The following is a 72,089-nucleotide window of genomic DNA, read 5'->3' as shown; positions in this document are numbered from 1 at the left end:
GTACTGCTCACCACCACAGCCTTCTATTCTGCTTCATGATTTTGAGTGCAAAAAGTATCTTCTTTAGCAAATTGAGATTTTTAGTTATGGAGATCATCAGAAAAATAGGACAGTTTTAAAACTTTGAGCAGACCTTATAATCTGGCCCATTTGTCTGTGATATCAATTTTACTTTATTACTTGATTTTGTATGAATACTACAAGTAACAATTTTAATATCACTACGATTAGGAGAATATTTTTCTTAGGTTCTCCTGCAGAAAATATCAAAATTAAATATTGATAAAATTTTTCAAAAAATTGAGAAAAATGTTATGGTTTCTAGGATATCCTTTAAAAGTAAACAGTTCTTTTCCATACTAAGCAGGCACAGTATTTTATAGCTAAAGATGCAAATGCTTTGTTAATTTTGTTATGGGCATTGCCTCATAAGATTTTCACATTCACCAAATAAAAGTCTTTCTTATAACTCAAGATCTAGTGAAATTACATAGTATTTGACTGAGATTAACTTTATTAATTATGCCAAATTTGATAGGCAACAACTGACTGAGATATTTATATTATAACAATAAGATCTGCAATAAATTGAAAAAAAGACCAAAGTGTGGAGCATATTAAGTAGAAACAAGTGAGGTATACTTTTTACTGGGAAAAATGGTTAAAAATGATGGATACCAGGTTACTTCTGATATAGTTTCTTAATTGTTTTTCTGTATACTGTTGCCCTCATTCTCACATACCTAACTATATTGAAATTCTAGAATAATCAATGTTTTGGGGTTGTTCTTATATTGAGAATATAAAAACTTGTTAGGGGTCAATCATTGTCAAGCCTTTACCTCTAAAATGGAAAAGCAAAAGTGAAAAAAAAAATGCCAGGTCTTAAATGTTAGCTAGGGGAGACAAGTAAGGAAGGCAATTAATCAGTGATTTATGATATTAAATAAGACAAGACAGTGTAAAGAGATTTCCAGCAAGCAACTAGGGCCAAGCATGAGAAGCACTCAGTGAGGTTTAGCTCAATGGGCTATAGCTTCCCCTGTCTTAGCTGACTGTTATTAGCTTTATGTGCATGGACCATCTAATGATGCTTGTTCTCTAGTTTTAGACATTATTATTCTAAATGACCTCATTCTTCCAAAGATATGGTGCACTATAGTCAAAAAGGCACTAAATGGAGAATATCTGGGTTCAAGCCTCCACTTTAGTCACTTTACTTTCTTATCTCTAAAATTTCTTCATGTGCTTCTTGTCAGGAATTTAAGTGATAGAATACTTACTAATTTTCATATGGTAAATTTCTTTTTAAACACATTCATCCCTCCCTCCTAAAACTTCATTCTTTTGTTAATTCATTCACTAACACTCACTAAGTCCTACTTGACTTGGATAGACATGATTCTTAGTTTTAAGGATTCTTTAAGTGAGAAATAAGCCAGTCAGTATAACATCTTTTATTATAAAAGAAAAAAATAGCCATGACCTGGCAGGAATATGAATATCCCATATTCATTTTCTCTGTCAGTGCTGCACTCTTAAATTTCTTCCCTCTCCAGGATATTCCAAAACAATTACGAGCCTTGTAAAGTAAGATATCCTTATGTGCAAGTTTGTAGGCACAGATTTTCTTCTTTCAGGGGTGATGGCATTGAGCTTATAGCAGTGGAGAGAGGATAACAAGTAATTCAAGAGGAGAGTCAGGAGGGACAAGAAGGACATGGAGAGCTTCTTTCCTGTATCTCCATGGAAACACCACCATTGTTGTACTTCTTGTGAGACCTGTGGACTGTGTGTAAGAAAGGGCAAAGGAAAGGTGATGAAAGCTTGGATAATAAAAGCAGACTGAATATAGGACAGAATCAGGGAGTAAGCCATAACTTTTAAATTAAAGTTATGATTTAAAATTTTTCTTTATTTATTTGACAGAGAGAGGCAGTTAGAGAGAAAGAGAGAGAGAGAGAAAAAAAATTGGTGTGGCCACCAACTATTGCAAATGAAATCCAGATACATGCACCATCTTGAGCACTTGGCTTACGTTGGTCCTGGGGAATTGAACTTCGGTCCTTTGGCCTTGCAGGCAAGTGCTTCAACTGCTAAGCCATTTCTCCAGCCCAAAGTTGTGACTTTTATCTTTAACCTAAGAAACATTGGCAAGGGCTCTTCTGATATCCCTACCTGAATGTGTGTGCATGTTTTGATATGTGTGTAATGTAATTAGTGTTACTAAATTGTCATTTACTGTTATAGCTTGTTGAGAGCTTAGTCTGAGAACAGGTTAAGTTTCCTATCTCAGACCCCAGCCTGTTTATGGCCTGAGGGTTGGAAACATCATGCCATTGAGAATAACTGAAAAGAAACAGACTGTTGTGCACGCCTCCCAAATCATTAGGACTTAAACAGAGGTTACTTTTATTTACTTCACAGTAAAATACTCATGGTGGGAGCTTCTAATTTTAAGGCTCACAAAAGGGACCTCTCCCTGGGATACCTTGGTCAGTGCCTCCGGGGGACTCTTCCACCGGGCTTCTCTAGTTGTTTCTAGGTGTTGTTCAGTGTTGGGCTTCTTGTTCTGTGTTCAATTCTTCACCTGCCACCTGCCAGTTCTTTTATTTTGCTTGCTATATCCATAATAAACTCACTAATTCAAAATGAAAAGTACATGAATAATACTTTTATGAATATAAGAGTGTATTTGCAGGAAATTCTAACAATAAAAGTTTCACATGTTGTTTCAAAAGACCTTTCACTAACTTGAGAAGTCTGTCATCTAAAAGGAGACTCTTATTTTAAGTAGCTACTAACATTGTTGCAACCAACACATACATTTCTTTATGAGACATAAATTTAGAAAACAACATGCCAATTAAAGAATGTCAACAGTTACAACCTCAGCCTCAAGTAGTCTCTTTCTCTTCTCATCCATTTTTATTTGCAGCACTCCTGCCTTGCTTCCACCCTCTGTGCTTGCTCATGATTGCTTTCTCACAGTTTCCAGCAGGATTGTTTTAACCATTGTCTCTTCCTTCATCTCGCCTGGAGCTCGAGCTGCTGCACCCTTGATTGTATCATCCACTAAGGCTCACACATTGGCCAGTGTGGTGGTGCACACCATTAATACCAGCATTTGGGAGGCATAAGTAGGAGGATCACCATGAGTTTGAGGCCATCCTGAGTTAATTCCAGGTCAGCCTGTGCTGAGTGAGACCTTACCTCAAAAACAAAACAAAACAGCTCACATATAGCTCGGGGTGGTAGCTCTCAACACATTGTTTTACAACCAACTGTGTACTTCACAAGTATAATGAAGAACAAATATTTTAAAAGCATTTACTTGTTTTCCAAAATTGCAATGAATTTTTTTCATGTGTGTGTATAAAATATGTATTTGATGTGCAATGTTTGCATATGTGGGAGCACATGCATGCATTCCATGTACATGTGTACAGAAGCTAGAGGAGAATATCTGATGTCCTTCTTTTATTTTTCATCTGTATATTTATTACCTTGAGATAGTGTCTTCATTGACTTAGAGCTGCTGTCATTCAACAACAAGCCTCAGCGGTTTTCCAGTCTCTGTCCCTCTTCCTGACTGGTGTTACAGATGTGCATAGCCATAGCTAGATTTTTCCATGAGTTCTGGGGAGTTTAATTTGACCATCTCTGGCCTGACAGATCATCTTATTCTGAATAGGCAAGCACTCTTAATAGCTAATGCATCACCCTAGCTTGAGATGATGCAATAAAGTTTGGTATGCTGTCTTGAGTGGGAAAAGGAAGGCTAAAATGATCATCTATCACACAAGAATCTGACATCATTCACCTACATAATACCAATGTCCTTTGCGTCTCTGGGATGTAGTTACCCATCTCATGCTTAAATTGTTAAAGTGTGGGAACCTGGGTGACCAAACAGACCTCTATAACTTTCTAACCCTTCCAAATGTGACATTCCTGGGAACCTGGGTGATCAAGTAAACCTCTGTAACTTTCTAACCCCTCCAAATGTGACATTCCTGGATCTACCTGCCGGGACGTTGGCTGTGACATTATGCTCTAATGGTCATGCATGAGGTGGCTGGTCACACTTCCATGGTGCTCAGCTTGCTTTCTCCTTCTTCAGTTTTATTCAGTCCAGGACCCCAGCTCATGGGATGGTTATGTCAACATTCAGGTTGGGTCTTTCCACTTCTGTTAAACCTCTCTTGAAACAATACTCACAGACACACCTGGTGTGTGCCTCCTAACTGATAAATTTAGTCAAGTTTACATTGAGGAGAAACCATCTTAGGATAGCTTGGAGGAGTCAGGTATATCCTATATGACTTCATTGAGAAAGGGCCCTTGGAAACCTTCACCTGGATTCTCGTTAATGTGCCATGTGGCATCTTTCTTCTTTGTTCTCCTTCATCTGTACCCTTTTATATGCTGAATCTTATCTATGGTTTTACTAAACATGGGGTCCCATGAATCATCCTACAAAACCTTTGGAAGTGGTCTTAGAGGACTGGCTCCTCCTCTAGCAAGACATCACTGCTAGCTTTTTTGAGGGACAATAAGAAGCATGCATAATTTTCAAAAATTCTTAATGCTCACCATTAAGAGAATAGTTTTTGCCAAGATTGATTGAAGCAGTAGAGGCTTCAAATCCCTGAGCCACTGTATTTTTCTCCATATGATGAATGATCATCTTGGCTCTTTCTCCTGAGTAGTCAACCACTCATGGACAGTCTCTGAATAATGAAGAGTTCAGCCTTGTTTAAAGAAATGTTTGGCTTTAGCACTGCTTCTTAGATGTCTGTGATTGGAGTCACTTTGTGCTGGATGGTCACACCACATGGTTTAGAAAGGGGCTTCTGGGCCAGATGCTATCAGTTGACCCATAAAAGGCTGTGTCTTTATGAACTGAAGCCTTCAAAAAGCTCTGAAGCTTAGGTAAATTTCCCTTGTTGATAATAATTCTTGGGCATGGCCATGATCAATGCAGGAGGGACTGCTTCCTGGATGTTTAAAAAAATGTATACTTTAAGTCAGAGTTCTCCTTTCCCTAACTTTAAATACCTTTAAAACATGCTTATTTTCTAAAGAAAGAAAAGCCCCAGCAGTATTTCTTTTTCTTTCTTTCTTGGCTTTGTTTTATTTTGAGTTTTCTTTTGCTGAGTCACAGTCTCACTAAGTAGCACAGATTGCCCTGTATCTCATAATCTTTCTGCATGTGCCTCCTTAGTGCTGGGCTTGTGGGTGTACTAAGGTTTCAGGGGCACACACCAATGTGAGGCTCCAAGTAAGGTTTCTCATAAAACAATATACATACTAGTAGAACAAGAAAAGCGCTGTTTGCATTTATGAGACCTCTCCAAAAGTTGGAGCTAGAGAGGGATTACATAAGCTTTTCTTCTTTGTTCATTCATGATTTAAAAAGTAGAGTATAGATAAAAAACAATAATTCAATTTCTGCAACTTACTCTGAGTAGCTATACTCAGGCATTACATTTCTGGTAATGGTGATGGAGAGTCATCATTTCCAAACACCTTTGCTTCTATGAGTTTCCTTAATTTCTCAGATTAAATATTATTTTGCAAGACTGAGCATATATACAAGAGGAGATTAGAGAATGGTTTTAAAATACATGTTTGTTTGCTATTCTGTTTTTTCTGAAGAGAAACTTTTGTGTATGGGGGTGCTGGTGGGGAGGAGAGGGAAGGGTTAGGAAGCAAGAAAAAAATTCTCCTAATGTGGGTATAGACAGAAGCAGTTTATTTCTGTCCAAACAGGGTGATGAGTAGCTCAGATGCATTTTATAAGAAACCACTTGGGATAATCTGATTTATGAATTTAACTTTCATGTTCTATGTGCCCTCAGTGTTTTCTTAGATTGCTACTGTGGAATTAATCTTTTTTCCTGCCCTTATGACCACTATGGGAAGGTGAAGATGTGGGAGGCCTGGATGTCTCTGTTTAAGCTTATTTAACGTTGTAAGGATCTCTCACTCTAGTTGTCAGGAGAGATTTTTGTCACTTCTCACCTTATTCACCTTGCTATCCCAGACTTGGCTCAAGCTGTAATTAATCTTTTTTCCCGTCAACAAACAGCTAACCTTGTGTTCACCCCCTCCCCGCCCCCCTTCCCGAGGAGAGGTAGGGTCTCACTCTGGCCCAGGCTGACCTGGAATTCACTAAGTAGTCTCAGGGTGACCTCATACTCCAGACAATCATCCTGGTGGTGGGATTAAAGGCATGTACCACCATACCTGGCTCCATGTGGTTTTGTTTCCAGCTCCAGCTCTTCATGTCTGTCAAAATAACAGAAACTTCTCAAGGACTAGAGTTTTCATGTTCAGCACCATATTTTTAGATCTAGCATAGTGTCTAATAGAAGCTCAAAAAGTACTTGTAGAAATAATGAATATTTATATTATAATTAAAAATAAACTAGTTAATGCCGCTATCTTTATTGTGATAAGCAGTGAGATTGTTGCTGTGGACACTGAGTCATTCATAATTGATCAGATGTTAAGGAATCAGGCTTCTGGGCAGGGAAGATGGCTCAATGGCTAAGAGCACTATTGCTTGCTTAAGTATAAGGGACACTCAGATCAGACACTGCCATGTTTGACTGCCTAGAACCCATGTAAAAAGTTGGGCATATTTGTAACCCCAGTCTTCAGGGGGTAGGGGGACTGAAGAATTTCTTAAAATCACTGACAGCAGCTTCCGGAAGAGAGAGAGAAAGAGAGAGAGAGAGAGAGAGAGAGAGAGAGAGAGAGAGAGAGACAGAGACCAAGTCTAAGAAAATATGTGGATGTGTGATAAGAGAGGACCTGCCCCTGCTCTCCTACAGCTTCTACACATGTGCACATATGGCAATCTTCACACACATGTGCAAACCCCATACCGCCCCAACATACCACACATATACTTTACATACAAACACACACACAAAAGAGTTTAGCTCAATCAGAATCATATTTTGAAATCTAACTTTTTAAAAGTACTTTGTATTGAGTAGACATAATAATATAGAATGACTAATAAATCTAGGTAAACTGTTTCCCCATACATACAGTATTTTCTAAACCATTGTTCAACAGCATTTCTTTTACTTATATACCTTCCCCTGGCTTAAGGCAATCTCTTTACCATTAGAAAGTCAGATTGATTAGAATGATACATTACTTATTCTTCTTAATTTATTCTAATAGGTTATCAAAGCAACCAATAGACTCACATTTTAATATATATGTGTAGAATCATCAGTCTCTTGTTGGCATGGGTATCTCTCCTTAGACTCTGTGGTATCATGATGCTTTAGAAGTTCTCATTTCTCTTGGGAAACCACTGATGATATTAATAAGCTGTGACTAATAACCACACTGCAAAGACTGCGGAGCCTTTTCTGTTCATTTCGTACAAGATAAATTGCACATTCTGTAACAAGGGTATAAGACAAATTACACACATTGTGAATTCCTATGAGAAATATCCCTTTGTCTATCAATTATACATTTATGAATATATATGTACTACTTGAAACACATATGATAGAGAAAAAAAAAACCCTACCTTGTGGTTCTAAGATACAGTTAGTAATATTATGATTCAATGTTAGCACTGAACCTCATTCTAATGAATTAAAAACTGTAGTTGGATATCACATGCAGACATCCATTTCTTCTCCTCCAGGCAAAGTGAGTTAGAACTTATTTTCTTATTGAAACAATTGCTTAGTAATACTTCTTAAGCTTGCTTGTGACTTTCAGGCAAAGCCATCTATGTTTGCCCAAGGACAAGGTTAACTAGGTGAATTCAACTGTCAAAACTCCCTAGGCTTTTGCAGAACATTTGCCATGCCACATTTGCTACATAATGTAAGCATTATATGTAAGATGTTGGTAAGCTTAGGGTTTTCTTACTAGTATAATTAAGGAGCAGTACAATATTTTTTGAGTCTTTTCCATTAATTTCTTGTCACTTTTCTCCATCTCAATGGAGCTGAACAAGAGATATCTGACACCCAGGAATGTCAGTAGGTCTCTTGACACCATATTAAAGCCTCAACATTTAAACGACATGAAGATGTGGAAGTAGACCTGCCAACTATCACCGGGCCATCCTGAGTCCTGGGCTCTGACCCAGCATCCACATCCCGTGTATGGTGCAGAAAGAAATGTTAATAATCTCAGTGCATTTAATCACATTTTTATAGATATTCCTACTGTCTTTTTGTAACATAATTTTAGTTACCATATTGGACTTAAAACTAATATACTTTCTTCATAATTATAACTTTTACTATAACATTGTGACTCTAGCTCCCTTAGTCTATATGCTCTGATTTCACCTGTATTATTTTACTTCAACTCTGATTTCACATAACATCAATCAGCATCATTTTTTTTCATTTATCACATGGTATATTTATTTAAATAATTATTTTCATCATAATTTGATATCCTTTCCTTTTGTAAGATAATTAATCTGTATTTAATGTATAATATAATGTACTGAACTTTAATCCTTTTAACATACACAGTGATATAATTTTGCTCCTTTTTAAATTTTTATTCATTTATGAAAGAGAGAGAGAGAGAGAGAGAGAGAGAGAGGGAGAGAATGGGTGAGCCAGGGCCTCCAGCCACTGCAAACGAACTCTAGACACATGCATACCCTTGTGTGTTTGGCTTATGTTGGTCCTGGGGAATTAAACCTCGGTCCTTTGGCTTTGAGGATAATGCCTTAACTGCTGAGCTATCCCTCCAGCTCTAATTTGGTTCCCTTTTGAACATGCTTTTCCTATTGGGGATATGATAAAAAATGCTGAAGACTTTACAAATGTATGTGTCATGCTTATCTTTTCCTAAGTTATTCCAATTTTTGCATGTAAATAGAAAAATGGTATTGATCAAGTTTCTTGAAGTTACTGTTTTCAAAACTAAGCTTTTGATGTCTTTTCTCATGGATATTCTGGGTCTCCTCACAGCTGGAAACTTGGGAGTTAACTCTCATTTCATCCTCTTCCCAACAGTCACTTACTTCTAGTATTTAACAATTTTATTAGTCTGTCTCCAGAATATCTGTTCACCTCTTTTTATATGTACTTCCAGCCCTCTTGTCTGGCCAATGCTTACCTTTCACATAAGTAACTGAATTCCCTGTTCCAAATAAATTAAGAGAATAGTGGTTGAAAACTTATTGCAAAAAATTCCTTTTTGTGTTTTTTGTCCTTATTTCCCAATACATTTCTATACAACTTTTGAAAAAATGTAAAACATTATCATTCATACTGCCTACCTTTACCCTGCACAGTTTTTTAGTAGCTTCCCATTCCATGTTTAATGAAATAGTGAATCCTTACTGTATTGGTTTCTTACTTAGAAGAAAATAAAATTTCCTCCCAGAATTGGGAAAGAAAATTTGTGACTACAACATTTACCATTGGGAAAAAAGAGTCTTAACAGAAAGTTTAGGCTCTCTACAGATATTTTGTACAGAAGAAGAAGAAGAAAAAGAGGAAGAGGGAGAGGAAGAAGAAGGAGAAGGAGAAGAAGAAGAAGAGGAAGAAGAGAATATTGCTTACTAATGAAAAGATCTGTGTTTTTAGAATTGAAGGAGAAATAGGAGAAAGCTAGGTTCTTTATGGCATTTAGGGACAGAAGCCCAAAAAGGAACCAAAGGAGATGTAGCTGCATCTATCTTGGCAACACTGAAACTTGGGTCTTTATCTTGTCTCTCCAAGACTGCCAATGACATGTGCAGCAATAAATTCCTGCTGCTTCTCCACCTTAGCCTCCCTGGCTTAGCCTATGAGTCCATGGATCAATCAGATCTTGGCTCCTCCCCTCTAATGTCATGAACCAATCATATATTGGCTCCCCGTCCCTTGAGTCAGGATCAATCAGGTCCTACCCGTCCAATGACACCCCTTTGAGGACTATGTCTTTACATGCATGTAGGAGACACTTTTCCTTTTTTTAAATTAAGAATATTAAGAAATATTATTAAGAATATTTTCTGTGGATATAATATATGCTGATAGTATCTTTTCCCTCCTCCCTGTCCCCATTCTGTTGGGGAGCTTCCTCAGTATGGTTGCTGGTATTCCCCATGGGGTTATGATATATATATATATATATATATATATATATATATATATATATATATATATATATATATATGTCATACACAAATTATATCTATATCTATATATCTATATATCTATATCTACATCTATCTATCTATCTATCTATCTATCTATCTATCTATCTATCTATCTGGCCTTGGTGAGATGTGAGGAGTGGTTTATCTCCTCAGATCTTGCTACCTTTTGAAAAATATTAAAAAAATTTTCTAACAGAGAGTAAAGTCAGCATAGGTTAAATTGGATAAATGTTATTAATTTGGGGAGAGTTTGATGGATGTAGCCCTCTTTTTGCCAAATATTAGTGGGAGGTTGACACTGGAGAGCATACTTTCTGGCTCCATAGAATTCAGACCTGGTTTTCAGTCCCAGATATGGGTTCCTTTCCACTGAACAGATCTCTTATCCAATCAGAAAGCCAGTGATTACCCATCAAGGCTGTGTGTCACCATTGCACTGGTGTGTGCATCTTGTCAGGCTGGTTGCTTCTGAATAGCTTAGACCACTGCTTACTCACTAGGTTATTGGCCACTTCCCCAGTAGCTCAGGTAGTGCTTTCAGCATTAGATGGGCTGTCTGGGGACTGGCTCTCTTCAGATTCCAGGTCTCTCTGTTTCCTGTGCTAGCAGCATATGGTGTCTTCAGCAACATGGTCTTACATTTTACCTTATATGGGTAATCAAGTGCTTGGACTGAATCCTGTCTTATTTTGGGGACCTCATAGGTCTCTCTAATAAACAGCTCAATGTGGGTAGCACCTATTTCTGATCTTATTTCTTGTCTTATGCTCCTTCTATACTCCTGTTGAGGGTTTCATCTTTTAGTCTGCCTTCAAGGAGAAAGCTTTCTATGGTAGCAGTTCATTTTAGGTTTAGTTTTGTGTTTTTCCCCCCACCCTCCTCTTTCCTTCCTGACTAAACCCTTCCAGGCCATTGTGTGGGCCTATCTGCTGTGCCAGCAACTCAAGCTGATCCAGGTTAGGAACCACAGATGAATGAGAACATGCAGAGTTTGTCTTTTTGTGATTGTGTGTGTTCACTGAGTATGCTCTGTTTTAAGTTCACCCATTTTTCTACAAATTTCGTTGTATCATTTTCTTTTCTTACTGCTTAATAGAATTCCATTGTGTATATGTACATCCAATGATGGACATCTGGATTGATTCCTGTTCTCAGAGCAGGAAATCCAGGAGCTGGTGACCGAGGGTCAGTAGGAGACACCCTTTCAAACCTCTGCCATTATTAAAAATTTAAATTGTACTGTGGCTGCTGAAAGCCCAGAATATCAGGTACAACTAAGAAAACACTGGGGCCCCAGGCACAAAAGGAGCCTGATATGATGATGCAGGCCTTTTAACCCAGCACTTTGGAGGATAAAATTAGAGGACCAATTTGAATTCAAGGCTAGTATGCAGGCATTCTGATACATTACTCTGGAGTAAGGCCTGGTCACCAGTGTTTTTAAATTTCACTGTAATTCTCACTCCCAACCTGAGTTGAGAATCGCTGATTTAGTGGATGAACACTTCTGTCCACTTCCAGCTGATCAAGCATTTTCCAAGGTGTGTTCATTTAAGCAGTGGGATATGAGAGAATGATCAATAAACTTAGCATGGGAAATAGTTGCTGGCTTTTCACACCCACAACTTCACAATGGCAGTTTCTTAGCATGCATGCTGTGTCCATAACATTCTTTCTCAAGAGTGAGATGCTGTGGTCTGTCCATACACATAAGACCATACAACATATCCTTTCCTTCAAAGATAACATCAAGCCATTCTTGCAAATACGCTTGGCTCTGGCATATTTCTTACTGTGTACATCTCTATCTCTAAAGTGGGAACATAAGAGAATTGCGAAATACAGATTTCTATTACTTGATTTTGCTTGAGTCCATTTCCAATATATCATTATGTGCTTGAGGAGACACAAAAGCACAGACAAGAACAATTTTTATATTTAGTCTTTTTTTCTCAAGCCATTTAGAAATAAATGAGATCTATGTCATGATAGAAATAATGAATAGTGAGGAGAGTTCATGAAATTGTTATTTATTGTTTTTTTTTTTTATTGTCTTCCTACTCACAGGAAATACACAGAGAACATATAGAAGAGATCCTTCTCGGTAAGTGTTTGTTGTTTAATAGGGTAATTCCATTCTGTCAGAAGGGTTCCCTTAAAATACAGTGAAATATATTTCACACAACCCCTACATTTATAATTAGTAATAATTAATATATATATTTTAAAAGTCAAAGCATCAGGGATTGGCTTCACTTTTGAGTCAAAGTAGGGCATATTTTCTAATTTTTAATGAAAAATTAATGTACAGTAAGTCCAAAAAGGAAGAAGTTTAAATTAAAAGGATTTGAAATTGCAGAATTAACAAAGGGCTAAGGTTGACATATTTTCTTTTTTTTTTTTAAGATTTTTTTTTTAAATTTTATTTATTTATTTATTTGAGAGTGACAGACACAGAGAGAAAGACAGATAGAGGGAGAGAGAGAGAATGGGCGCGCCAGGGCTTCCAGCCTCTGCAAATGAACTCCAGACGCGTGCGCCCCCTTGTGCATCTGGCTAACATGGGACCTGGGGAATCGAGCCTCGAACCGGGGTCCTTAGGCTTCACAGGCAAGCGCTTAACCGCTAAGCCATCTCTCCAGCCCAAGGTTGACATATTTTCTAAGCATTTTTATCACATATAAATGCACTCAGAAAAGTGATGTCATATTTCTTCAAAGTAGGTGAACACATTTATGATTTAAAATACACACTCAGTGGTTGAGTCATACTATTTTGGTCTAAATATGATATAGTAAGTTATGCTAAAGAGAAAACTCTTGGGCCCGTGAGATAGCTCAGATGGTAAAGTGCTCTCAATCCCTACGACCTATGTAAGAATGCCAGCCACCGTGGTGTCCTTGTAACACCAGTGCTGGAGAGTGGAGACAGGCGCTTGTCGTCAAGTTAGGCTAGTCTAATCAGTGAGCCCAGGTCAACGAGAGGTCCTGTCTCATAAAGAGGAAGCCACCTGAGGCTGTCCTCTGCCCCATCCCACCACTTGTGTATGTCTACATAAACCTGCATACCTACAAAAGGGGACAGAAAACTTCCTAAAGTAATATCCTATCAGAAGGAGCCTAAATAAACCCAGGCTACTTTGCAAACAGAATTTACTTGAAGAATTTATGTAGCAATAATGACTCTGAGATTCCTTCTGGTTAAGAGTTGAAGATTTTTTAGATTTCTGGCTAAATTCATGAGCTAGGAATTCTGACACTCTATCAGCTTTTCTCACCTTGTTCCTATTTTATTTTGTGCTTTTGTACATCACCTCCCACTTCCAACTTAACTATCCTTTTACTCATCACACATACCTATTTTAACACCACCTACATAGGCTGACTTTGTATGCAAATACCAAATTTTTTTCTCAAAGACCCACAAATCCATATTCTAATGAAAAGTCTCCAACATGATATATCACTTGCAATTGAGTAGGAAATAGCCCTAGTTCTGATACAAATTTATTCCTAATGACATAAAATACTTGCAAGTGATATTGTTGAATTTGTTAAAAACAAAAACAAAATAACAGGATGGTGAATGATAAAATAATCTGAAGACAGATTGATATAACTTTAAGGAACTGCCAAAGAATTAGAAGTTAGTTCTCTGAAGATAGGGATGGTTGTTTTGAATGTTTGAATGTTTCTTTAGGAAACATTCCATTCCAATTGCAACTTGTTGCAGCAACTGGAATAAATTACAGCTTGAGGCAAGTAGTAATGTGAGACGATTACCAAGGTTTGCTATAAGAAACTCAAACACCTGGTCTTCAAACCAGGAAATGTTTAGTGTGAAGGGTTTACAAAGACTTGCTAGAGGGAAGGTACTTCTAAGCCAGGTCAGTTGACAGAAACTGGACGACTGGAAAAATGTTCCATCTTTTCTTTCATACTTGATGACTAACTTTACTCACAGCTCATGTTTTTTATAGGGTATGGAAGCTTCCAGGGTCCCAAATAGCAAGGAAACTTTAAAGAATGGCATATTTAAGTGCTATTTAAGAGAGACTCTCTTAAGAAAAGGCTTATATTTCCCAGTTTTAGTTCAGTTATTGTGGTATGCAAAATTGTAGGATGGTCTCCAAGATTCTCACCCCTTCTGTCTACAACCTGTGTAAGGTTGATAATCAGTGAGTATACATCCTCCCCTAACACTGTACTCTACCGTGTAGGACTCCTCAGACTGCACTGAGATGAGGTTCCCTTCTTGGACCTGGGACACAAGGATCTGTGAGTGAACTTTCAATGACATCCAGCAAAAAAAAAGTTAAAGTGGCAATTATACTAATTTTGCTAATTGTCATATAGGAAGAAGTCATTGAAGTTGACAAAGTAACATCCAAATTGATACTTGTTGAGATTTCTGTAGCCATGTGCTACAAGGACCAGTTGAAACTAAGCTAATAACTATATGATCAAACACAATCTGTGGTACTTAGGCAGTACTGAAACCAATGCAGTGTTCAGGAAGTATTTGTTGGGAATTTACAGTCTTGTAGGCACTAAGAGCCAACATATAATGCATTTACAAAACCCATTCTTTATGAGGCTTACATTTTGGTGGCTAGTGTAATTACCATAAAATTAAAATGTAAAATATTTAGTATGATATAAGTTGCAATCCTTACTAAAGAGAAAAAAGTGAAGTAGGAAAGTCGGAAATTATTTGTGGTAGGCGCAGGACTTACAAGAAGGACATACAGAAACTAATGGCTTCCAAAGAACCAGCTGGTAAGAAGGAAGGTAGCCATAGTTGTTGAGAGAAAAGCACCTCCAAACAGAAGAATCCCAGCACACAGTTTCTCAGAGGTGGACATGCTGTCTGGTAAGGTAACAGTAAGAGTGTCCAGCGTGCTGGTAGGATTGAAAATAGATGGGGGTCAGTAAGGGAAGATGGGACCAGATCATGGAAAGCTTCAAGGGTCCTTTTGACTCACTGCGTAAAATGAAAATCTGAGGTGGAATTATAAATTTAGGAGTAATACGATTTGAATTGTCTTTTTAACATATTCTCTAGCTCTGTTATATAATGTGGTTATTCTGAAATGGAAGCAGAGACACAATTTAAACTAACAATTCAGGTAAGAGGGTATGGTGGCAGGATCAGAGTGGTGGCAGAAAAGAAGTTGATAAATTCTAATTTTTTTCTTTTCAACATAATTGAAGGCAGAATAAAATGTCTTCTGGCAAAGAATGTTCCAAAGAACTTAATTTGTAAAAACTGAATGACTAGAATAGAATGGATACTGCACTCCAACCCCATTCTATGAAAAAGTAAGATGTATGTAGGATACATGGACAAACTGAAACATCTACAGCTATCTCATTAGGAGGTTCCATGTATGATTGATATTTTTTAATCAACAATGTTAATATATTTTTATCATATAGTAATGATGCTTATAATAAAATCATTCCATAAAAAGTATTTTGGTATGTAAAGATTTTTGGTTACAGAATAATCTGTTCAATGTAAAGTTTATACATTTCTGTGTCTGAAAAGCTTGGTATAACAGAAGGATTAGTAATAAGTCTCCAAAAATGTCAATAGAATGCTATATAGGACCTACATCTGGTTGAGGGGCTTTATCTAAGGAAGTTCAAGGAAGGAAATTATCCATTCCTCCCACCTGGCTGCCAGTGCTGTTTGCTGTTTGCTGTGTTCCAGTGTGGACTGAAAACCAGCATGGACTGAAAACCCAGCATGGACTGAAGACCAACGTGGACTGAAGAACAGAGGCTCTCCAGGAAGCCCCAAGGTCTTCAGTGCTAGATTAGGCTTGCTGAGGCATCCAGCTTTGTGGACTGATTAGCTACCAGGTTCCTTGACTCTGAGGCCTGCAAACTGCTATTGTTGAACTGCCATAAACTAATGCAATAAATTCCCTTACAGAAAAAAAAGACTTACATCTGTGTATGACACAATGGTGAAGAAGTAAAATTAAACTTAAATACAAATATCAAAATAAAAATTTATACTTTTCAAAAATAATGTGATAATTATTTTTCATAAAGATAATGGTACCTGATTTAGCCATCTCATAATTTATGTATATTTCAAAACATACTACATATGATAAATATATGCAATTTTAATTGGTTAAACAAATTAGTGGTAATTTTGAGAACCAAAGTACCATAGTTTTGGGCTGGAGAGATGGCTTAGCAGTTAAGCATTTGCCTGTGAAGTCTAAGGACCCCAGTTCGAGGCTTGATTCCCCAGGACCCACGTTAGCCAGATGAGCAAGGGGGCACACGTATCTGGAGTTCCTTTGCAGTGGCTGGAAGCCCTGGCGTGCCCATTCTCTCTTGCTCTCTGCCTCTTTCTCTCTCTCTCTCTGTTACTCTCAAATAAATATATTATTATGTTAAGATATGAACCAGCCATGACAATTCTCTCCAATGTTTTGATCATGAAGTGATGTATGTTGTCAAAGGCCTTTTCTGCATCTATCTAAATGATCATGTGGTTTTTATGTTTAACCTTGTTTATTTGGTGTATTACATTGACAGATTTCCTTATGTTAAACCACCCCTGTGTTCCTGGGATGAATCCCACTTGGTCAAGGTGGATAATGCTTTTGATGTGTTGTTGGATTCTGTTTGCTAGGATTTTGTTCAGGATCTTTGCATCTAAGTTCATGGGGGAAATAGGACGGTAGTTTTCTTTTCTCGTGGCGTCTCTGCCTGGTTTTGGAATTAGGGTGCTAATAGCTTTATAAAAGGAGTTGGGTAGCTTTCCCTGTTCTCCAATTGTGTGGCACAGTTTGAAGAAGATCGGTTTGGGTTCTTCCATGAAGGTTTGATAGAATTCAGCCGAGAAGTCATCTGGTCTTGGACTCTTATTTTTGGGGAGGTTTTTTTTTATTATTATTACTTTTTCAATCTCTGTGAGTGTGATGGGTTCATTGAGGTGATTAATCTGCTCTGAGTTTAGCTTTGATAGATGGTATGCGTCCAGGAATTAATCCATCTCCTCCACATTATTCAGTTTTGTAGAGTAGAGGTGTTTCAAATAAGTCCTGATGACTCTCCCAATTTCACTTATGTCTGTTGTGATCACTTCCTTTTCATTTTGAATTTTGTTAATTTGAAGCTTCTCCTTCATTTGCTTGATCAAATTGGCCAGGTGTTTGTCAATCTTGTTTATTTTTTCAACGAACCAGCTCTTTGCTTTGTAAATTGTCTTAATTGTTTCCTTGGTTTCCAATTCATTAATTTCTGCTCTGATTTTAATTATTTCTTTCCTTCTTAAGCTTTTTGGGTTGGATTTTTCTTGTTTTTCCAGTGCCTCTATGTGGGTGGTTAGGTTATTGATTTGGGATCTTTCTGTCTTTTTTATGAAGGCATTGAGTGCTGTGAATTTTCCCTTGAGGACCACCTACATTGTGTCCCATAAGTTTTGGGATGATGTGTTCTCATTGTCATTCAATTCCAGAAATTTTTCAATTTCACTTTTTATTTCGTTTATTGTTTAAAAGTGTGCTGTTCAGTTTCCAGGTGCCATTGGGATTCTTGGTGTGTCTCTTGTTGATTTCTAGCAATATACCATTGTGATCTGATATCATGCAGGGAATTATATCAATCTTCCTAAATATGTGGAGGCAGTCTTTGTGACCCAGGATATGCTCTATTTTAGAGAATGTTCCATGGGCTGCTGAGAAGAATGTGTTTTCTGTGGATTTGGGATTGAAAGTTCTGTAGATGTCCTTTAGGTCTAAGTGATCTATGGTTTTGTTGAGCTCTTTTACTTCCCTGTTGAATTTCTGTTTGGATGATCTGTCTATTACTGATAATGGTGTATTGAAATCCCCAGCTATGATGGTGTTGGTGGTTATTTTTTTTATTGTCAAGTAGGTTTTGTTTTATGAACTGTGGTGCCCCTGTGTTTGGTGCATACAGATTTAGGATTGTAATATATTCTTGATGGATCATTCCCTTGATAAGTAGGAAGTGGTCTTCTTTGTCTTTTTTGATTATTTTTGGTTTGTAGTGTATTTTTATCCGATATTAACATAGCTACGCCTGCTTGTTTCTTATTCCCATTTGCTTGGAATATTGTTTTCCACCCTTTCACACTGAGGAGGTGTCTGTCTTTAGTGGTGAGGTGGGTTTCTTGAAGGCAGCAGATTGAGGGGTCTAATTTTTTGGTCCATCCTGTTAGCTTGTTTCTCTTGATGGGTGAATTAAGGCCATTAATATTTAGGGTAATGACTGTAAGATTTGATTTGATCCCTGCCATATTGTGATGGTAAATGTGGGTTGGTGTTTTCATGGACTTTGAAGTTTTTTGTTCCTGCTCTGAGTTTGGTTGGTGTGATCTGCTTCTTGTAGACATTTGAGTTTGGTTGTTTGTTTTTTCTCTGAGGAGAATTTCCTGAAATACTCTCTGTAGATTTGGTTTTGTGTTCATATAATTGTAAAGCTGAGTTTTGTCATGGAAAGTTTTTCTTTCACCATCTATTATGAGGGACACTTTTGCTGGGTAGTTTGGGTTGGAAGCCATAGGTTCTTAGACTTTGCTCTCCTAGTACCAGCATGTGGTCATCATCCACAATGAGCTTTTGACCAGAAAGACCTACAAGGTTTCCTAAAAGACAGACAGACTTCTGTCAGAGTACTTGATGACCAACCAAAGGTTAGTGGTAAGACCCTACTGCTGAAGACACTTATGTGGTTGACATGGAAAATGGAATGGCATGGCTGGAAGTCAGAAGAGAGTCAGTACCCAGACGGTCAGTGTGTCTAGTGGCAGAAGGTGCTACATGGGCGACTGTGGGAAAAGGACCAATATCTGTCCATGCAACTCATGATCTAACCTACTTAGCAACAAATAACCTGTTGTGATGCCCACACAAGTGCAATAGTGGCACACAGCCATGGTGGGGAACCAACTGCCCTTGATTTGGCTAACTGATCCCTTCAATGGTATGGGACTCATAGCTAGAGCTGGGAAACAAGTCCAAACCATATCCAAAAATAAGCCCACTCTCAATTATCAAGCTACCATCAATCAAGGGCTACAAGAGGGCCTACACCTATTAAATTCTCTATAAAAAAAAAAGTAAGGGCTATCTAATTTGTCCTGGTGCTAACTTACTCTCCATTGGAGAATCTGCTTCTCTTTTTCAGATAGATATAGATCCTAAGAAGACAGCCATCCCACCATACCTCAAAAGGGCCCCGGTTGAAACTAAGAAAAATTGGCGAAACAAGCAAGGGTGCTGTTTTCCTGATGAACTGGTTACCAGCACAAGGGGGAAGGAGATCAATACAGAGAAAAATTAACTCCTACCAAATCAGAGAACCAGAGCCCCAGAGGCCCCCAACACTTCATCACTGAAGCACACCAAAAATGAACCCAATATGGCTCAGGCAAATTTTACAGAAGATGGGGCAGAAAGAATGTCAGAGCCACATGTTGGGTCATGATGTGCAGAAACATTTATCTTACCCATAACTGTGGGCTAACTCCACAATGCATGACTCATATACCTCAACAAGGAGGGGCTATAGGGAGGGGGTATGTCAAGGATGAGCCTAATAATGGTACCAAACTGACTGTGTTTGCTAAATACAAAACTAATTAATAATAATAAAAAAGAAATGCATCAGGCATAGCTCCAAAACAAAACAAAACAAAAATAAATAAATTAACAAAATAAACAAAGTACCATAGTTTTAAGATGCTTTTAGATAAATTCTCTGGACTTTCCTCAAATGTTAGTGAGGGCTAGACAAATGAACAAATGAAGCTGGACCAGAATATACTTAAACACCAAGAATTGATTACTGAGCCAACTCATTGTCAAGTAAAATATGTTATATTTTACCCTGAAAAATATTTTCTCAATGTTTTTATATATCTCAAAAGTGGCAGAAAGTTAATGAATGCTGATTTTATTAGCATGTATGTTCAGATATTCTACTGATGGTATATCTGTGCTTGGATATCTAACAAAGTAAAGGTTATGTAGCATATAACTATCTATATGTTGTAAAGATTTTGTTTTTGTCTCTACATAGTGAGCAAATAATTATGATTTTCAGTCAATTTTTATGTAAATTTTTAATAACATGATTAAATCATAATAAATGTGAATATTTGCAAATATGTTTATAAACAACTACAGTAGAGTTAACCTTTTCAAGTGTTTATTTTTACTATAATATTCAACATTATTTATTAAAATTAGAAGGCATAATTTTTACACATATCATTCTAATTAGAAATCAGAGGGATAAGACATGGACATTTGGTCCTATAAGAAATGTAGCTCTTACTGCAAGAACATTTTACATTCATGCCATTTGGCTAGGGACTTGATGAGTTAATTAAATGGTCTATCTCATAAGCACTTCAAATATACCTGCCCTGCAAAGTGGCATGTGACTTAGCCCTCAGCAGCAGCATATCCCACATGCTCTTGTGACATTTAGATTAAGTTCTTTCTGTGTGGAGGACTGGGGCAGGAGATATGTAAACATGATTTCTGGGATCTTGAATGATATTATCTGAGAACAGGTATTTAGAGTTCTTGGTCTTTCTATGTGAATATTAAATGCCAAATATGAAGTGACAGAGGGGCCTGAGTGGTTTTTAAATGAATTTAGATGATGTACCTGCATGACACACAGATGTCTTTCTCAGGTTTCAATATTCTTTATTTTAAAGGATTTTCATTTCAAAACTCAATATTTATTAGTTTTAGAAAATATTTGAAACTATTTAGGCTTATGATAAAAAGTATAAATTATACCTGAAAATGGATATAATACAGATTTATGAAATTATTTTAGAACTACTAGTTTTTAAATTTTGCGTGTGTGTGTGTTGTGTATATGAGCATACCAGTACCCATTATCTGTGCTATTGAACTCAAGACACTTGTACCCTCTTTTTTGCATCTGGTTAACATAGGTTGCTTGGAAATTTAACCTGGGCCAGTACTTTGAAAATAAGAGCCTTTAACCACTGGTGGTCTTCCCAACCCCAACTATTAAAGTTTTTAAAATTTTGAAAACTCAGAATTAGAAGAAAGAGATAGTGCTAATTCAGTCCTCTCATTTCTTAAAGCAAATGTGTTTATGCCTCTAATTCAGAGGCACGTACTGAACAGTATGTTTAGATTTGGTGCCTTTTGCTTCAGTGTTGTGTGACATATTGGTATAATTCTCAATTAGTCTGCATGTGAGGAGTGAAGGAGACATGTTAGGTGTTAATAACACACATACTCAAATTGAAGATAAATTAACTGAATGAACCCATATTTCTATCACATCTGGAATAAACCTCTACTTTTCAAAAGTAATGTTCAATATCTCATATAAAATCACCTTTTTGTCCAGGATAGTTATCCTTGAATTTCTAATCTTTCTGCCTCCACTTCTGGAGGGCTTAAGATTGTAGGTTTGCTGAGTGCCAGAGCTTCCTGCAGATAAGTACTCTGCCAACAGAGTTACACTAGGGTTTCCTGAATACTAGACAAACACTCTACCAACAGAGTTGCAATTCCAGCCTAACATCACCATTTACAAAGAATTTCCTTTCAAAACTCAAAAAGAAATAAATATAAAAAGCTATTCATTCCTTAAATGAAACAACTCCACCCTCTTTCACCAACATGGCTACTAATTCCTTGATTCTCCATCAATTTTCTGAAATTTTGTGTGTCTTGGAGTAAATAATAAATTTATTGCAGTTCTCTTGTGGGATGTTCCACTAGAGAGAAAACCAGTGAAAGATATGTAACATTAAGTGGACTATTCCTCACATTTAAATTTAACATGAAAACACGTGCATGTTTTGGCAGAGTAATACCCAAACAAGGCTAGTTCATATATTACCAATAATTTCCAAAAGTCTTGTTAGAATTATTGCTCAATAGTTGTGTTTTGTGATCCAAAGAGGGGAATTAAGGTATTTCACTCTTGCCAAGCTATTAATGTACTTAAAGAAAACAAAAAAAAACCCCTTCATATTTCTAAACTACTAAAGACTTCATATATTTTTGTGCACACATGTGTGCACATGAGTACATTCCTATGCACATACACTTTAAAAATCCAGATTATATATTATTTACAGCTCTCAGTTTAAAAATGATTGTTTTATTTAAAAAATTATAAAGAAACTTTATTTTTAACATTTTATTGAGGATTTTAATACTTAAACATTCTGCAATTTAATCATATTCCTGTCCTATTACTCTCTGTTGTTCCCTTTCTAATACTTATTCCATTGAGCACCCTACCATTTCCAATTACTCCTTCTATTTTGATGCCTTTATATATTGCTTTGCTAAAACTCAAGAAACAATTGCTCAATCTCTTTTTAAATCCCACTAATGTTAAATAGGAATTACTATTCAAAATTCTAATTTAAACTTTAGTTATTATACAGTCATTATAAGAGTAAGTCTATACTTTTGTTCTTCCTATGGGAAGGCTCAAATTGTTACAGTTCAGTGTGGTATATAATAGAATAATGTTCAGTTAGAAGTCTCTATTAAAGAAGATAAATACTTTCATGTAGGAGATGCTCAGAGAAACACTAGAGTGAGATATGGTGACAAAATGTAGCACATTGTACAAAAATGCTTTAGAATATACAACTTACTTGACCTTGATATTTGAACAACAAAAAGTTTACATCTTCCTCTGTAGCTGGTAATCCTTAGCCTTTTAAATGAACACAGTGTCATAGCCCTGTGATTCCTCAGGAGACTGGAAACACATTTGTGAATATACCTGAGTGGCAGATCCTAACATAAAAGTGGCATCTTATTTCTGGGGTGCAGACCTTAACCATGTTCACTCCAAATGAATGATGTATTAAGTGCTCTCTACTTCTAGAGCCTCATTGATGAAATAGGGTAGGGTCAGAACTTCCACTTAGTGATGGTACATGTTCTGAGAAGTGGACCTAGCACAAGGTAAGCATTTACTGAATGTTGTTTTCTATTGTCAACATATTTTTGCTATGGTTGATTACGTTTACTAAGATTAGTTTTGTTGTATGTACATGGGAGTACCATCTATACTGTGTTACTAAAATTAGCTTTCCACTGCACAATTAAACTCATTTATATTTAGTTATTTATTATTTATTCATTTATTTAGTTTTTTTTGTCTTGTATTATATCTTGGCAGCTTATGAAGTGGGCAGGGATACAGCAGACAACCCAAGCCTTCCAGAGTCATAATTGTTCACACCAAAAGGTGAACAGGCTGATGCGTAACCAGTAATCAGTGCAGTAGAACTAGTAAGGACCTTAGGCACTACGTAATTTACTTTTATAGAAGTCTGGCAGCAGATATCAATGGCTGGTCAAGGAGAGAGTCAAGGACAGTATTCCTATCTCTAGACAATCTCCAGGATGAATTCCTGATGACGGAAACAGCATCCTGAGTAGGAAAAGGCTTGGCTGCAGGACTTTGTACAGGTCAGCAGCCTATTCCCCGAAAACAAGGCAGTGGTCCAGCTTAACAAACCACAGAAAGCTGCTGCTGTTGCAATGGTAGCTCTTTAAAGAAATTATGTTTCTTTTTTCTTTTTTTTGGCAAAACTGAGATCCAATCCAGGGCCATGTGCATGTTCCACAAGTGCTCTATGATGGAGCTACATCTTTCTATGATGGAGCTACATCTTTCTTTCTATGATGGAGCTACATCTTTCTATGAGGGAGCTACATCTTTCTATGACGGAGCTACATCTTTTGCCCCTTGAATGTTACCATTTTATTGTGGGAAGAACTAACCCATTATACTTTCTCAATTTCCAGGGTAGTTAGTGTGTTCTTTCCCTCTAGACAAAGGGATCAGCTAACATGGGCATATGTCCCAAAGAGAACATAAAAACCAAAAACATGTGGAGTCAAAACTTTGTGTTATTATGACAATATTTTTTCCATATTAACTGTAATGGTAATATAGGAGATGTTTACACATTGAAAGATGAATTCCACTCAAAGGTTAGCAAGTAAACACACATAACAGAAACAAAATAGAGATAAGAAATGGATCCTCACTTGTCCCCTGAGTAGAGTATATCTTGAATTTTTCTGGCTTACAATCAGCCAATATGCTTTCTCTAGTTTAAAGTAATTTGGTAATGTTTACAACAGCAAGAAATCCATGATGATACATGTTACCTTATTACATAATAATACTTATTCTTCAAAAGTATTTATTTATTTATTTAACATAGAAAGAGAGATAAACAAGGAGAGTGTGAATGGGTGCTTCCGCCATTGCAAATGAACTGACCTAGGTGCCACTTTATGCTATTAGTCTTATGGGGGCACTGGGAACTTGAACCAGGTCTATCAGGCTTTTCAAGCAAGTCCCTTTAACTGCTGAGTCATTTCCCCAGTCCTAGAACTAAATTTAATATATTGTTCTCCATTAGTGAGAGATGAGAAGAGCAAGATGACAAGGTTACTGTGTGTGTATGTGTGTGTGTGTGTGTGTGTGTGTGTGTGTGTGTGTTGGCATGACACATTTGCAAGTAGAAAGGAAGCAAGCACTGAGAGTGGGGGTGGAATGCTTAAAAGAAGAAAGAGTGAAGATGAGATGAATTGAACCGGTAGACAAATTTTTCTTTCTATGATATTGAATTGGGGAGAAGAGTCTCTCAGTGCCTTAAAACAGAACTTGGTAACGAGTCATACTTCATCCTTTTAGCATGATGACTGAAGATATGGGGACATGAGCAAAAGTTCAGAAAATGGAACCTCTAATTGGTTAGGTCAGTGGGCAGTTTGTACTAATAAAATGAAAGGAGTATTTAGTGCCAATTTTATAAGAAAAATGCTATGATGGAAATATGCTCAGAAAAAAAAAGAACATACAGTTCCACAACAAGCATTTCCACTTGAAAATTTAAAATAGTGTCACATGTATACCAAAATACTAACCTATAACATCTTTTTAAAATTCTGAATTTCTCCTCCAGTCAAATACTAGAGATATATAAAGTGAGCCAGTTTGGTATTTTTAGAAATGTTAAATGTGAGCAGTGAAACAAAAAAGAAATAAGTATTTAAAAACCCACATCTCTGAAACTAAAAGAAAGGTTTTCTCTACTGGGAAGGAAAGAGCTGCCAAGCATTTATATTTTCTTTTGATCCACTAGGGAAATTGAGTTTGAAAGTTGCTTACAGACTAACAGCTTAAATTTGTTTAACCTTTAGTGTGCTAGCAAAATAGACACAGTTTACTAAATCCATAGAATTGCTTTTGTTATCAGAATTAGCAACATGAAGGTTTGACTTTTCAGCACTGTTATTTTTTATTATACTTTGTATGCTAATGTGCCCTTTAATTCTTTCCAATTTTCATTGACAAAGGAATACATTTGTTTTAGCATTGCTTAGCATAGCTTCAAATGTCTCTAAAATAACTTTCCCAAATTAGCTAATTTAGGATCACTTATGAAGAGTTTTATTACATAAACTCCCACAAGTATTTGTTTTAACAGAAGAAATTCAAAGCTGATCAAATGCAAGTTTGTTGTTTCAGTTTTTCCTTGTTTGTTCCATATATATAACAGAAGTATGAAGATTCTGCCTTAGGTTTTAAGCCATCTCAAGTTGAATGATATACTTTTTGCTCCCATAAAAAGAACAATTTTGCCGGGTGTGGTGGCACACACCTTTAATCCCAGCACTTGGGAGGCAGAGGTAGGAGGATCGCCGTGAGTTCGAGGCCACCCTGAGACTACATAGTGAATTCCAGGTCAGCCTGAGCCAGAGTGAGACCCTACCTTGAAAAACCAAAAAAAAAAAAAAAAAAAAAAAGGAGACCCAGCATCCTGCTGGTGTTGGTGGAGCTCCTCAAAAAAAAAAAAAAAAAGAACAATTTTTAGCAACACTTAACTTCAGTAACTTTCATATAGTCTCAGTCATTAGGAATAAGAATATTATTTTAAAAAATATAACAGCAAAGTCCACTGTGTTCAAGGTGCCAAAGGGGAGTGACATCCACAATTTCTAAACAAAACTAATCATCAGAGAAAGGCAACAGAACTAATGTAAAATGGGCAAAGATGCAGAAAAGTCAATTTACTGAACACAAATCCAAGCAACCAGTCAGAGAAATGCCATGCAGAGCACCAGTTAGTTTATGAAAGAAAGACATCTGACACTGTGAGGGAGGACTTACAGACTATGTCACTTTGAAGAGCATTTCAGTAATTTCTAGAAGCTTAAACTTTAAAAATGAGAGTACTCCTAAGTATAGGCTAGACCTAGAGGTAGATATTTGCACTAGGAGCCAGAACATAATCACAAATTGAGTCATTCAAAATATTGAAAATGAACATGTCTAGTTGTTTCCTTTCTATTATTCCTGAGCAATGCCCTATAGTCACTATTATGTAGCATTTATATTAAGTATTAGCAATGACCAAGAGACAAAAGAATTAATGCAAAATAATATACATATGTTACATGCAAATACTATGCTATTCTCCACAAGAGATTTGAGTATTATTAGAATTTGGTATGCTTGGAGGTCCTGAAACTAATGCCCCATGGACAACTGCACTTGCCAATGTCTCATTTTTATGCTGTGTGGACTCCTGAAGTAATTTACCAAATGCCATCTGCTTTTCTCTATGGGTGACTTCACCTGCTCTAAGATTTTGTTGGCTCTTCTACTAAGACTATAAGTCTCAACTAAATGTCTAAAATACTATTTCTTTAAATTTTTTTGTTATTTTTATTTATTTATTTGAGAGTGACATACAGAGAGAGAAAGAGGCAGATAGAGAGAGAGCGAGAGAGAGAAAAGAGACAGAAATAGAATGGGTGCTCCAGGGCTTCCAGCCACTGCAAATGAACTCCAGATGTGTGGGCCCCCTTGTGCATCTGGCTAATGTGGGTCCTGGGGAATCAAGCCTCAAACTGGGGTCCTTAGGCTTCCCAGGCAAGGGCTTAACCACTAAGCAATCTCTCCAGCCCTAAAATACCACTTCTTAATGATATTAGATACTGGTTGAATAAGACTTTCCTATAAGTAGTTAGTTAGAACTCCTATCCCCTTTTGTAATTATCAAAACTTGAGATGTCTATATAACTATATAATTGTGCCAAGAGAGACCCACCATTTAGTGGTTCAAACTACTCAAGTTTTGAAAGGCCAACTTATACCTTGTCTTTCAAATAGTAAGGAGGGTGAAATCTAATTTCACTATGTGTAGTTAACTGTGCCAAAATAGTATGATCCAATTATTTAACTGTAATCACTTCTCATAGGTAGTTAACTGTGGCATTTGATTGGCTCATTTACTCACAAAATTCCATATTAATTTGATGCCCTTTCCTCAAAATTTCCTGGGGAATATTATCATAAAAGAAAGTAAATATATGTCATATAAGGGGTTATGTAAACTTTGTTTTTACCAAAGATGTATTTATAGATACAAAATTAAATAAAATGATGGTAAACAGAAAGTTTTACAAGAAATCTATTTTTCTTCTTTTTTTTCAGTGATGGTATTGGACCCAGAGGCTTAAATATGCTCTACCACTGAGCTGCATATCCTTAGCCAATAAACATACTTTCTTGCCTATTCTATCACCAAGTTGATGAAATGTTCCAACCTTCAGTCTTCCTATCTTTTAAATGAAAGAATTTGCATGATTTATAAAATGCCATGAGTTTATAGACAAATATACTTTTTATATAAAATCAGTACATTGTTGGCTATCTTTAGCCATTGGCAAATTTTCAGAAATGCTATAGCAACAAACCACTTGGAAGTTAATTTATCACATATACCTCCTTTTTTTTTTTTTTAACTTCTGTATGACTCAGTTTTTAGTATCTTTCCCAGACTTTAGAGTTGAGCATCTTCTAAAAAGGAGACTGAGATGTATTATTATAACTATGATTGCCTATAACCAAATTATAGTTTACTGCCCATAACTATGCCTCTTGTTTTCAGATCTATTACTTTTATCAATCTAAGTATAGATGCTTATCTTTAATGTGTGTATCTTATTTTAAGAGTTTCTTCTTATGATGTATGAAGTATACGGAAAATACACCAGAGAAAAATAGAATTAAACATGAGGAAATGCTCTGCCAATGTCTGCGAAGAATTTCTCTGAGGAATGGATGAGACAGTTGCTCTATAAGGATCCTACAATGATTACTAAGAAACATTAGATGGGCTACTAAATGACTCAGTATTATGTTGAGGAACTATTAACCCTTTCCGGAAGAAATCTCACTTCAAATGGTATATAAAAATGGTCAAGGAATAAGTTGAGATGAACACACACACACACACACACACACACACACACACACACACACACACTCCATATCATGGGTTCTCTTTAGCTTTTATTCTAAGAACTTACAAAGGCTAAATGAAGAATAAATAAAACTGAATAAATTAATAAACCTTAAAGAATTTTGATAACTTTATCATTGATTTTAGTAAAAGAAGATGTTCAAGTCCTGAACTTTAGAAGTTTTAAAAGTAGGAGTATAAAACTAGATTTCAAGCAGAGAAGCTCAATGAAATAATGTACACCATTTGTAACATTTCTATTTTTATCTAAAGTTTATTATTAAATTTTCTTTAACAAAATCCATATAGAGGTATGCACATGACATTAAAAAATCTTTGAAGTACAAAAGACTAAAAGCAGGATCAGTTTACCAACGGAAGAATGAAACAGGGAATATCAGTGTAACAAGGGAATCACATGCATGACTGTACATACCTACACTTGAAAACTTTAGATATGAATGAACCCATTATAAAACACACACACACACACACACACACACACACACTCCTTATTCAGTATGAAAGAGATAATTTGGTTATCTCTAGAGAAATAGAAATCATCTGTTATGACTTTCACATTTGAAGATTTCCAAGCTTAGATGGTTTCAGGGAAAAATTGCATGAAATGTTTAATGAATAATTAACACATTCTGTACAATATCTTCCAAAAAATAGAATAGACAGCAGTACTTTCAAATTATCTTTTATAAAGCTGATGTTATACTAACACCAAAATTAGCTAAAAGCAGCCCATAAAAAGAAAAGAAAGAAAAAAACATAGGCCAAATATTATCATGAATATACATGAAAAATTCTTAACACAATGTTAAGAAATAGAACTCAGTGGCATATGAGAATTATATATTATGATTAGATGAAATTAATTTCAGTGATGTAAATCTCTTGTAATACCTGAGAAGTAACTTCAGTATTTGAAATTGAACCACCATATTGTAAGCTATTAGTCAATACAGATAATAAAGCAATTGACAAAATTCAAAACCCATTGATAATAAAAACATAAACATAAATAGAGGGAAGCTTGTTCAACCTGATGAGGAGAATCTATAAAAATCCTAAAGTTAACTTTATCTTTAGCAGTAGGAGAGCAAGCAAGCTAAGCTAAGAAAATAAAAGATCATATAGTCTAGCTGCTTTGCTTCAAGTGTACTTGTCTTCAGAGCAACAACACATCAATGAAATGAAGAGATTAAAATCTTCATATTTGAAGACAATGTGAGAGTATATGTAGAAAATCATAATAAATCTAGGAACAAATAAATTAAACAATATAAAACAAAATCTGGAAAAACTTAACAAGCAAAGTCAACAATGCTATAGGAATCAATACAAACCTTAGTCAATTATATTTCTATTAACTATTGATAAACATGTACTTAGTGAATTTCAAAAGGCTATACCACTTCAAATGCTACATTATAGTAAGTATAAATCTAGTAAAACATGTTAAGTAGGTGTTTGATGAAATGGGAATGTTTTCTCACCACTGTATGCTGGAAATGTACAACTTGTGTGTTGATGTCACAGGAGAGTTTCCCTGGGTCTCAAAGAGATTCTGTACTTACATTTTTTTTAAATATTTTTTTTTGTTCATTATTTATTTATTTATTTGAGAGCGACAGACACAGGGAGAAAGACAGATAGAGGGAGAGAGATAGAATGGGCGCGCCAGGGCTTCTAGCCACTGCAAACGAACTCCAGACGCGTGCGCCCCCTTGTGCATCTGGCTAACGTGGGACCTGGGGAACTGAGCCTTGAACCGGGATCCTTAGGCTTCACAGGCAAGTGCTTAACCGCTAAGCCATCTCTCCAGCCCCCGTACTTACATTTTTGAATAGTGTTGGGACTATTGAAGACTATGGGGACTTTTGAAGTTGGACTGAATGCATTTTTTAATAAGATTGCCCTGTGGGGGCAAAGGGTAGAAAGGTTAAAATGATATAGTTGAGGCTTAAGTTGAATTGCATGGGTTTGCAATGGGTTGAACTGCAAAGGTTAATTTTCTCAATTTGATGGGATGTCAAATAACAATGTAAAGAAACCTCTCAACATGTCTGTGAGGGAGATTCTAGATTTAAGTAACTGAGGTATGAAGATCCCCATTAACTGTGGGTGGAATTATCCCATGGGATGGGATTACAGGGCCTTCTAAAAATGGGAAAGTAAATTGCATACCAGGATTCATCTTTCTGTCCTTCTTGAGTATGGCTGCAATATGACCTTATGCTTCAAGCTTTTGCCAATATGAAGAACTGCACCCTGGACCTGGAGCCCAAATAAACCCCTCTGTTCCTCAGTTGTTTTGAGAGGTATTTGGTCCAAGCAATGTGAGAAGATGAGTTCAGTGCCCAATACTAAAAGTGTTGGGGATGGTACCATGCTATTGTAGTCTCACTGTGGGGAAGTGGAGACAAGGAACTCATGAGGCTCTCTGGCCAGTCAGTCTAAGCCCAACTGGTAAGCTCCAGACCCATGGTAGCTGCTTTCTCAAAAAAAAGTGGGAAGCCTTTCTGAGCATGGCACTTAAAGATTGACATGTGGCCTCCATACACATGTCTGCACTTGAGCACATATACATGTACCTGTACACATACTAGCATGCACACACACATGCACAAAGATAAATAAAATGTGCCTCTCATTGGATTTTAATATGCTCAAGCAGCTCCATTGGCAGTACTTTAATAACTTTCACTGGATTTTTGTCATATGCAGAGTGATGGCTTTGTTAATACTTACTGAAATATGCCTTATTTTTGTGTACTATTTTATTTGTGACACTTTAATAAATCTTTCAAAATGTATAAAAGTTTACATTTACGACTGTTAATTATTTTTTTATGTGTGTAAACTATTTCTCCCTTTCACTAAATAAATGTTTTGGAAGCTTGTTCATGTTCCATATTGCTAATGCCTGAGAGAGTACGCAACATTCACCCTACCATAATTGCTACGGGGAAAATGTCAATCATGCTCTCTCCATGTTTCCAGCACTACCACTCCCATTTCTATGCAGGCCACACTCGAGTGTCCTACATTCACTGTGCACCATAGACCTCTGGACTCCTAGATTTCCACCTTCCTTTCATGGCCTCTGGAGACATAGAGCATATAGTTCTATCATAGCTTGTACAATAGACAAGGAAATCAAATACAGCTGTGAATGCCATTGAAAGTTTGCTGTGCATTGCCCAACTAAAACCAGTCAACTTAAGCCTATTCAAATGATAACTGCAATTATATATTACAAAACTAATTTATGATAAGGATAAAGACTATAGATCTACTATATGTGAAAAATCTTAGTGTGGAAACAGGAATTACACAAAGAACAAGACAACATTATACCTATTAGGGTCATTGAATACAATCCATTGACTTTATACTTGAAAGACAAAATGGCAGACTATACAATTGTTGGTTTTCTAGTTTTTCTATTTTTGCTGTTTCTATTTTCTCTCCTTATGCATTGATGTCTGCCCTGGAGGTAGACTTCTGTAGACAGTAATGCCTTACTCTCTTGCTTTGTAGATTCAGGTGGGATTTGTGCAGGGAGAATTAACAGAAGATCAGTAGGGCAGAGAGTGAAAGGACTTGAGTTATTTGTTCCCTGACCCTTTTCCCTGCTACTTCTTTTTTATGATAAGGCTTTGAAGGAACCCGTGTCACTCAATGCTCCTCTTCTGCTGTCCTTCTCCCTGAGTTAAGTATGAGTCTTTTAAAAAATTTTTCTGTCATGCTAAATTTGGAGGTAGTCATGGCTTTACAATGATATTACTGCCTCAAAAGTTTACTGGTTTATTATTCTTCAATTTTTTTTGTCTGTTTAACCTTCTCACACCCCTGCAAATAATAATTTTATTAATATTTTCTAATTAATTCTGTGGTGTTTCCATTGTTTATCTTCTGGGAGCAGAACCCTTGCTTATCTCTCCAATTCCTCTGTGGTTTCAGCTGTGGCTTGGCTGAAGTGCAAGGGGTCGTTTGTTTCTTCAGGACTTGCTATCTTATGAAAAAGAACAGATTCTCCAATGGTGAATGAAGTCAGCAGAGTTTAAATGGGACAATGATTATTAATTTAGGGAGAATTGGATATATGTAACCCCTCTTTTAGCCAAAGACTAGTGAGAGCTTGACACTGAAAAGCATTATATTTTTCATAGGATTTTCTCTCCCGCCCGCACTCTCTCTCAAATATATATATATATTAGTAGAATGCAGGCATAGCATTTGTGAGCTTACTGGCAAAATTGAGAGCAACATGTCTGAGATGCAAATTGATGGCTTTTTATTCTTTCTAAGCCTTGGTAGAGTCTCTCTCAGACCATCCTAGCTGGAAAATACAAAGAAGGAACTCATGAGAAATGTTCTTTAGTACTCGTGCATTTTGAACCACTCCCCTCAAATAAAATAAAGCTTTTCCTTGAGGGTTTCAATCCTGATTAGATGCAAGATTATTTCCTGTATTATCCATTGCTTTCCTAAAGCTAGGCAAAACCCAACACAATCTGAACAATTGTGTGAAAAATTAAAGTAATAACTGCATTTTCTATGAGAAAATAGGATAGTATTCTTGTGATTTATGGCACTCTGTTTTTATTTTGATATTCAAATCCATATAAACTTGCTCCATTATCAGTTATCTTGTTGAGAGATATCACTGAAAAGTGTCCAAAAGCTGGGTCTGAGCCATCTCTAGGCCTTTCCCCTCCTGACCTTTGTACAGTCTTAGAAATATTTTCAGCAAAGAGCTTCCCTAGAATTACCTTAGCTACCAGAAGCATTTGTTCTCAATGAAAAGCTGTGAAATTACTCCATTTCATTAGACCATTACTTCCCAAACCACAATTAACACTCAACAGTGAAAAACACAATCCTGACAATGAAATTCAACTAGTGAGTGAGAACCACAGCAAACCTGAGCAATGCAGCAGGGTTACAGCAGATAGACGTCTATAAAGAAGTTGGGCTGGAGAGATGGCTTAGCGGTTAAGCGCTTGCCTGTGAAGTCTAAGGACCCCGGTTCGAGGCTCGGTTCCCCAGGTCCCACGTTAGCCAGATGCACAAGGGGGCGCACGCATCTGGAGTTCGTTTGCAGAGGCTGGAAGCCCTGGCGCGCCCATTCTCTCTTTCTCCCTCTATCTGTCTTTCTCTCTGTGTCTGTCGCTCTCAAATAAATAAAAAATTAAAAAAAAAAAAAAGAAGTCTAAGCATCTTACTTAGCTCATGGCTGAAGAACACACTTATATCAAAAGCCAAGGACTTGCTCCATGGCAGAGGAATACACTGAAATTCAAACACATGAACTAAGCATCTTGAATTACTCAATATTTTTCCTGTAACCACATTCAACAATTATGCAGTTAGCTGAATGCACACAGAAATGAAAAGAATTTAGAAATCTAACTTTAGCTTCTATTTTAGTCCTGTGATTATCATGCTCTTCTATAAATTAGCGGCATCATTTCAATTCCACAATCTTCTTATTAATTTTAAGTATCCTCTAATTTTGTTCTTAGCAGTTTGTAAAGAGAGTCACAGCCAAGTCATATCAGATCTATCCTGTGAGGTTTCCCAAGAAAAGGCCTTGGATCTACAATTCCCTGTTGGAAATGAGAAATAAAATACTGATAACCCGATTATCTTCCAGATATGTTGCCAATCCATGAAATGATATTCTTAAACTCTACTGTAAAAATGAAAAGGAATTCTGGGATGTCATGGCTAACCTTGGATTTCACTTTTCAGGATCTTTTGTTTCAGAGACCAACAGATTGGTTTAAAATGTAAGTAGCTCTCTCTCTTCTCCTAAGTGAAGCTTTAAATTTATATCTTCCAGAAAACAATTTCACTAGTAACTGAATCCTAAGACATAGTTGGGGACACAGACATAGTCATTTTCTGGCAAGCAACTTCTACTTCAAAGGAAATAAGGCTAAGTTTCTGAGTTCAGGTAGATAAACTGAGGACATTAAAGTATTTGTAAGTAGGGGAATAGTGTGTTATTTTGGTTACTCTTTACTTTTGATTGAGGTAAATGGTTGCTATTTAACCTCTTAGATTGTTATCCTGAAGCAATCCCCATTTATTCAGGCTGGGTATGTATTCTAGTGACTGCTCATGGAGCTCTCTGTTCATATAATGAAATGACAGATAAAGGATGCTTCTAAAAGCCAATTGGCATCAAAAGTTAAGGTGTACTTTTGAAAAAGTCTTGAGTCACGGTTATTTATAAAGATATACAATGGATAGATATTTGCAATTTTTATAGAAGTCATCCATTTAATTTAACTTACAAGTTTATAAGGAATCTAAGAAAAGATGAAAATTTATCCAAGTGAATTGCTAGCAAACACAGCCATGTTGTTAGTGTCTGCTCATTCCGGTGGTGTGAATCCCCTCACTGCTCACATGAAGTCAGCTAGCTTTCAAAATTCCTGAAACCAAAATAGTTAATAAAGAACTCAATAAAATACATAGGGTTTATTGCTCATTTATTTTGCTCATCCCTGTGACCAAATACTTGATGAGAAGCTTAATGGAGGAAAAATTTACCTGGGCTCTGATCATAAGGGCACAGTCCATCATTGCTAAGTGCCTGGCAGCTGGAGACTGAGGCAGCAGCAGAATTCAGCTGCTACCTTACACTTCACAGGATCAGGAAACATACTGGGGCCAGATGTGAGTAAGGGCTAGAAACCTTAATGTCCTGCTAAAGGTTCTATTGCCTCCCCAGAGAGAACCACCAGCTGGGGACCAAGCATGTAAGCTTGTGAGGGGCATTTCACATTCAGATCAAATCATTACTTGCATCCTTTGTATAGAACTTATCAGTGAACTTCTACTTTCCTAAAAAGTTTTAAAATAGCTTAGTCAATAAAATTAAGTCCAATAATTATCTGATAAAATGTTCTATAATCTCCTCAGTCTTTTTTTTAAATTGAGAACTTTAACATATGAATATACTATAGTTTGGCCATATTCCCATCCCATTATATTTTTAGCCCCTTTCCTCGACACCATGCCATTGGGTCCCCTCCTTTTTTATGGAGTCCTTCCTATGATTTGTTGTCTCATTCCTTTTGTCTTCCTGTCTTTTCCATGTTAAAATGTTGGTGGGTTAAGAGCAATGCGGGTCTTGTGGGAGTATTTGTAACCACTGTGGATCATGCACGCACCAGAGGGTACATGGCAGCAATCCTTCCCACCCTGTAGCTCCTACATTTTTTTTTTTAATTGTTTTGTTTTGTTTTTTCAAGGTAGGGTCACGTTGTAGCCCAGGCTGACCTGGAATTCGCTATGTAATTTTAGGGTGGCCTCAAACTCATGGTAATCTTCCAACCTCTGCCTCCCGAGTGCTGAGATTAAAGCTGTAGGGCATGATAGGGATGCCTTGTTTAGTGTTGATCTCTGGGCAGTGTCTGACTTTTAGCTAGGGTGAGTTTTGGGTTGCTTCAGTGTTCTTCAGCCATCTGCACAGAAAAGTTTCTCTGCTAGCAGTGAGAGCAGCATTCTCTCTTTCTGCCACTTGAGGCCCTGGTGAGTGTGGTGGAGATGACTCATCCAGTGCTCAGCACTGGGCTTTCTCTTTTTCTCATCATCATGAGTCTTGTGTCGCCCTGATGTTTATTATCATCTATAAAAAGAAGCTAAACCAGTTGAACGGGAGGCGTATTGTTAAACATATAATGGAGTCATGCACTTCAGACTATTTTTTTTTTTTAATGTAATTCCTCTATTTAGGCTGTGAGCTCCATAAAGCTAGGGTTTGTTTTGTGACCTTTGTTTCTTTGGTCTTAATCAAGTGTCAGGTTCAAGTTAGTACTTAATACCCAGTTGGTAAATCAAGTTGGGACTTAACACCTTATTAGTAAACGGTCCTTTATCTTTCAGGAAATTAATTTCTCCAATGAAGATTTCCTCCCTTATTTTTCTTCCCTGTTGTAGGTTCCTATAAAGCACCATGCCTGATGGGGTTGTACTGGTAGTTAGAAGCCAGAGCCAAATAATTGATGGTTTGGCTTTATCCAACCTTCCCCAGAACCCTTCTTACCAGACTATCCCACCATACTCTTATTGAGGGCTATATCTTTTAGTCCATTATCCATGAAGAAAGTTTCTATGGTACCAGTTAATTTTGGATTTAGTTTTGTGCTGTTGGTCAGAGAGACCTACAAGGTCTTCCAAAGCAAGACAGGCTTCTTTCAAAAAGGTAAAAGTTAAGACCCTATTGTGGAAGACGCTACAGATTGCAGACACAGAACATTGAGAGATCTGTCTGGAATCCACAAGAAAATCAGCTCCCAGAAGATTTGCCCATCTAGTGCTGGAAAGTGCTTCGTGAGCCACTGGGGAAAATGGCCAAAAACACTGTGAGCAAGCAAGGGACACCACTATATGAAAGCAACCAGCCAGGCAAGAAGTACACTCTTGTGCAGTAGTGGCACCCAACCTAGGTGGGTAATCTGTGACTCTCTGATTGGCTAATAGATCTGCTTAATGGAAAGGAAACCCTAGCTGGAACTGGGAACCAAGTCAGAAACCTATGGAGACCAAGATTATGTTCTCCAAGGAGAAGCTCCCAAAGGTCTGGCCAAAAGTGAGGCTACACCCATCAAAATCTCTGTAACAATTCTTATCCCCTTTAAAGTATGTTGCTCTCATTGTCCATTGGAGAGTTTGTTGTTTTTCAGAACCAAGGACAACCAAAAATATATCAACAAGATAAGAAAAGATAGCTGACTCCATGTCAGGAGATGAACTACTCCTCACACATCAGTGAGGGTCCAGGTGAAACCACAGAGTAATGGGTGAGATGAACAAGAGCGCTGCTTCCATGTTGAGCCTGGCAACCTGCACCAGGGTGAGGGACACATACATGAACACACTCCAAACGCAATAAAGCAGAAATCCTGAAACTGCTGCGAGCTCAACACCAAAGCAGACCTAAAACATGCACCACTGCTCAGGAAATTTTGTGGAAGAGGGGATGGAAAGATTGTAAGAGCCACAGGGTGGGAGGAAATATCCAGAAGCACCCTCCACACACAGAAATTCTGATTGCTGCTCTCACAACCCATAACCCACAACCTCATTGTGAATACCAGAAGCTCCACTGAAGCAGGCCTTCAGTAATATATGGACAGGGAAGAGGGAAATTATGGCACCAACACATGTTGTGCCCATACAAAGTTTTCACTTAAAAATATGCCTGAGTCCAATTAAAAATAATTCATAATTCTTGGCCTGAAGAGAATTGCTAGAGGCAATAAAAATGACAAAAAAATTGGAATCAATTAGAACATTAAACTGATGGGTGGAAATGTACAAAGCATAAAAAGATGTAAAAATTGGGCTGGAGATATGGCTTAGCAGTTAAATGCTGGCCTGTGAAGCCTAAAGACTCCAGGCTCAATTCCCCAGTATCCCATAAGCCAAATGCCCAAGGTGGCACATGCATTTGGAGTTACAGTGGCTGGAGGCCCTGGTGCACCCATTCCCTCTCTTTCTCTCTCCCTCTCTCTCTGTTTCTCTCAAATAAATAAATAATAAACAAAAATTTAAAAAATAAAGAAAATATATTTAAAACAGATGTAAAAATTTAAACATTACTGAGAGTACTTGAATTTTTATGCTAATCTACTATATAATTGTTGTAGTCTTTGTCAAGTTGCTGGGATGAACATCCAACCAGACACAGTTTATGGGAGAAATAAGTTTATTTCAGCTTACAAATCCAGGGGAAGGAAGTTCCATCGATGGTAGAAGAAGCCACTTCTTTCTAAACAGAGCAAAACAACTGCAGCAAGCAAACACCAATAGCATTAGCCACCAGAACTCAAACTGCTCTCTTCAAACCTTTGTGCTAAAATCAGATCTAACCCTCCCCTATGGCACCTTCTCCTACAGGTTGCTGGAGACTTCAGCAGGAAGCTTAACCTCAATCAAAAATACCTGAGGCTATAGAGGATATACATTCACTTTCACACTACCACAATCATGTGAGATTAAAATAGAAATTATAATTTCAAATTGCACAAAACATTGAAAATCAAATTAACAGGACTATTTATTGGTCCAGTGTTAAAACATAATGCAAGTAGGCATATTGTAACTGAAAACTGAACCAAAAGAAAGCAAACTGGAGGAAAACCATGTTGCATGACATTTGAGAGACTAAGTGGTATGCTTCAGAAAGAAGGGGAGTCAATCATGGTTACCTGGTACAATAGCTGTTATGTGTAAGAAAGGAAACAAGGTCAGAAGATTATACATAACTAGAAGGAGGTCCTCAGCCAATTGACTGGAATGCTTTTGGTGGGGAAGAGAAACAATATTGTAATGGCCTTAAGAGATTTCACAGAAGTAGAAGCAGCATGTCAGGTGACTGTTCCATGAATTTTGATTTGAATTGCAGCAGAGAGAAGGCACCTTAGTATTCTGTGGCTCTCATAACAAAATACTTACTAGGGATGTGATACGCAACAAACCTCACCTCTTACATTCTAGAGGCCTAATAGTGTAAGCTCAAGGTGTCAGAAAGGTGTTTCTCACAGATGTCACCTTCATATGGCAGAAGGAAGAAGGCATCTCCCTTGACCCTCTTGTAGAAGAGCATTCGTTCACGGTGTGAGGTGAGGGGTGGTGTAACTCATCTCAATCAGTGCTCATATTTAAGGTGCCACGGAATTTGATTTCTTAAAACTTACCTATAGTATCCTGTAGATTGCAAATGAGCAACTCAAAACAGAATAATGTATTCTTGCTATTTGGATATAAGGGAACTTGAAGATAATTATATGTCAGAATTGTCAGAGGCAGATCTTGGGCAAGTAAAACTATAATACATCAATAAAAATAAATATAATAGGGGCTGGAGAGATGGCTTAGAGGTTAAAATGTTTGCCTGCAAAGTCAAAGGATCCTGATTCACTTCTCTCAAACCCATGTAAGCCAGATGCACAAGGGGGCACATGCATCTGAAGTTCGTTTGCAGTGGCTGGAGCCCCGGTATGCACATTCTCAATCTCTCTCTCTTTCTCTCCTTCTTTATTGCTCTCAAAAATAAATAAAAATAAAATAAATAATTTGATTTAATAAAATAACTCTAATATTCTACTAATGATCACATTTAATGTAAAAGTCATTTACTTCACATTATCGTTTGACTGAAACTTAGTTTCTTACATGTAGGTTCGTGTACTTCTGAAAAGAAATCAGTTATGATAATGTGGTTATGATAGAGAGCTAGTGGCTATGTTATTTGGGAAGAAACTGAAGCTTGGAACAGAAAATGTCTGTGCACATCACCTTCAAAATTGCATAGAAGTACGTTTGTTGTGATACAAAGGAAGTTGGTGTAATTTATAGAAAATGTCTTATTTCTAGGAAGGCCTTTTTCAAACCACTCTTTCACCATTAACTAGTTTTGCTACTTTAAGACATAGGGCTTGATCTCTTTTTACAACATAATTTATGATGTTGCTGCCTATCTCACCAAACAAGTACAGTGTTTAACTATGTAAAGTGGTTTCAACAGAAATGAAGCCAGATCATGTCATCCACTAATGAACTTAGAACATGTGTTTGAGAATAAGCTGTGATTTCCAGCAGAGACTGCCTGAATGAGTTTGGAGTTTTGTTTCTGTTTGTACTTGTACAATAGATTTCACCAAGCAGTGGCTTTACTTCGTTGTATTTCCTGGTTTGCAAATAGTCAAAGCCTGTGATCAATTCTTCCCTGTGAAATCATGCTGGTGATGGTGGCCTGTGTTACCTGAGGACTGGCACAGAGAACAGTTGGTAGCAAGATTTTACAGTTCCTCTGAGCTCTCCACAGGAAACAATATTATGTCATTTCAGGTGGTGCAGCTGCAAGATGACAGAACCTCCAACCATCTGGATCCCTGCCTGACAACATAGAAGAGGAATACATGGCCCTTCATCCTCCAGGGAACTATTTTTTTGAGCAGGAAATGAACGATTAGGCTTAATATGCTACCTATATGAATTATATGTGCTCATATACCACCTACATACTTAATATATTACTTATATGAGCAATATTTTGGTTTAAAATAACCTCTTCAAATGAATTTCCTCTTATGAGTAGTTAAGACTATGTATTAGATTTTGTTAAAACTAAGAACTTAATACAGTGAAATATTTAGAATAAAATGTGGAATATTATTAAGTAGTATCTTGGATATTGGTTTATTTTCTTGAAAAGCTTTCGTATATCTTTAACATATTCAGGGTAAGTGGAAGTGACAGGTAAAATCAGAAAAACCTGAGTATGTCATTGAAACACAGACACCATTGATGGCAAAGTAACCTGATTATAATTATAGTTGAGCCCCCATAGCCTTTTGTGAAGTATCCAATTCATTATTCATCTTCAGATCAAATTCTGGGTCCAAGTGATGCTTCACTCAATGGGAGATATGTCTAAAAATAGCATATTGAATTTCAAATGGACACAAGCTTTAATCATAAGCAGCTAAGATCTTTTTTATGGAGGCAAGAAGAACCCTCCAAATATCCATATTATTATATAGTATGGTATTTCCTTTAATACAAACAAGGGTTTCAAAGGAGTCTAGGGACATTAAGTGAGCATGCCTAGAAAGGGGGAAAGAGCTACTTGTGATCATTTTTAGGCCATAAAACATGCAGAGGTAGTAAATACCTAAAAATGGTTAATTAAGTAGTACAATAAATAGTTTTTTTTTTAAATTTCTGGGAGTTAGAATAACGTGTGACTTACAACTGTGGCTATGGATATTTATAACGGAGAGGTTAAAGCTTATTGATTTAGGCATCAGATAAACTTTATTTCAAATTCCAGTCCTTGACACCTTCAGCATGGTTTGAACATCTATTTTTGTGTGAATGAGAATATTACTGTCTCAAAAGGTAGTAAGAAATAAGTGATAATGTGCATAAGTTAGTTCACATGGTTATACATCCAATATAGTTGGGTAATAACTGTAAAATTTCATCTTTTATTTGATTATTATTTATCACATTGAGATAGCTTTTGAGTCCTTGTCCAAGGGGGCAAAAAGTCAGAAGTGATAGTCATCATTTTTATTAAGTAACCTTCAGTTAATACTCCTATGAGTGTACATGTGGACTAATTATTTAATAAAAAGCACTTATTTAAAGGTCCTCCAGGTTTATTCAACCCTTTTCTTATGTCTTCATATCAGACTGAGGGCCCCTGAGTCACAGAAATCACTATTGATTTGAACTCCAGAGTTTCTATTCCATGAGGTATTAAAGATGGTTACCAACAAATATCATTTGGAAATATTCACTTCTTTAAAAATATTATATTATGGGCTGGAGAGATGGCTTAGTGGTTAAGTGCTTGCCTGTGAAGCCTAAGGACCCCGGTTCGAGGCTCGGTTCCCCAGGTCCCACGTTAGCCAGATGCACAAGGGGGCGCACGCATCTGGAGTTCGTTTGCAGTGGCTGGAAGCCCTGGAGCGCCCATTCTCTCTCTCTCTCTATCTGTCTTTCTCTCTGTGTCTGTCGCTCTCAAATAAATAAATAAAAAATTAAAAAAATATTATATTATGAAGTCATGATCTCCATGAAAAGAATCCTCCTAAGCTCATTTCTTTATTTATACAGTGTAATTATTATATGGCCACTACAGGAATATAAAATCAGTTTCTCTTTAACAAAGCTTATGCTAGACCTGTTTTGAACAAGCCTCCTGTTCTAGGTCTAGCAGATGTGATAAAAGCAAAAATGTACTCATGATTCCAAGTGAGGCATGGAAAACCCAAAGCAGAGAAATTTCCTTCCAAAACACATGCCCAGCAAAGACCAAGACCTCACTCTACAAGAGGCATTGTCCCAAGAAGGCTCCCTTCGAGTTATCTTTCACAAGAAAAGTGGCTAGTAGACATTTGAAGGTAACCAATCCTGTTTTCTATTGTTCTTTCTTCTTGCCATGTTTTGAAAGCCAGTGCTCACTCTTGCCCAGGGAAACTTTAATTTGCTTTTTGGAATGAGATGTTGGTGATTAGAAGCTAATCAGTGAATTTTAAAGTAATTGATTGTAGTTTTGTCTTTAGACACACACACATTCCTAGAATTATATTTCTATGATTGTTTAGGATCTTGTAATGTTAAAAGAAAAATATTAATATTATTAAACTCAGAAGCTTACTTTAGTAATGTAGAAAATAAAATAAGATAGTAACATTTTATTTCAAGCTCTGGACATATGTGAAGGTATTCCTATTGCACGAGTATGATTTTTTATTTGAAGAGAAATTCCTTATTTATTTTTGGGGAAAATAATCTATTGCCCTTATTTATTTTCAGGAAAATTGTTTCTATTTTCCCTTATAGTTTCCACAACATAGGTCAGATTTAAAGTCCTGCAATATAAAAAGTTCAGCATAACTTTTAAAGCCCTATAATGTAAAAGTTCAACATAATGAAGAAAGTTCACAAGGCTATGTTAATTTATAAAGAAGGGTTGTAATTTCTGTCTCCTCTGTAGCCTCTGTGCTTGTAGCACACCCTCTTTGGCCAGCCTCAAGCTCCTCCAATTCCCTCCAAATCATTATGATTTTCTAATATGGTTATTTCTAAAAAGCAGAAAATAAAGCTTATCCCAGACAATATTTAGAACCGAGAGTCCTCTCTTCAGATAGATACTCAATTTGCATGGTTCCAAAGAGCAATAACCAAAAACAAAACACAACTGGGATCTAAACTATTTAGAGTTAATGAAAGAAACAAAAATCACCTATCTGGTAATTATATTTTTTATTAATATAACATGTTTAGTTTGTTGAGATGGATCATTAAGCTCTTGGACATGTTCAACAGTCAGTAGATGAGGTACCACAAGCCTCCCACACGTGATGCAGTCTGCATTCCCTGCAGACTGTAGGAAAACTGAAATATGGATGGCAAATGCTTTGTGTCCTTAAATCATCTCATGTATCTTTGAGGACAATTCTTGGTCTTGAGTGCTCAGCTGATCTTGCCAAGAAATATACTGCTGGTCCAACTCTGCAGCAGTGGTGTCTGTAATGCAGCAGGTTTATAATAACTAAATATTCCTAATTTGTTTTATATAAATATAAATTTGTTTTCAGTTAACTGAACACGAAAATGCCCTTATTCAACCAACTGATCTGATAGCTTTTGTGCCTCCCAATATAACTGCTTGAATATTTCAAAGATTTTTCTTAAAACTAGCTGCACCTTGAAAAGTTTATGTATAACATCTGGCAAATGTTATGAGAAATTAATCTAGAGAAAAGACCCTGATTTAGTCTATAAATTTCAGTGCTACTTATAATTCTGTCCTTCTGATGCTTACTGGTAAAGTATAATTCTGAAAATGTGAGAACTATGGGGGAAAACCTTCTTATTTGAAAGTGGAATTATATCTATAACATGCAAGTATCACTTTTGTAATAGAGTTAAAAAGGGTAGCACATCTTTTTGAATAATTGAAAGTCCTACCCAATATTAGAAAAATGAGTTACTCATTACTGTTGCATCAGGATTCATATGTGAATTCATTGCTGGCTCTGGGAGGTTTTGTTTAAACCTGATGAACATTATGACCACTTTTAGCAGAAATAGTATATAAGGCTAAATAAGATTCATTTTCCTGCCCTGCAGATATATTAGTAATAAAATATTTCTGTTCTACATTACATTTGATTTCTACTTGACACTCTAACATAATTTGTGAAAATTTTACCCCAGAAAATATCAACATGACAGATAAATGTGAAGCCACTTGTATTTATTAGACTCTCTCATGGGGTGTGGTGAGTGCACATCATGCCTTTGATTCTGAAATACCTTGTCACAGCTTTTCTTACATGTACTCTGCAGTTCAGCCCCAGCCCATGCCTTACTTAAAAACAAAAAAAGAGTGACTTAGTCTTGCTTCTCTCTGCTCCATGATCCTTACATGTTCAGTTATTGACTAGTGTCCTGACCATTTTCCATAATGAGTGATTTACTCTTACCATTGCTTTCAATGTCTGGTCCCTTTATATTTCACAGTACTCCTCAAGAGTATGGGCTGCCTCCTTGACGACATCTAGTTACAGAATTCCTGGCAGAAGTGTCATGTTGCCATGTTTCAACATTTTTACCCAAGTCACCCTTCGATGTGGTGCTGGGGTTAGTTACAGAATTTAGCAGATGGAATTGCAGATGTGTAGAACCATTCTTACTGGTAGCACATGGAAAAGGGCTGGGCATGAAGTGATGGATATGGTAGGTAGCCTGTTTTGCAGAATATATATATATATATATGTGTGTGTGTGTGTGTGTGTGTTTGTACTCTATCTATCTATCTATCTATCATCTATCTATCTATCTATCTATCTATCTATCTATCTATCTATCTATATTTTTGTACCATATCTATCAATCTCTCTATCTCCCATCTATCTAATCTATCTATCTATACAATGTATAAATATGTATATATTAAATTTCCAATGAAGGGATTAAAAATAAGGTTAAAAAATAGGAAAATGTAGAAACAACCGCTATATTATTTGTGTTAACTATTTACATGCAGGACAAAGGAAAGGCAGGATGACCAGGCTTTTTAGCCACTGACCCTCTAAGTTAGCAATTGAGAAGGACAGGCAGTGTCCCCTTGCTCCTCCCAATGCATGTTTTCCTTCTAGGCCACTGATGGCTCTAAGACACTTAGCCATAGATTTCCATCCGGCCCTATCCATCATGGTTTGTCAAAGAATTATCTTGATAGTGTACTATTCTTGAATTGTTTGAACAATATTTCCTTTTCTTTACCATGAGATATTGATATGTATGATATTGATATGATATGTATGTGAGTTATAATAAATCATATCAAGATGATCATCTATCTATCCATTACACTGTTTTTAACAATAAATGTTTTTAATAATAAATGGTTCATCATCATAAAATTTGTAACTGCACTTAATGTCAAAATGTAGATTCCTCTGTGAGATAAAAGGACATCATGGGGCTGGGCATGGTGGCGCACGCCTTTAATCCCAGCGCTCGGAAGGAAGAGGTAGAAGGATCACCATGAGTTCAAGGCCACCTTGAGACTACACAGTGAGTTCCAGGTCAGCCTGGGCTAGAGTGAGACTCTACCTCGACCCACACCACCCCCCAAGAAAAGGGACATCATGGACTTGCCACATGGGGCAAGAGGGTCTTCCAGGAGCTGGGTGGGAGCAGGTTCTCAGCACCTGGGTAGAGCCTCCGCAGGCACCCTGGGCTCTCAGTGCCACCCTGCTTTGCATGGTGCCTCTTAATTTCCACCCCACACCCTGACATTGCCTCTCCAGCTCTCTCTTTTTTGGGGGGAGTGCGGGGGGAAGCACAGGGGGGAGTTCAAGGTAGGGTCTCACTGTAGCCCACAACTTAATTTCAACTGGAATACCAAGAAAGAAATAAAGCAAAATATCATAAAATAAAATGTGCTTCCATAGTCAAGTGTCTATTGAGTGAGCTTCTGAGCAGAGTTAGAATCTGCATTGTTGATATTATTCCTACTCATGCAGCCTGGAATGCCACCACAGTATGCTGTGTGCTGACAACTTTTTAAATTACATATATGGCTGAAAATGCTGGAATGGACAGAGTGTATATAGTAAACATTAAGTAGTTTCAAAATGTATTTTCTATTTAAGCTTCTCTTATAATAATATCTCCCATATTATTAAATTTTAGCTCAGTATTATTATGTATTAAATATTACTCATAAATATTTGAGAAAGTTTATCAAGACATTTCATAGGCCCATAATGCCAATAGTGAAAAATAGTGTACTTCTAAGTATAAATTTCTGAAATTACCCAGACTTGAAAATGAAGAAGGGAGGAAAGAATGAATACATAAGTTATTGTGAATGTGATCACAAAACTATATAACTGTCAAAACTTGAAAGTAATCAAGATGTTTATTGTATGTAATTGTGTCTATATCATACGATAGAGTATTGTTTCATACTAAAAAATAAATAAATTACTTATGAAACAATATATAGATGAAAGAAAAGCAAAAAAATAAGCAAAAATAGAAAAAAAATGTTGTTAAGTGAAGAAAACAGTCTGAAAGACTATATCATTAGTGATTCCATTCATGTGACAGTCTCGAAAGAGGAAACCTGTAGACAGTACAAGGATCTGTAGTTTCCTGCTGGGGATAGAGGAATGAGCAGGGGAAGCATACAAGACTTTCAGGGTTGTGAGTAGTGTCACTAGGACACTACTGAGGCAGGCTTGTATAGGAAAACCCAGCACACAGCTTGGCTTTAGGAGTAAACACACCTTTTCCCTGTACAACAAACCGAGAAATCTGTTAGCAACCTGGGTTCTTCACCTGTACTGAACTGCACTTTATCATCTAAACTACACTTTACAAATAAACTAGCTTTTTCCACCCCTTAGCAGCCATGCTTTGTGATCAGTATCTGTGGTGGTTTGAATGAAATGTCCCTCATAGGCTTATGAATTTTGAATACTTGGTTCCTGTACAACTCAGACTTCTGCTGGGGGAGATCCACCTTGGGCCACAATGGGTAACAACATTATCACGGTAGATCAATGGCATCATACATTTAACAAAGACCCGTGGAATGAACGCCGCTGAGAGTGAACCCTGGGTGTAAACAATGGGCTTGGAGTGCACATGGTCATTACCTGCCACTGCGAGGTTGCCCAGCCGAAGGATTTTGGTAAAGGGGATGGTATGCCTGTGTGTAGTTGGGGGGAGGGAGGGGTTACCTTCTTCTCAATTTTACTATAAAACTGAAGGTTCTCTAAAAAAACTGATAGTTTTGACGAGTTGCATAAATTCAATGATCCATACTCCCCACCTCCCAACCCGTGGGGCACTGAAGCTTTTATTGTGTGTGTAAGACCACTGGGGATCTTGCCTGTGGCCGCTCTGGAGATTACACCAGAGCCAGGAGGGCTCCGGACACCAGGTGGGAAGAAAGGTGACAAGAGCAGCGATTTGGACCAATCACGAGATTATAGAGCCGGGCCATCTGACAGGCTCGCGTGGGAGGTGCAGCCTGGGCATTCTAAGGAAGCAGTGACAGGAGCTGACTACAGAAGCCCAGAAGACCGCGGATGGGCCTGCGGGTTTGCTGGCGTCAGGCGCAGGTCTGAGCAGCTGGCGTTGACTGAGGGCTCCGGTGCTCGTCTGTCCTCCGCTTCCTTGGCCAGGGGTTCTGAAGGCCCTGTGGGCACACCCAGCTTTGCTGCTCAGTTGCTCCTCAGTGCTGAGCAGCTGGGTGTACTTGGCTAGGTGCTCAGGTCAGCAAGGTGCGCCGGTCTTGATCAGCCCAGGGCAGAGAGCCACGATCAGGTCATCAATGAGGGTATCCTCAGTCTCCCCAGAGCGGCAGGACACCATGACACCCCGGCCGTTGTGTTGTGTCAGCTTGCACACCTGCAGAGACTCTGTCACAGAGCCAATCTGGTTCACTTTGAGCAGGAGGCAGCTGACGACTTCTCACCCACGGCCTTAGCAATCCGTTTTGGGTCGGTCACCGTGAGGTCATGCCCCACTACCTGGGTGCCTGAGTATCTGTAAACTTCTGCCGAGCTTCCCAGTCATTCTGGTCAAAGGGGTCTTTGATGGACACCACTGGGTAGTCTTTAAGGAAGGACTTGTAAAGGTCTGCCAGCTGGCCAGGTGAGATGCGCCTGCTGGCATCGTCAGGAGACTAAAGTCCAGGTCATACTTGCTGGACCTGCAGAACCCAGAGGCAGCCGCGGCCATCCAGTGACAACATGGTCAGTGGAGCCAGCCTTCCCGGCTGCGTTCCTCTGCAGCTGCAGGGCTTCTTTGTTCGCCACGAGGTCAGGTGCAAAGCCGCCTTCATCACACACGTTGGTGGCCTCTTTGCCACGTTTCTCCTTGATGACGTTCTTCAGGCTGTGGTAAACCTCTGCTGCAATAAACGAGGCCTCCTGGAAGCTGGATGCACCCACGGGCAGGATCGTGAACTCCTGCATGGCCAGCTTGTTCCGGCATGAGAACTCCCATTGATCATGTTGAAAGCTGGGGCTGGAAGAACGACCTCAGGGTTGCCAGCTAAGTCAGCAATGTGGCAGGACAGGGGGTCCTTCCCCACAGCTCCAGCTTTGCTCACAGCAAGAGACACACACAGGATGGCGTTCACACCAAACCTGGATTTATTTTTGGTCCCATCCATCTCAATCATCAACTTGCCAGTCGTCTGCTCCACAACGTTCAGTTTCGTGCTACCCAGGGGAGGTGCAGTAGTTTTATTGATGTGCTCAACAACTGTTGAGACACCTTCCCCACGCAATGCGTCTTATCATTGTCTCGGAGCTCCAGGGCCTCATAGATACCAGATGAGGCACCACTGGGCACAGCAGCTCGGAAGAGACCTTTTGAGGTATAGAGGTCAATCAATGGTGGGATTCCCATGAGACTCAAAGATCTCTCTGGCATGAATCTTGAAAATATACATTATGAATTTTTCTCAGGAGTATCAGAAGATGCTGCACATATGGAGGGGAGCTCTAAGTTAAGCCCATACTTTAAAAAAGATATAAAAAAATAATAAAATGTGACATGGTATGGTGACACATAACTGCAATCTTAGCTATTGAAGAGGTTTGGGCAGGAAGATTTTAATTTTGTATCTTTGAGGATAGCTTGTGCAATATAATAAAACCATGTTGAAGGAAGGAAGGGAAGGAAAGGGGAGGAAAGAAGGCAAGAAGCACAAGAAAACAGAAAGATATGCACTTGAGTATTAATTTTCCTGTGCTAATTAAAATTTGTTTACTTAAATTTTATTAATTAAACTTTATATTGTAACCAATTTGGATGGTGAGAAGTGAGTTCCAATTTTCCTTTCTGGTAAATAGTAGGATGACACTAGTGACTCAAAATTCCCTCCAGTCCTCAAGTTTGAGATATCTACCTGTGAGGTACCTGATAGATCTGTTTTACTGAAATTACATGCAAAAATCTCTTGCATCTTTCCTGTGAGTATTATATTTTTCAAATGAGTTTTCAGATAATCCCACTGTAGTCCAGAGATGAAGTGTTTCCACCAACCAATGAGTTGTCTTGTGCCTGGCAGTGACTCCTCACTCACTCCAAGCCCAAGGCAAAGTCTCACCATCTATTTCATAGTAATTGTCTAGAGTATTTCGTAACAGTTGAATCACTCAGCTTTCATGTTCATCTTCTTTTGAAGAATTTGAAGCATTTGAAAAATTTTTCCCAGCTTCACACTTATTGTTAGTTGGTTCCTTATATTGTTGTGTTGTACTCCATTTGACAACTTGTCAAAATTCATGTGTTTATTTGCTTGTTGTGGACAGTCAGTTCATTTCAGCATAATGCTATTATGATTCTGTAATCATTTCCATGAATCCATCTTTATGTTTCTTGGGTAATACCTATGGGTGAGATAGCTATATCATATGGAAATGCAGCCCCCACTCTTTGGAATCCCTAGACCCTACTATAGTTATAAAGAAAACATAGCTGTTCATTTATTTTTATATAAAATGTCACAGTATTTACATATAACCTCCACAATATATTTTTATGATCATCATATTACTAATAAAATGTAAACACTAGGTAAATAATCATTATACTATAGTGTCTGTGGAGTAATGCATAGAAAAAATCTGAGTTCAACACAGAAATAAGTTTTTCAAATATTTCTCATCAGGTACAGAAAATATGCATGAAAACTGTGAGAATATTTTAGGTATTTCTACTGTTCTGTACTCCCACCAGCAATGTACAAGAATTCTAGTTATTGGCTCTCTACACCAAGAAATGATCTGGTCAGTTTTTAAAATTTTGGCCAGTCTAGTGAGCATTTAGAACTGTATAATCATGACTTTACTTCCTAAATTTCCCTAATGGCAGTGATTCTGAGAACCTTTTTAGTGCTTCTTAGCCTTTGGTTCATATTATTTTGTGAAATGTTTACAAACATTATTTGTTATGCTTTGTGAAAACAAGTTTCTCATCCGTTTATTACTGAGTTGTAGATATTCTTTGTGGTCTCACTAGATGTACACATTGTGGATATTTTCTTCTAATCTGCATCTTGCACTTGAATATTCTACATGATGTATTTCCAGAAGCAGATGTTTCCAATGTAGGAAACATCAATGTCTTCCCTTTCATGGCTACTTCTGTCTGTATTCTAGGAGTTATATGTCTCCTTAAAGTAGTGAAGATGTTCTCTTGATTTTCTTCTAGAGCTTTCTGCTTTAGATCTATAATATATTTTGAGGTTTGATGTGTGTTTGTGTGTGTGTGTGTGTGTGTGTGTGTGTGTGTGTGTAATGAGAATTAAGGGTTAATTGTTTTCCTAATGGACATTCAGTTATTCCAATGCTATTTGTTAAAATACTGTTCTTTCTCATGATTTTCCTTGGTATCAGTGTTTAAAACCGATCAATGGTGTGTGCATGTGTACATGGGTGTGTGTGTGAGTGTGTGTCTTTTGAATGGTTTATTACCTCCCAATGATCTATATGTCTGTTTTAAAGGAACACAATACTGTTTTGATTAGAACAGCTTCATGGTAAACCTTCAAATCTGGTAACATCAGTCCTTCAGTGTTCTTTGACAAAAAAAAGAAAGGCCATTTTGTCTATTCTAGGTTATTTTCATATCCATATAAAGTTTAGATACAGTTAATTTCCATACAAAAAATACTGAAATCTTATTTAAGATTGCCTCAAATTATAGACTAATTTGAGGTAAACTGACATATTATTCATGTAGAGTTTTCTAATTCATGGCAGTAATGTATTTTTCAAATTAGGCAGGTCTGCGTTAATTTCTTTAAGCAACATTGAGTCGTTCATGTTTTGAACGTGTTTGTTCATCATTTTTAGTCATTTTATGGTTTTGATGCTTGCATGATGGTTAATATGGATTGCTGATTGAGAGGTTCTAGAAACATCTAGGAGACAAATCCTTGTGTAGGTCAATTAGGGCATTTCTAGATTAGGCAACACTATTGTATGAACGAAATGGAGATGTAACAAAAAGGGCAGGGCAGCTGACCACCAGCATCTATTGTTCTTTGTTTCCTGATAGCGGATTAAAGTAGACCAGCTCTACTTTCAGTTCCTGTCATCCTGTCTTCCCTGGAAGATGGACTTTTAGTCCCTGGAACTAGATGCTGACATAAATGTTTACTCCCTTACATGGTGTCTTGCTTGTGTTTTGTCACAGCAAACCACAAAGTAACTAATACAGCTTGTATAGTGTATCCTGTCAAATCCAATTGTTCACTTTTCTTCAAATTCTTGGGGTTTTGCCAATACAAGACCACATATCTGAGAAATAAAGATTATTTTACTGAATGTGTTCCAAGAAAGTAGGTATTGCATTTTGCCAAATGTCTTGTCAGAATATGCTGAAACATGATTCTCAATTTCCCTTCATTTTTTTGTGTATTTTTATTATTTATTTGAGAGTGACAGACAGAGGAAGAGGGAGAGAGAAAGAGAGAGAGAGAGAGAGAGAGAGAGAGAGAGAGAGAGAGAGAGAGAGAGAAAGAATGGGAGTGCCAGGGCATCCAGCCTCTGCAAAGGAACTCCAGATGCGTGCGCCCCCTTGTGTCCTGGGGAATTCAGCCTTGAACCATGGTCAGGCTTCCCAGGCAAACGCTTAACCACTAAACCATCTCTCCAGCCCTTCCTTCATTTTAAATATAGTAAAATACATTAATTAATGTTTTGAAAAATGTTAGATAAATTTAAATAATTATTTCCAGTGAACAATGATATATACTTACTATCTTTATTCAATCACTGGTGTTTTGCTATACTTCCTGTGTGACATATACACCTCACCACTTGCCCTCTTCTTTATATCAACACATCATTTTTGAATATTCAGAGTAAACTGAGACACAATCTTTTTTTTTTAATTTGTTTTTTCAAGGTAGGGATTCACTCTGGTCCAGGCTGACCTGGAATTAATTATGTAGTCTTAAAGTGGCCTCAAACTCTCGGAGATCCTCCTTCCTCTGCTTCCCGAGTACTGGAATTAAAGGCGTTCACCACAACCCCCTGGCTTTTTTTTATTATTTTTTTCCTGAGGTATGGCCTCACTCTGGCCCAGGATACCCTGAAATTAACTATGTTGTCTCAGGGTGGCCTTGAGCTCTTGGCAATCCTCCTACCTCTGTCTCCCAAGGGCTGGGATTAAAGGCATGCACCACCATACCCAGCCCCATTTTTAGTTTTTTAATCCTTTTTAAAAAATATTTTTTTGTTTATTTTTATTTATTTATTTGAGAGCTATAGAAAGAGAAAGAGGGAGAGAGAGAGAGAGAGAGAGAGAGAGAGTGAGAGAGAGAGAGAGAGGGAGAGAATGGGCACACCAGGATTTCCAGCCACTGCAAACAAACTCCAGATGTGTGTGCCCCCTTGTGCATCTGGTTAACGTGGGTCCTGGGGAATCGAGCCTTGAACTGGGGTCCTTAGGCTTGACAGGCAAGCGCTTAACCACTAAGCCATCTCTCCACCCCCCACCCCGCTTTTTTTCAAGGTAGGGTCTCACTCTCTAGCCCAGGCTGACCTGCACAATAGTCTTTTTTTCCCCTTAAATTCCAATAGTTATAAAATCCTTTTTGGGGGGAGAAGTTTAATATGCAAAAGTCAATTCCAAATATGTTGTCAATATCAATGGTGTCTAAAAGTAGCATAGCAGAAAAGAATATTTTTATAACATTGGGATAAGGGCTCATTTCTTTAGATATAGATTCTCTGTCTACAATATATCAGAATAGACAGTGAACAATGTGGTTGTGAAGTTCCTTAGATGAGTTTTTGACATTTTTAGATACATGCATTTAGGAAGAAATAATGTGCATGGAAAATGGACAAAACTTGATAAATTAAGGATATAAGGTTTTGGTTTTTAGATAAGACATAAAAAAAAAACATTACATCTAAAATGAGAAAAGGAAAGGAAATAGACATCAGTCACCCTTCATTACACCTGTTACTGAAGAAAGAATGTGAAGACTTATTCTCACTTTTCTCATAGTAAGAGCTTCCCTGTTAGGATGATATCAGCACAGCCCCACACAAATGCAAACTACATGGGAAATATATGTGAATAGTAAAGTGTATTATAAATTCATTGGGTATAGAAAACAGTTTAATTTTAAGTGACTAATTTCTTTTAGAATGTTAGAGTGAATTTTCTGTAATGGGGTTGGGGTGGACTGAGGAGACAAGGGGAATGAACAAATAATTATACATACATTTCCAGGGAGCCATGCATTGCCTGGCATCTGCTCTTAAACCATGCTCAGTTACAATCTGGCAGGCAGGCTTGGGTGCTGCATCCACATGACATTCACACATAGTGTCTGCTCCTGGTTATCATTTGAGAGATTTTTCACTTGTTAGTATTCCAGTCACAGGGAGAAGCCTGGCTGTACCAAAGCTTTTCAGCACAGAACATATTTTTTCCTTCAAATTATTTTCATTTTCTGCTGAACCTTGCTGAAGGAGTTGACATTTTGAGCTACCTAGCCAGTGACTCATTTACACATTTTGTTTTGTCCACATTGGCTCAGAGCCTCTTGCCATCCTCCTAACAAAGTTATTATTGTAGATGGCACTTACATTGAGCAATTAATACTTGTCTTCTTCCACCTGCAATGAAGCAAAAATTATTGGCCAAATCATTTTAATAACTAAATTGCCCATCATAAAGAAGGAACACAAATATTAAGTCAGCGCTTGTCTCAGAAGAACAAGGGATTTTAATGATATATTTTTGCTAAGGCAAGGGTAAGTTAGGGAGGCAGCTAGAGGTGAAGCTAGATGATGTCATTTATTTATTTATTTATTTGTTTATTTTTTTGAGGCAGAGTTGTGCTCTAGCCCAGGGTAACCTAGAATTCACTATGTAGTTTCAAGTTGGCCTCAAACTCACAGTGATCTTCCCATCTCTGCCTCCCAAGTGCTGGTATTAGAGGTGTGAGGTATTATCTCCAGCTGTGATGCCTTTTAATATACCTCAGGAGAGTATAGACAGAATAATTTTCTTATTTATTGGGAACCTTTATAGAAGTACATAATGTAGTTTGGTCATAATCCCCCTGTTATCTCCTCTTGATGCTTCTTCCTCATCTGCCTTTGGCTGAACACCTTCTTCCCAACTAGTCTCTCTTCTACTTTGATGTTCCCCCCACTCTCTTCCCTGGTGTATGGATATGAATCTCTAAGTTGAATTAATGCTTAAATGGGCACAGGGGGAAGTATTAAACCAGAGCATGTGGGTCCTAGCAGTGACTCTACCATGTCATAAAATGTCTCTCATTCCACATAACCATCATTAACTTCCAAAAACTCCTGAGGGACAGAGGAGGGTCTCATGTCTTCCTCCATTACCCATGACAGCATGTTGATGGGCCCAGTATTGTGTGGGTCCTGTGAAGGTAGCAATGTCCTTTATAATCATCTTGCATCTTGCGTATCTTAGCTTCAGTTTATCATTTGTAAGGTCCTGTTTAGATATTTATTTACTGGTGCTACAAAATAAAAAAGGTTACTCATTGCAAATTGAAATATTTGGTGAAAAATAAGTATTATATTGAATGATGCAAAACAAAAATTCTATATTTTATGATACATTAGATTTATAGTCAATGTGTAGTTTCCCTTTAAACTTTCCTTATGGAGATAGGCTATCCTAGAATATTTTGAAGAACAGTTGTTATTAAATGAATTTGAATCTTTGTGAATGTGTGTGTGTGTGTGTGTGCTGATCAGAGCGGAACGTGGGTGTGCCATACCATCACTCTTCTGCCCACTTTTGTGTTGATCCAGAGTCTCTTTTTGATCCTGGAGCTTATGGAGAGTCTGGGACTCTAGGGTCTCTGCTTTGCTGTGGGCCTGGGGTTACAGGCATGCATGGCCATTTCCTGCTATTTGCATGGGATCTGGAGATTCAAACTCTGAAATTCCCAGACTCTACCTTTTCCCTTGTACTTGAGCAGGAAGTATATTTAATCACATGCATTCTCCAGCCAGAATTTAAACCTTTTGAATTAAGAAATCATGTTTTTTTGATTGCTTAATAAACTAGTGTCCCCATGTTCGCTTATTTCTAGTTCTCATCTTTTCCAGTACTACTTCTCTTTCCCAAGATCCACAAGTTTTAAAATACATCGTGTTACTACTAGGCTGCTATGTAAAATACCAATTGTCATCACTATAATCCATTTCTTTCATGTTTTAGGGTTTCATTGACTATAACCAGTTTTGTAATTCTTGACATGCTCATTTTATTATTAATAACATCTATTATTTAGCAAGTATGTGCTACATTGACTTTCATGCATTCATTGCATTTTCAGCAAACATTCCCATCAGAAGGTTTATAAATAAATAATAATGGCAATACTTTTTATATGGTTATAAAGAAAAATTTTAAAAGGCTTTTTTCTTTAAAAAGATTAATACTCTCAAAATCAGAAAGTTAAACAATCTACCACATCTTTCCTAAGAAAATTTCTTCAAATATTTCTTGAGTCACATCAGTTGTATAACTGGGTATCAAAACCTATCACAGGGATGGGAACCTATTTGATATGCTTATAGGATTCTCAGTAATCTTTAGGGAAGGGCAACATGTTACCCTTCTTCTAAGCACAGCCTGGAACAAAAGTATAACCTTAAAACAATTGAACAAATAAAAAATAAGCCTTGTTAATTTGCATTAGTTAAGCTAATGAGCCAAAAAGTACTTTGCCATCATGTATCATTTTCATTTACAAATAATACAGCTTACCATCCAGGGACACCTCAGTAGTGCAGAGTACCAATCAGCTTTCTCTAACCCTTTTATTTTATCTACTTTATTTCTCCAAATTAAAGTAAGTAAGCTTTATGTTTCACTCAAGTACTATCTATTGTTTACTCATCAGTGCAGTTAAATAAGGCAATATAATTGAGATGATGGTTTTATTTAATATTCTTATCCCTTTTTTCTGAAGGGAAAATAAAACTTTTTGCTAAAAGAGGGCCCAGTGGTCTCAGTTCAAGGCTAAAGAGATTCATTCATCTTCTATTCAATGGAATACCCATGGTACCAAAGGAGAAATAAGACTTAACAGTTTAAAAGATAGTATCAGGTTATTCACAATATAATGATATATAAGTAAGAATTAAGCAATTAAAATGTAACAAAAGGGCTGGAGAGATGGCTTAGTGGTTAAGCGCTTGCCTGTCAAGCCTAAGGACCCCAGTTCAAGGCTCGATTCCCCAGGACCCACGTTAACCAGATGCACAAGGGGGCGCACGCATCTGGAGTTTGTTTGCAGAGGCTGGAAGCCCTGGCGCGCCCATTCTCTCTCTCTCTCCCTCTATCTGTCTTTCTCTCTGTGTTTGTCGCTCTCAAATAAATAAATTAATTTTAAAAAAAATGTAACAAAAGTAACCAGAAAGTATTTTACCCAATATGAAACATGCAATAGATGATGAGACAGGGAAAATGGATGGAAAACTGCCCAGTGACAAGGAATATGCAATGGAGACTCAACTTGTGTTTCCAAACATATTGATGTTGTTAGGCAGGTATTCTCCAGTTAGTCTCCACTGTCTCCATGCCTTGTTCCAAGGTAAAGTATTACACATTAGTTCAACTATCCTGAAAGCTTATTATCCAATTAACCAGTTCTGTCCTCCTTTCAAATATTTTGAAAAATCTGATTCTTCTTTCATAATAGATTTCTGTTGAAGTTAAAAATGGTTAACCAATTTAGCCCCATGTAGGGATTAAATCTAATTATTTTGCATTAAATGTACATAGTTGTATTTTATGATCCACTGTGCTAGAACTATTATTTTGATTATTAATAAACTAATTTTTCTTTTGGTCAGTTTGCAAGACCTGTGAATGAGGAGAAGGGCAAACACATAGAACCTACTAACTTCAGAAGAAAATAAAGGGTGAGAAGAATGGTCAAAATGGGTACAGGAGATAGCCACTGACAAGCTGAGACTGCTCCCATAAGTGGAGGGAAGTACATTGATGTAGGGTATGAATAAGGACAGAGAAGAGACAGGTGCCTTCTAGCTAGAATAAGAAACTGTTATGTGTCCGACATCTAGTGTCTTAACTCTCTTTTATGCTCCAAGTGAGAAATTCATGCTTGAGAAGGAGACATGGGGACAAAGACAAAGGGTTGGGGATCTGCCACATAAATTTGTCTCTCATTACTTTGTAAGGTTGACCATTGTTCATAAACTGTCCCCCTTTTGACCCTCATTTCTTTTAAACACTACAAAGTCAAAACAAAGACAACAATGTCATTCAAAGCACCTCCAAGGTTAAAAACATCTGGGGGAATCTGTTCATACTGTTGCACCGTTCCCATTGGGCGAGTATTTGTGAAAAGCACAGGGGATTTGAGATTAGCTACCTTGTGTCCAAATCTTGGATTCAGCTTTTGAAGGTAATTTCTTTAACATGTTTTCCTCAAGTATATATTTCAACTTTTCTATAATTCATCCATATTTTCTTATTCCCACCTAATGACAGATTTTAGGCACACACTTTGCCAAATGTTTGGCACCTATCTTCTCATTTAAACCTTCAGTGTCCCTATGAGGTATATGGCATCCTTATCTCCATTTTGGGGAAGGAAACTGATACACAGATGAATTTCTTTAATTGCCTGTTTTTAGCCCTTTAATGGTAATATAGCCACAGCTAAGCTGGATCCTGGTTGCTCTAAGCCCCCCAACTACTGTCTCTGGGACTCAAGCCTACACCAAAAACATTACTAAGATCTAAAACATCTAGATTTTTAAAAAAAAAAATTTATTTTTTATTTTTATTTATTTATTTGAAAGTGACAGACAGAGAAAGAGGGAGAGAGAGAGAGAGAGAGAGAGAGAGAGAGAATGGGCATGCCAGGGCCTCCAGCCACTGCAAATGAACTCCAGATGTGTGCGCCCCCTTGTGCATCTGGCTAATGTGGGTCTTGGGAGTCGAGCCTTGAACCAGGGTCCTTAGGCTTCACAGGCAAGCATTTAACCGCTAAACCATCTCTCCAGCCCAACATTTTAGATTTTTTTCCATCTAATAACCACTCTTTCATAAGCTTGACTCTTCAGTGTGTCTGATACTGAGTTTAGTGACATACATTATTTGGTTTACTGGCCCTTTTCCTCTACCTTACCCAAATGGGCTATTCAACTCAAGTCTTCTCTAATAATAGCAACAGCTCCTCTTTAACTCATAGGATTTATTGCCCAATCCAGCACATTATAGAAGCCCTTCCTTTTGATGTTCTTACTCTCTTAAAGGCACTGAAATATTCCTTTTTATTCCTCTACCTCAGTGGGATCTTCTGTCATATTCATACTCAGTGTATAAAATAGAGTTCAAGGAGAATTTCCCACATGGGAGAAATTCCTCTAGTTCACTGCTAATCAAAAATTTCAGATGAAGATTTGTAGGGAAATCTTCCAAGAATTCTTACCTGGAAAGAACCCTGATACACAGACATGTTAAATTTCAAAGGAGATTGCTAGGATTGGCTTATATTACTCCTGCAAATAGTCAGATTTTGAAATTTTTTCAAGCCAGTTCTTAAACCATTCGTTGATAGCTGGAAAGTGGAAATACACATATTAAAAATCAGTCCATGTTACAAATCAAGTCTTCCCCTTGCTTCTCATTTCAGCCCAGGAGTCCCAGGACACTGCTGAGACTCCAGTTATTTAGCTGAGTGCTAATGGAGGTGAATGGTGGGAAGTCACTCAAGGCTTTTGGTTATAAAAAGGAAGAACTCATTCATCTGTAATTTCATTTTAGAAATTTCTGAGAAGCTGCCATTTGTTGTTAGCTAGCTTCCTCTGTTTACTCCATGAATTTGTGTGTTTTTTGTAATATCTTTTCACGTTGCTTTCTAGCTTTATTCCATTATGGACAGATAGAATACAAGGGGTTATTTCAATTTCTCTAATTTTGTTGACAATTGCTTTGTGTCTGAATAGGTAATCCCATTTTAGAGTAAGCCCTGTAAACGACTGAGAAAAATGTGTTTACAGGGCTTACTCTAAAAGTGGTTGAATGAAATGTTCTGTATACATCTGTCAAGTCACTTAACTCTAATTTTATGTCTTCTTATTGAATTATATTTTGATATATTGAATCATTGTCATCCTACTTTTGTTTGTGTTCTCTTGGACTTCAGTGAGGGGTTTATTCCTGTTGTCCTTGATTTCTTTGCAAATATTTGTAATTGTTGTCCTGAGTTCTTTCAGTAGTGTTTCATGAGTGATTCTCATTAGGGACCATTACTATGGAAATGGTGAGATTTTTGTTGTTGTTGTTGTTTGTTTGTTTGTTTGTTTTTGAGGTAGAGTCTTACATTATCTCACACTGACCTGGAATTCACTATGTAGTCTCAGGGTGGCCTTGAACTCACAGTAGTCCTACCTCTACCTATGTCTTCCTGACTGCTGGGATTAAAGGTGTATACCACCATGCCTGGCTCATGGAAATGGTGAGCTTTGGAGAAGACATCTTGCCTGGCTTCTTCATGATATTTGTATGTTTATGTGGGATTTGAGCACCTCAAGTGTGTTTGTTATTTATGGCTCTTGCAATACATTTCTGGTCTACCTACTGACTAGAAACTTGGATATCTGCTATTACTCTGGCTTGGTTTGTTTGGGGTCAGCTAGGTGATGCTTGAAGTTCAGTCTTGGGGACAATCCAGTCCTTACTATGAAACAGGATAGCTGATATCATGCCAGCTCCAGGGGAGGACAAGGCACCTGAACTCACCAGAGGTCACTCTGTTATTTGGATTGGTAAAGTTTGAGCCTCTGGTGGGAAGTACTGGCAGGTTCTCTGCACTGATTTTGGGACTCTGGGTGTTGTGGAAGAGTGGTGTGGTGGGGAGTTGATATCTGTGATGGGAAGCAATTTGGTGCTCTGTGTGGAGATATAATACCTGTAGTGGGGCTAAGATGTGGCCTCTGACCTGGGGAGAGAGCTCAGATGGGTCTTTAGTTGCTGAGGGTTGGGAATGTCAGTAGGGTGGTGGTGGTACATAAAAAAATAGTTTCACATTAATATTGCATTATAAAGGAAGATGTATATTACCATAATGATTTCATACATGATAAGGGTTTAAAGTCCCTCTAGCCTCACAGTATCTAAGATGAAGTGAGTTTCTACTAAGAAATTTTAAAGTCACATTGAAATTAAGTCATCAAAGTATGAATTCAAAAAGTTAGCTTTCAGAAGCATTATCAAAGTATTTTTCAGTCATGTTGAATATTTTTAAACTTTCTCAGGAAGAATATTTGTGTGTGCGTGTATATGTGTGTGGTGGGTTAATGTGTGCATGTGCAAGTGGAGGCCAGAGAACAACCTCAGGTATCATACCTCAGGCATTATTGCCCTTTCTGAGTCAGGGCCTGTCATTGGTTTGGAACTCATCAAGTAGGCTAGCTGGCTGGTCGGGGAGCGCAAGGCATCCGCTTGCCTCCCTTTCTCAGGGCGAAGATTACAAGTGCAAACAACCACATCTAACTTTTGAAAATTTGGGTTTGGGGATCTAATTCAGCTCTTTATGCTTGTAAGGCAAATAATACACAGGTTAAGATACCCTTCAGCCTCTCAGGAAGAATATTAATAAACACAAATTATGTGTGTTAAAAATAATATTGATCAGCCTGAGACTATACAGTGAATTACATATCTATGGATAAAATCTTTAATATTTACCTACTTCTCTTGGTTTTTATTTCTAAACTCATTATGAAATATGGATCACTTTTTAAAATTTTTATATATTTATTTGAGAGCAACAAAGAGAGAGAGAGAGAGAGAAAGAGGAAGAAAGAGAGAGAATGGGCGTGCCAGGGCTTCCAGCCACTGCAAACGAACTCCAGATGAGTGTATGTGGCTAACATGGGTCCTGGGGAATTGAGCCTCGAACCAGGGTCCTTAGACTTCACAGGCAAGCGTTTAACCAATAAGTCATCTCTCCAGTCAGAAATATGGATGATTTTGACTTCTTTCTTAAGAAATTATTTAATAAGGCTCACAGTGATATGACTATAATATGCACTTCTAGTGAGTCTGTGCTAGAAATGGAATTTTAAGCCTTATAATTGTTTAGCTACTTCTAACATTTTTTTTTCTAGTTTAAATTCGCACCAATTGCATGGGTAAGTATTCATTATAAAATATGAAAAAACATTATGAATATTCAGAGTGAATCCTATATGTTTTACCAGAATAAATATGAGGTGATAAACATAGTGTTGTGTCTAGAAATGTCGATTTTAGACAGTTGCTGCTATGAGTGGGAGCTAGGAAAGAAATCAAGCTTGCAAGTAGCATTTTAGGAGATATCTAAATTTAGATGGAAGCAGAAGAGGAGCAGAGAAGATAGATAAATGTCAGAGAGGAGAAAACTAGTTGAAATGAAATACAGAGTTAAGCATTTGGGTGCAAGGAAAAGCTACATAATATAACGTACCTCCGAAACTGAAATGAGAGAACATTTAGTTGCTTTGGATTTGGAAATGAGGAGGTCCTTTGTGACATTGAGAGAAATATCTGGTAAGATTAAATGGATAAGAACTTATTTGCAAAGAGTGAGAAAAAGGGGAAAAAATGGTGAAGCTGCTGTAAAAATTTCAAAGCTGAAGACACTACCCAGCTGAATTCAATGGAATTAATGGAAGGTGTGCTGAAAAGAGTGAGGGAAGGCAGGCTCTCCTTGAGGTTAATAGTGCTGGATGATGTGACTTACCAACTACTCTGTTTGTGTCCACTGTTTGGATCAGAGATGTCTCTGGTGGGGTGGGATAAAAACTAATACTCTCTGGAGAGTGTAAAATGTCCCTTCTTGAGCTACTAAGTGTGCTTTGGTAGAATTTAATTTTGGGGAGAACATTTGAAATTTAGTGAAAATGTAGATTGATTCATAAGGAGGCATAAAGGCCATTCAAATTTTGTACTGGCCTCCGGTTTTCAGAAACATCACTTTGTACTACTCATTTTTGCAAGCTTCTGCTTTGAGCTGGAGGTTTCTCCCAGTAGCACTGTCTGACATAGTGGCTGGTGTAATTCTTCACTGAGGTCAGGTCGCCTGAGTGTCCAGGGGTATTTGGGAGCATCTTTGTTCTCTACTCACTAGATGACAGTTAATTTCTTTTCCCTCTGCCATGAAAATAAAACATATATTCAGGTTTTTTCCTGGGAATAAATTGTCTTCCTTTACCCTCATCTTACATAATCAACGATAAAGTCATACATTTTACAAAGTGGGTATGAGGAAGAGTAAATAATCAACCCACCTTGTGTGCAATCCATACTACAGGAAGTATGTGAAACAAGCAGTTGAATTTTGTTTATTTTTCTCACTGAGAACACTTTATTGGTGGTAAGCCACACACAAAAGGCAGTGCCTCTGAGAAGGGGGGTGAGTTTGGATAGTGCTTAGGGAAGTACAGAGTCATTGTGCTTGCAGATTTCAGAAGTGGAATTGTCTAAGGATAAGTTGGTCCTCAGTGTAGAGGTGTTGTTGTTATGGACTGTGGAGTTTCTTTTAAAGAGTGAATTTAAAGAAGGGAATTTGTACTGTTAATTGAGGACTTTTTTACATACAACCAATTCATTTTTGTTCCTGCCTCCAAATAATAATGAGCTAATTCCAAGTAGGTAATGCATTTTGTTTTTTATTTTCAACAGTATTGTTTCCTATAGTTTTTGAAGAAAATTCAAAGTGGAGCAAGATGCACCATGATCTTGAAGATAGTACCTTGCATATAGATTGTATCATACCTGCTATGTTGGTTCATGCTTTAAAAAATTTGAAATGAATATAAAGGTATTTCATAAAACAAAGTTGGTCAGATCATTTTAGTGGCCAAAATTATATGTGGAACCCATTTTTCTAGTCTATTCTAATCCACGTCAGGGTGATATGAACCAAGATAATTGAAATGAATGTTCTTTCTTTTTTACCTTTTCTTTGATGTTGACAGTTTCATCTGATGGCATGCCTAGTGTATGGAAATTATCAAATGGAAAGAATGCTTTGTGTTTCTGACTCCCCTGACTTATCTTTTTTGGTTAGACAGCAGCATATTTTAATGATTCAAGATATTTTCATCTTTTCGGGGACTGGTTGCTAGTGTTGCAGAAGGTTTTTAAAGCTGTCTCTCTAGTATAAAAAAAGGAAATAAGCATTTTTTAGAACAGAATATTCTCAGACAAAAGTCATCAAAGGCTCTCCTATGAGGGAGGCATTTCTTAAGCATAATCCTTGAGTCATTAGCATCAACAGTTCCTAGAAGTATGCAAATCCCCAGTTGGTCCATGGCATCCTACCAATTTCTAGAAAGTCCAGGTCTGGGTGGTTCTGATGTGTGGTAGACCATAGAGAAGCAGAGGGTTTGGTTATTTCTTTTGGCTCTTCTGTTGTGGAAGTGTGTTAATCATTCCAGCACTGGAAAATAAATGACGTCCATAGGAAGTGTTTTTTTTTCTTCCCATCAGCTTGCCCTGCCCAGGCTGTGTTTCTTTTATGATCACAGATAACAGTTATTTGTGTGGTGGTATATTTGGCTGGTGTCTGCCAGTCTGGCAGCAGCCAGTTCTTGCTAACAGCTTTGCTGGTTGAGTGTTGTTCAGAGTGGAAACAAGTCCCATTTCTTCACTGTCACTGGTCTTCTTCCAGCCACTATCAAGGAGAGGCCCACTCTCAGACAAGTTGTGGCTCACTCAGTTCCCTTGGCTTTGATTCCCATGTTTGCTTAGCCTTGTTCATAGAATAACACTGGTGAACGATGGAGATTTTGTTGAGCTTATTTCATAAACAAAATGATATACATTTCCAATGACATATCTCCATTCCTATTTCTAGTTGTTTAGATTCTCATCACTTGTTCATCTAATGTCTTCCCATCTCTGCTGATTGCTTCATATGTAGCTGCCTGCCTTAGTGAAGAACTCAAGTCTCAGAGGCACAATTAAAGGACAGTTTGCTGGCTGCAAGGGCTCTGGCATCACTAAGGTAGAGATGGTCTCTGAGGTCAGCCAATAGGTGGATAAGTGCCATTGGCAGTGTCTGGGGAAGGTCTGCACAGAGCAGATCTTGTCTTGAAGCCCCAAACCTGCCCTTAGTCACTCTACTTCCATCATTTCTACTGTCTTCTGAACAGAGCATGTTAGATATCATCACATAGCATGCATTGGTTTCTGTAATGTCTTTGTTGTCATCTCATCAGCCAGGGCAGCAGCTATACAAAAATCTCATAGAGACCATATTGCTAAAGATGCCACATACCTAGGCAGCAAGGTCACTGAGAAATCAAGTTGGGGCTGAACTGAAAACCTCCTCTCTGTAGACCAACTGTCTGAAAGCTGGAAAAAGCTGCACTGCATGCAGCCCTATGGCAGACAGAAGTCATCAGCAGTGAAAACAGTGGACACTGCAAGCCTCAAGTTTGGCCAGCCAGGCCAAATAACCAAATGGCTGCAATAATGACATGTCTGTTCTGAGAGGTCAGCTCTATGGGAAGGAATACACACCTGTTACTGAAAACCTAATCAAAAGCTTAAAAATGATCAGCCTTAGGAGTATAATGTCTACTCTTGTGTGGACATATGCATATATTTTGCTCACCAAACTGCCTTATAAGCACTTAATTTAATGTTCATATCAATATATTAATGCTACTCTCACTCTTGGTTAGAGAGGCTTCTCCTTCCAGATGGCCGTGATCTCTGGGATGACCCAAAAGTCACCATAGTGCTGAGAAGAAGTGACGGAGGAGTATTCAGCACTGAAACATCTCTATATCATCTTTCAAGGCTTAGGGTCCATTGCAGAAGAATACCTAAGATGTTGATTCAACATTGGTAGGTAATTGTTCATGCTTTAACCTACAAAGTCTGTGGAGATTATTTTAAAAATTATTTTTATTTATTTATTCGAAAATGACAGAGAGATAAAGAGGCAGATAGAGACACAGAGAACAGGCATGCCAGGGCCTCCAGCCACTGCAAACGAACTCCAGAGGCATGCGCCCCCTTGTACATCTGGCTAACATGGGTCCTGGGGAATCAAGTCTCGAACCAGGGTCCTCAGGCTTCACAGGCAAGTGCTTAACTGCTAAGCCATCTCTCTAGCACCCCAAAATGAATTTGATGTGGAAAATTAACAGAGCTTCATCACGCTGAAAAAGCAGCACAGGGCAGAGTGTGAACAGCAGTGAGAGTGGGAGCACTTGCTGTGCTGAAGGATTGCTGTGCTGAGGTCTGGAGATGTGCCAATGGGCTGGGAGGAGGGTGTAGAGGATGGACGTACCATTAATGTCTTCTCTCATTCAGTGACTCATCTTACAGTGTTCTCTAAGTGTTGTTAAAATGGAACATTTTGGGACAGCAGGTAGCCTGCCTGTATCTTTTGTCCTGCATGCACACACAAAACATGGCTGAGCATATGAAGATAGAATAGATGGAGGTATAGGAAGGGTGGTGTATCAGAAAACCCAGGCAGGGCTGGACAGATGGCTTAGCGGTTAAGCGCTTGCCTGTGAAGCCTAAGGACCCCAGTTCGAGGCTCGATTACCTAGGACCCACCTTAGCCAGATGCACAAGGGGGCATACGCGTCTGGAGTTCCTTTGCCAGTGGCTGGAGGCCCTGGCCTGCCCATTCACTCTCTCTCTCTCTCTCTCTCTCTGCCTCTTTTTTTCTCAAATAAATAAATAAATAAATAAATAAATAAATAAATAAATAAATAAATAAAATTAACAAAGAAAAAATAAACAGAAACTCCAGGCAATTCACACAGAGTGAGTATAATCATTACCAAATAGCGGTCAGTGAGTGGACAACATTGTGATGTGCAACACAGAAAAGCCTTTTCTTTTTTAGTGAAGTCTCTTAGTCCTCAGAACCTTAAAAGGAAAGTAAGTATAACATAATGAAAGACTAGAGAAAGTATAGTTACCATCTGCTGGAGTGTGTTGCTCAGAAATGTATAAACCCAAATGTCTACGTAGTCTAGGCATAACATGAAAATGAATCATTTGAGCAAGCTATACCACAAAGAAAGGCAGTGGGGACCTATCAAAGATGGAGAGCATTTGGCCAAGAAAGGCAGCTTCCAGTCAACTCCAGATTTGCATTACACATGGGAAAATGATCTCACCTTCCCAGGTGTGGCCATCATTCCAGAGAACTAAGAAACTCAGACTTTCACTGAAACAAAACTTCTAAACATTGGCTTAATTTGGTAGAACAATCCTCAGGACAAAAACAAAACTCTCTTGTGACTGCATTAATCTTGTGAACTTGGGTTTGTGGTCTGAATAAGACTGTTGGAACCTTCTGCAGGTGAATAGAACACATGCTTTTAGTTACACAGAACTATATGGCTGGGGTTGTTATAAAGGAAGATCATATTTACGTAGGAAATAGAATAATGGAGACCAGACATGAGAATAAAATCTCTTTGCTGGTAGGTGGTTGCAGGAGGATGCTGTAAGGGCTCTTGTTTGAATTATATCTTACCACCCTACATGAATCTAGTACTTTTAAGTATATTTTATTTTTATTTATTTATTTGACAGAGAGAGGGGGAGGGAGGGAGAGAGAATGGGTGTGTCAAGGCTCCAGCCACTGCAAACAAACTCCAGATGCATGTGCTCCCTTGTGTATCTTGCTTACGTATGTCCTGGGGAATCAAACCCTTGGCTTTGCAGACAAATGCCTTAACTGCTAAGCCATCCCTCCAGCCTGCATCTAATACTTTTAATTACAGGTTTCCTCAGAGGCCATTACTAAGGCTGTGCAACACTGAGACTGAAGCTGTGATGGGTGATGAGTTTACTGGAGGGACATGAATAAGGATCGGGGAATAGCATTTCGCTGTCAGTCATGTGGCAATCTGGAAGTGGGGAAAATATTCTAAACTTCTAACTGTTTGGGCCCTGATCCATTTTATTTTACCATTATAATAGTCACAGTGCTATTTACTCTCTGGTTAGTGTAGCTGAAAGCACAGTGGTTTCTCTGAGTGTATCATCTCAATTATCCTCTTGCCCAAGGTCATACAGCTGGTAGGAGAGATCATAAGGTGGAGCAACACTGGTCTGACTACAAAGTTTGTCTGCTTCTGATGCAAGCTTTCTTCTGATTTGACTATGACAAATCTAAGTGCTTCTGGGTTATTAGTTGCCAAACCAAATGTGATTATACATATGATGATATTTTCAACAGCAGTCAGATACCTGGGTCATTATCCAAGCACTTACAAGGTCTCATGGATTTCACTCTCAAAGCTATAGCTATTTTTTTTTTTTTTCCCAGGTAGGGTCTCACTCTAGCCAAGGCTGACCTGGAATTCACTATGGAGTCTCAGGGTGTCCTTGAACTCACAGCAATCCTCCTACCTCTTCCTCCCAAGTGCTGGGACTAAAGGCATGTGCCACCATGCCCAGCTTAGCTATAGCTATTTTAATTCTACATAATTACTCCAAGATTAAATTTTACTTGTTGGTTCCCATGCCCTCTATCAAGAGTATGGGTCCTGGTCCTGCTTCCTTTGTTGTCTCTATGTGCTCATTTTAATCTAATTATACCATTCCATGGTATTATTTTCTGCTCTTTTATTTGCCCAGTGCTGCAGAATTTTTCTTTACAAATAGTTCTGGCCACACTTGCTACTAAAGTAAAAGATCATAACCCACTGCTGAGTGCATATCCAGAACCAGCTAGGCAAAACCACAGGAACTACTGAGAAAGGGAAAATTTTGTCCTAACTCAATTTCAACTGAAATTTTATATCGTTGACTCTGTAGGGAAGGAAATGGAAGAAAATAGGAACAAATGAAAGGGTAGGATCTGGTGTGTGTGAGGGAAACCCAGCCAAGCAATAGGTTGCTATGCAGAAACACAACACAGTTTCCATCAGTCAAAGGCCTGTTGTGGGCTCAGGGACCACTGAGGTTGACATGAGACAAGACCACTCACCATGAAAGATTGAACAATGTGTAACTAATAAGGGGAGGACATGTATTCATTCTTAAATGGTTTGATAACTACATTTCTTCTAGGATCCTCAAGGATTCCAAGCTTGTTGTCATGACAGAGACTTTTAGTGACTGGGTTCCCCCAGCAGAATCCTAGCTTCCTATTTGTTTATTTTTTTAATGGGCAATTAAAATTTCAACTTAACATTATATTCAGAAAACTTATCAAAATTCTTCTTTGTAAATTAGTACTTCACCCCTTGTCATCACTGCTGATTTTCTCCCAATCCCCTTGAACACCCTTTACAGAACTCACTGTAGTCTATTATTCTATTATTTTATTTTCCCCAGCTTGGTTTTCTTTCCCTCCACTCATCCTGCAGGTATCCTGAGGGCAGGAACCTGATAATTCTTAACTTACATTGTAAATGTTTCCTAGGACACCAGTTATATAAGACTTATTTGCTAAATGAATGAATAACTAGATGTGCGGAATGGACGCCAGCACTTATAGGGCCCCATTTTCATACAATGTGTTGATTATTAATTAAGTTGTTTTACATATTTGAAGTGATAAAGTGTTGTTTTCTTTATCTCACTAATAAGAAAATAGAGAGCTTTGATCTTATAATGCTGTGTAAGCCCTTTAGGAGCTTGCGGTTTATTTGAGGCAGGAAAGTATAGGAATAGCTGACTTATGTGGAACAATACTTGGCTTGAACAATACACACACTTCTTTCCTAACAATGCACTTAGCAACCTGGGACTCTCTCCTGCATCCAGCTGCATATACACTCTACTTCAAACAGTGATAAAAGTCTGGCCTCCCTGGCTACCCTTAGCAATTACCCTTTTGTTACCAAACACATCCTGAAATGTATCTTGAAACTAAGGGAGATGGACTGATTCAACCTGAACTGGTTTTGAGTGAATGTGTAGAAAAGTAAATTGGTCCTTTTAGTTAAGTTTTAGGAACACAACAACAGCTTGCAGTCTCTATCCTATGGCTCCCCTTTGAGTTCATGGTCTTTAGTCTGCAGATTAAGAGACACGAGGAATTAACTTGGTATACTTCATGTCCAGCTTCTGTGCAGCCACCTTCCCTTAATGGGGCAGACACTGTCAGAGACTGGTGAAAGGGGATGTTATATTGTAATCCAGAATCTCTCCAAAGGTAAAGTACTATCTATGCACAAGGGGCAATGTGTTTATACTGTAATGACTCTACAACCCAGTAGTTTCAGGCCATGCATTTATGTATCTATAGACTTGTTGGAGGACTTTACAATCACAAGAAAATTTCTGTATATGGCAAATTAATCTAAAGTTCTAAAGTATGTTACTTTTACTCAAATGAAAAAGCATGCATTGAGAAAAGCCTATATCCCATTAACATACTGTATCCTTAATGTATGCATACAAATTAGGTGCAGATACAAATTCAACATTTATATAAGTACTGTGTGCCAAAGGATTGCACCCCTGGAGCTCCTGAATTCAACATTCAAATTCACTTTACAGAGATCTATGTAAGTGAAAGATTGCAAGGGAAAGTATTTTTCAAGGAATTTCTTGAATTTTGAGTTTTAATTACAACTGAGGGTAAGAGCTTTGGGCAGGTGAAGTAACTAAGAAAATGTAGGAGAGGGAGGAGCACTTCTTAGGGATTTCATCTTTGGCATAGGTTTTATCTTTCTTTCTTTTTTTAAATTTTTATTAGCATTTTCCATGATTATAAAAAATATCCCATGGTAATTCCCTCAGGTTTTATCTTTCATATTGGGAGATTGAGAGTACTGACCTTACAGAGTTGTCATATAGATTAAAGGAGTTATGGACATGGAACCATTTGGTATGCCAGCATATGGTAGCCTCACTCATGCTTTACGTCCTTGAGTATGACTGGTTACTCACAATCCTTATAGACAAACATTCTGCACAGGAGTCTGCACCAGAGGATGATCTGTCCCCAAAGATCCTTAGCAATCTTTAGTAACCATTTCACCCACCCAGTTTCCTAATAGAAAGAAAAGAAACTGGTAATGTCTGCTACTCTTTTTGATATTTAAAAAGTGATGAGTTTCATAAGGAAATTTTAATACAACAGCATTGTTCTTTGGCTACATCTACCTTCCCATTCTCCTTTTCCTTTTTTCCTATTCCCTCCCAGTAGTCTCCCTTGTTAGATTAGATAGTCTGGCTTTTACACACACACACACACACACACACACACACACACACACACACACACGATTTCATGTATCAACATAAATTCTAGGAGTCACACATTAGAGAAAACTTTTTTTTTGAGGCTGTAACATCTGCCACTGTTGACTACTTAATGTTAGGTATTTCTTTTGTGGATCAGAGGAAATGTTCTAAACTTAGATTTATTTTTTTTTTTCAACGTAGGGTCTCACTGTAGCCCAGGCTGACCTGGAATTCACTCTGTATTCTCAGGGCGACCTCAAACTCATGGCAGTCCTCCTACCTCCGTCTCCCGATAAACTTAGATTTTATCAGAGTTTACAAATTCTGGTAATAATCCAAGTAAAACTATTAAATTTAATAGCCTTGAATGGATGACTTCTGTGATATAAGACTTAACTTTTTTTCCTAGCGACCCCTATTTGCAGCAAAAACAGATTGGAATAATATTGCTACAGGTTTTTCAAAGGTGATTTCCTTGCTATTTGCAAACCAATTTCCTCAGACTGGTATGTTTATTTAAGATACCACGAGGCTGTATACTAGTTTTCTGAAACAGTCATCTTTTTAAAATTTTAGCATTAGAATTTTTTATACTAGATTTTTATTAATGTCTCTCACCTGTTTCTAATGCTAGTAATAGTTAGTTGAAGTCAAGTGCTGGATTTTAGAGAAACTTTCTGAGTTTCTGCTCTTTCAAGTGGCTGTTTTAATTTTGACTTATTCTGGCCCTTACATATTAAGTTGTTGATATTCTGAGATCTTTGCTTGTTGCTGAAATCATCAGTCTTCATACTATATCTACTTTCCTACCCTTCTGTGGAAACTTTCTCTTTATTCTCAAGAAGGCACAATGCCTGGTAACTGTGTGCCATGAATATATATAATAATGGATTCACTGCCATATATGCAGTTGAATTAAATACTGAAAACTGTAAGTAGTCTCCTGTTTGAGTTACCACTCCTTAAGAAAAAAAAAATATAATGAGCTACAGCCTCATTAGTTTTATTTAAAAATATAAATTATGCATCCTGCTTTAATTCAAGAGCTCAGATTCTTTTAAAAAATAACAAGTTAATCTGGAAAAATTACAGGCTGGAAAAATATTCAATCGGATTCAAAACAGTCATAGTGATGTTTGGTAAGAATTAATCATGTCCTATCAATACAACCCCAAGCAGCTGTGAATGCAAGAGATAGCATGCTGTTAGACTTTCTTGGTCTTGATAAATCTTACCTAAAATAGAGTCCAAAAAGTACTAGGTGGCA

General features: G+C 37.6%; 1 pseudogene; it reads right to left on the bottom strand.

Moving 5' to 3' along the window:
• Positions 1 to 47,563: 47,563 nt before the first annotated feature.
• LOC101615338 lies at positions 47,564 to 49,046 on the bottom strand (annotated as a pseudogene).
• Between the last annotated feature and the right edge of the window lie 23,043 nt (positions 49,047 to 72,089).

The sequence above is a fragment of the Jaculus jaculus genome, chromosome 12 (assembly GCF_020740685.1).
Source record: "Jaculus jaculus isolate mJacJac1 chromosome 12, mJacJac1.mat.Y.cur, whole genome shotgun sequence".
Classification (NCBI taxonomy): Eukaryota; Metazoa; Chordata; class Mammalia; order Rodentia; family Dipodidae; genus Jaculus; species Jaculus jaculus.
Note: the sequence above shows the minus strand (reverse complement) of the source record. Positions and strands in the feature narration are given on the sequence as shown.